The sequence below is a fragment of the Callospermophilus lateralis genome, chromosome 10, assembly GCF_048772815.1.
Source record: "Callospermophilus lateralis isolate mCalLat2 chromosome 10, mCalLat2.hap1, whole genome shotgun sequence".
In the NCBI taxonomy this organism is placed as follows: domain Eukaryota; kingdom Metazoa; phylum Chordata; class Mammalia; order Rodentia; family Sciuridae; genus Callospermophilus; species Callospermophilus lateralis.
The window spans coordinates 1476091-1533850 of record NC_135314.1 but is presented as its reverse complement, the minus strand read 5'-3'; the positions used below and the strand labels follow the sequence as shown (position 1 = coordinate 1533850).

The window sequence follows — 57760 nt, the reverse complement described above, 5'->3', positions numbered from 1 at the left end:
GTCCCCTAGACAGGGTAGAGCTGCCAAGTTCTGCTCGCTGCACCTCCCACTCAACACTTATCCAGACTGCATTCTCCATCCTCCTTCGTACCTAATTCCAGTTTGGGGCCTTCTAAACCCCAAAAGTAGAAAGCACCTGGGAGAAGAGAGTGGCAAGAGACACAGGAGGACACCCTTGTGACTCACGGTTCTGCTGTTTCTAGAAGGCTGTCCTAAGTCACCCACACCCAATCCTCCCAACTCATTTTACATAGGAGGAAACAGTCTGTTGGAGGTAAGTGACACACCCAAGGTCACACTCTAAGAAGCACTACTGGAGTCTTGAGTTAAGGCAGCAGTCTTGACCTGTGTCCAATGCCACTCTGACTGCAAACCCAGGGACAGACCTCAAGGAGACAGAATGTGTTCTCAGGTGGTCAGAGAGAATGAGCAGAGAACTTGAACCTGTGTAGTTAGGATGTCCTCCATGTGTCAGGGAGTATGAGTGCCACCTCACCCTGTCCTTCCTTCTGTATCCTGATGTCCTTAGAAGGGATGGACCAGTCAGGACTGATTCACCCACCCCCAGGCATGCCAAGCCACGTGCTGGCCAGCTGTGTTCCAGAGCTATATAGCAGTGTTACCGCTGTTGACCGGCTTCCCCAATGTTGAAGTATAACACCAGAGAAGCACGCCGAGGCAAGGTCAGAGTGGAAAGTAGAAGTTTGTTAAAGGACAGCAGAAAAGACTTCTCCTGGAGGAAGAAGGGGACCCAAGAGGTGGAATCCACTGAAGGGCGAATGTGTTCCCCCTTTTATCTTTCAGTGATGGATGTAGGTGGAAAGGCTCCAAGGGTGGGGCACAGGAGGGCCAAAGAAGTCATCTTTTAGGACTTTTGGGTCAGCTTCTTCAAGTTTGCTGGGAGCTGTCTCATTAACATTTCTTTGGGATGGGTTCTGGGCCTTGGGGACATTAACATTCCATGAGTTGTCCTGCTTTTCCTGGAATTCATTCTCAACATGACCTCCATTTTTTATTTTACTCCATATTAGACCCGATTTACCTTACTACACTGACTCCCTAACTTTAAATCTGGCTTCAGCAGCCTCTGAATCCTGAAGCCAGGAGGCTGGATGCACAGGGTTAGCAGCCAGGAAACGGCAGCATCTGGATGTGTACCTAAGTGTGCATCCCATTTCCATCCTGTCAAAGGAAGGCCCACAGAGAGGGTGCTGCTCACACTGCAGCCATGGAGTCCAGATGTGTACTGGACTTCCCAGCCCTCCACTCTGAAGCATCTGCCTACTTGGGAAAAGGCAGGGGCTCTTCATGAAGGAGTTGGAGCCAACCTCCAACCAGTTCTAGGGTTTGGTTCCTACATTCTGGAAGCTGGACCGTGGCTGGCCTCTGGCTAGAGGATGCCCAGGTAAAATAGCCAGCTCAGTTTCTAGAAGATGAGCACCTCCAGGAGCCAGCCCCAGGGTGACTGGTGAGCCAGGACAGGCCATATTCAGAGGCCATAGCCCACCACTGAGTCCAGGATACCATGAGTCATAAAATATGACATTATTGCATACACCATGTACTTATTAAGCTATGAGGGAAAGACTCCAGGTTAGAGTTGAGGATGTGAAAAATATACAGCTTAGAATTGATTTTAAAAAATCACTAAATGTGCTAGAACAGAAATTAACTGAACTATGATCTGTTCACACATTGGAAGGCTATGTCACTATTAAAAGAGAGATGTTAAAAAAAAAATAAACTGGTAAGTTTTACCAAGCAGATCATAAGCTATGGATTTGATTCATATTTCTGTGTGTATAAATAGTGGATGGAGCTGGTTGCAGCTCCCACACTTTCCCATCTGTTCCACATCCTTTAAAATGACAGAAAAAAATGCAGTGTTCACAGCAACAGGAGAAAACACAAAAGAATGCTGTTAGAGGGTTAAAGAGTCGCAAAAAACTTAGCAAAATGGGATTAAATTGACAGACAAGAGCCCAGGAAAAACTGCCGCCCACAGGAAGCAAGGTGGAAAGAACCGAGCAGGGGACAGCTGCTCACAGCTGAGCTCCAGGAGGGGCCCTGACCTGGGCTAGCCAAAGGCTGGCCCTGACCTGTCCCCACACCCAGAGCTGTAGCTACAGGAGGATTTGGGCCATGACACCAGGCTGAGACTCCAGAGTTCACTCCAAAGAAGATCCTGTGCCTGAGGAGGCCCTGGGGGGCTGTGGGCTAGCAGGAGGCCGGAGCCGGTGGGGGACACCGAGGCACCAGGCTGCCCGCCACCACAGACCCCAACACCCACACCACGTGCCCAGCACCCCCTTCTGGGGTGTGGGGGTAGGCACAACCCCCTGGGAAGACATGGAGCTGGAAAGTCAGTGGGAGGACTATGGCTTAAGACTTGGTATGTGCTGAACAGGAGAAAGGCCCTGGCCCAGGCAGGACTTGGGGAACTATAAGAAACATCACAGGACTCCCCAGTTACAGAGGCATCAGGGACAGCGAGAAGGTGGGAGCACTGTGGATCAGTGCAAAGACCATGTCCACCAGACAGGAGCATCAGAAGATGGAACAGAGTGGGAGAAGAACAAGTCAAAGCCCCAGTGACGGGCATTTCTCAGGACTAAAGAAAACTCTGACTCCAAAACACGGAAAGGGCCCAGTAGCCAATGGCAGGAGAGGGACCAACCTAAGCCTGGGAATGAGGGTTCCCGCTGGGCCTTAGCAAGGACTCCTGGGGCAGTCAGAGCCCTCCTGCCAAAGTCAGCCAGAAAATCTACTTGAAATATCCCCCCATATGGGCAAAGACCCTAGAAAAGAGACAGCAATTCTTTTTGTTTGTTTTTGTTTTTGTACCAGAAATTGAACTCAGAGGCACTCAACCCCTGAGCCAGGTCCCCAGCCCAATTTTGTATTTTATTTATAGAGACAGGGTCTCACTGAGTTGCTGCACCTCGCTTTTGCTGAGGCTGGCTTTGAACTCGGAATCCTCCTGCCTCAGCCTCCCAAGCTGCTGGGATTACAGGCCTGCACCATGGCGCCCAGCCTCTATTTACTTTTTGAAACAGGGTCTCTCAGAGTTTATGAGGCTGGCCTGAAACTTGTGAGTCACAGGGCTTACAGACCTGGGCTTCTGCATCTCAGAGGAGGCCAGAAATCTGAAACCAAGGTGCTGTTGGGGCTGGTGTGCTAAGATCTCTTCCTGGCTGTGGGCGGTCCCTTCTCCCTGTCCCCTCTCCAGCCCTCGCTCTGTGCCTGCAGACAGGGAGTGTTCCTTGGTGTCTCTACAGCCCGGATACTTTGGGCCTCACCCTATGACCTCAGTTAACCTTCACTACCTGCCCAGTGACTCTGGATCCAAGCAGTCCCATTGGGAATTAGGCTTCCTACATGAATCTGGGGACAGGCTCAGTCCCTAAAGTGCAGTGACAAGAAGTGAGTCCCACAGCAGTTCTTGAACCTGTAGGATGGGAGCACGTGGCAATGACCTGCCAGATGGGGGCTCTGAGAGGCTTCAGCTAAGAGCCACAGGGTAGGAGTGGGTTTTTACAAAGAAAACCAAATGATCCAAGAGATCCTTGGGAGAAGAAGATATTGACATAGACAAGAAAGAAACAGATTAATAAGTGCAAGAAAATAGATGGAAATCTTCAGCAGAGGAGGAGCATGTCTAAAAAGGGGATGCAGAAGTGACAGGGACTCTTAGAGTGGTTTTGATTTGCATTTCTCTGATTGCTAGAGATGTCGAACACTTTTCCATATATTTGTTGATCGATTGTATTTCTTCTTCTGTGGAGTGTCTGTTCAGTTCCTTAGCCCATTCATTGATTGGGTTATTTGGTTTTTTTTGTTGTTTTTTTTTTTTTTGGTGTTAAGTTTTTTGAGTTCTTTATATATTCTGGAGATTAATGCTTTATCCGAGGTTCATGTGGTAAAGATTTTCTCCAGATCTGTAGGCTCTCTCCTCAAGTTACTAATTGTTCCCTTTGTTGAGAAGAAGCTTTTTAATTTGAATTCATCCCATTTACATCTCACTCCTGTCAGAATGGCAGTCATCAAGAATATAGGCAACAATAAGTGTTGGTGAGGATGTGGGGAAAAGGCACACCCATACACTGCTGGTGGGACTGCAAATTGGGGCAACCACTCTGGAAAGCAGTATGGAGAGTCCTCAGAACACTGGGATGGAACCACCATTTGACCCAGCTATCCCACTCTTTGTTTTATGCCCAAAGGACTTAAAATCAGCACACTGCAGTGATGCAGCCACGTCAGTGTTTATAGCAGCTCCATTCACAATAGCTAGACTATGGAACCAACCCAGGTGTCCCTCAACAGATGAATGGATGAAGAAAATGCATATTGTGGGAGGCCGGCACATCACGTGACCAGCATTTTCCCCGATGGGTTGAGGCACTGTCCATCAACCTCCTGATGATCTGGCTTCTCTTAAGTTGCTGAAGATGGTAGCCCTGATCTTGAGGGTAGTAAAAATGCAACCAAATGTGTCTTCACGGGTAGGCGCGCCTTCCTGCATCCCCATGGATCCAGCTACGCTCACTGTTCCTTTGTGATATTAACCCTTGCCCTGTTTGGGATAGAATGTTCCATAGAAACTCCCTTTGTGTGTCCCCTTCTCTTGCTCTGCCCTTGATGTCAGTCAACCTGCTGACAGTGGACATCATGAAGCTAGACTCAGCCCCCTGAATCCTGACCCCTTGCCTCATTTGAATGGCTTCTCCTCAATAACAGGGGTCAGCACACACTCTGTCTCTTTCTACAGACCTTTAAGGTCAGAGGAGCCATCATAGCACCCCCAGAGAAAAAGGCATTTCTGTCTTTTGTGTGGTAATTTCATGCAGCCCAGTTCCCCTGGAGTGACCCTGAGTGTTTTAGTCGTGAGCAATGCAACAATATATACTCAGTGAAATATTACTCAGGTTTAAAGAAGAATGAAATTGGGGCTGGGATTGTGGCTCAGCAATAGAGTGCTCACCTAGCATGGGCAGGACCCGGGTTCAATCCTCAGCACCACATAAAAATAAAGCCATTGTGTTGGGTCCATCTACACCTAAAAAATAAATTTAAAAAATTAAAAAAAAAAAGAAAGAAGAGTGAAATTATGGCATTTGCCAGTAAATGGTTGGAGTTGGAGAATATCATGCTAAGCAAAATAAGTCAATCTCACTCAAAGTTCCTTACTTAGCACCTGGATGGCCATTTTAAGTGACAGTTGCAATTTTAAGAAAAATTTTGCTTTCCCACCCAAAGGCCTTCCTGAGAAAGGCTCACCACTCCCTCACACCAACCCACCCTTCACCCCCAGCACTAGGACCTGTCCGTCTCTAATCCTTGAGCCTGCCCCATAAGAGTTCTGAACCCCAAGCCTGTTCTGCCTCTCTCCGTCTATGGAGAGATGGCCTTGATTTGTCAGCTCCAACAAATAAACTCCTGTGTGGTCTCACCTGGTCTCTGACCTTCATTTCTTGCTGGCCCTTATCCTTGCTTTCCTTTCACCCACAAAACCAAAGGTTGAATTTTTTCTCTAACACTAGAGAATAGCGTTACCTTAGATTAGGTAGAGGGAAGTGATGGGAGGGGAGGGGAGGGGATGTGGGGGTAGGAAAGACGTAGAACAAAACAGACATGATTACTGTGAGTATGTATGTGACTGCAGGACCAGTATGATTCTCCAACATGCACACTCAGAAAAGTGAGAAATTATATCCCATCTATGTATGATTTATCAAAGTGCATAAATGCATTCTACTGTCATGGATAACTAATTTAAAAAAAAAAAAAAAGTGCCGCAGTCTGGCTGGGCACAAAATAACTGAGCCGCCACAAGGCACTTGTAGGTTCAAACAGGAACTCCTTTATTGCCCAAACTCCCTCGCACACCACCCACACACTTGGCCCTTCCAGGAACACCCCAACAGGAAATCCCTCCTAGGGAACATCGCTGACCAACAGCAACTCCCCAGGAATCCCCGCAAGAACTCCAAAGTAGCAGGCACCCGAGGTGGACAGCAGAGGACTATATACAACTGAATACACAGTTTAACGTAACCATTATCATCTCAATGGCTCGCTGGCGTCACCTCTCAACCACTCCCTTCTGGCAAAAATGCCGTGCATCATCCCAACTTGGCTGTGGCCTCAACAAAACAGGAATACAGCCGGGCATTGTGGCATGCCTGAGGGAGGGAGGCTGAGGCAAGGGGATTGTAACAGGGGTTCATGTGATGCTTTGACTTTATCCCTTGTCACTTTGAAACTTACATGTTTTTTTCTTTTTCCCAACCTTCTGAGAAACTGATGTGACTCCATTTTTGAAAACCAGCCTGTACCTCAGAGCAGGGCCTATCCAAGGAGTGGGGCAGCCCTGTCCTTGGAAAACCCGATCCTAGGCACACAGCTACCTGCCCAGTCATTTGTCCACACCAGAGGTCCTTGACTCAGCAAAGGCAAGTTCCTGGAAAGACCAAAAGCAACCACCCACCAGGTGACACGGGAGACACCTGAAATGCCAGGGCCCCCAGGGGTTTGAGATGGCAACGTGATCTGGCCACCCTGCAGTTTAGCTCACACTCTTGCAACCCCTCCGGCCTAAAGCAATCAGTTCAAAGGTATCCGCCATGTGAACTAACCCATCACCACCCACTTGTTCCCACCAGTGAAGGTGCTGCTCCATGTAAGAGTCGTGTTTGACTTTGCCGCAGTGTGCCATGATTTGCTGTGTGATGTTGTGACACGTAGGTATCCCCCCAAAACCTATAAATCCTCACTGACTAAGGGCCGGCACTCACTCCCTGGGACCGCTGCGTCGGGAACGGTTGTGAGTCCAGGCTCGAGCTTGCAATGAAGACTCTGGTGTGCTTCATCGGACTCGGCTCCTGGGGGTCTATGGGGTCCCAGAATCTGGCCTTACACTTGTCCCTGATCTTCCTTTCCCTAACCTCCTCACTGTTCTTCTTTTCCCTGATCTTCTCTTGCTGATCTCTCCTCCCTAATCTCATCTTCTCTGAATCACCTTTTTTAAAGCCCCCTGGCTGGTGTAGTGGCACACACCTATAATTCCAGTGGCTCAGGAGGCTAAGACGGGAGAACCGTGAGTTCAAAGCCAGCCTCAGCAATGGTGAGGCCCAGAGAAACTCAGTGAGACCCTGTCTCTAAATAAAATAGAAAACAAGGGCTGGGGATGGGGCTCAGTGGTTGAGTGCCCCTGAGTTCAATACCTGGTGTTACCGCTGTTGGCCGGTGACGAGTCCTTGCTTCCCCAATGTTGAAGAATAACACCAGAGAGCACGCCGAGGCAAGGTCAGAGTGGAAATTAGAAGTTTATTAAAGGACAGCAGAAAAGACTTCTCCCGGAGGAAGAAGGGGACCCAAGAGGTGGAATCCGTGGAAGTGCGGTTGTCTCCCCTTTTTATAGTTTTGGTGATGGAATGTAGGTGGGAAGGCCCGAGGGGTGGGACACAGGTGGGCCAAACAAGTGATCTGGGCAGGAAGGACTTCATTATCACTTCTTGGGATGGGCTATCTCCAAATCTGTTGGGGGCTGTTTCCTGGGTTCCATTAACATTCCTTTGGGGTGGACTTTGGCCCAGGGCCTTTCCAGGACTTCATTAACATTCCATGAGTTGTCCTGCGTTTCCGGAATCATTGTCAGCATGGCCTCCATTTTAGATTTCACTCGGTATTAGACCCGATTTACCTAACTACACTGACTACCTAATTTTTAAATCTGGCTTCACTGGTACCCCCACCCCCCAAAATTTTAAATAAATAAATAAAAGTTCCCTGTTCCTGCTGAGGGGCAGAATCACAGCCTTTGTGACAGGAGTCCCCTGGGTTTCTCCTTTGCTAGCAAAGCAATAAACTTTTTCTTTTTCTCAAAACCATGTCCTCATTATTGGGATTGGCACTGGGGACAAGACTGAGCTTTCAGCAACAAGGTCAGCCTATAACAGTGGGCTACTTTATGCTTTGAGTATGGCCTTTGCTGCTCTGCCACTACAACTTATTTTTAGAATGGACCCGTTTCTTTCTCTTCCTCTTTCCCTGCTCCTCCCTAATCTCAAGGGTCACCTTTTTTCCCTACCCCAGGCAGTTATCGATCCCTGAGCCCACACTATTAGTTCAGGAATGTACTAATCCAGACTTTAGGGATGGCACCAGAAGATCTCAGAAATGCCTCCTGTCTCTCAAATTAACAAGTGAATTGAATCACCTCTTTTAAAGCCCCTGCTCCCACTGATGGTCAGAATTACAGCCCCTAGGATGGGAGTCCCCTGTGTTTCTTCTTTGCTAGCAAAGCAATAAACCTTCTTTTTCTTTTTTCTCAAAACCATGTCCTCATTATTGGATTGGCATCAGGGACAAGGATCAAGCTTTTGACAACAAGCCTGAACAATTTAGCAAGACCCTCTCTCAAAGTAAAATAAAAAGGACTAGGATGCAGCTCAGAGGTAAAGCCCCACTGGGTTCAATCCCCAGTACCCACCCCCCAAAAAAGTAATTCAATTAAAATTTAAAAATAAAAATATACAGTAACTAAAATAATGAATTTAGTAGATGGTGTATTAGCTTTTTCATCTCTGTGACAAAATACCTGAGAAAATCAACTTAGAAGAGGGAAGATTTATTTTGGCTCCTGGTTTCAGAGGTCTCAGTCCAAGGTCAACCTCCTCCAAGGCTCTGGGCCTGAGTGAGGCAGATCTTCACAGCAGATGGGCACGGTGGAGGGAAGCTGCTCAGCATATGGCAGCCAGGGAGCAGAGAGAGGAGGGGCCAGGGACAAGATCCCCCAAGGGCATGCCCCCAAGGACCTACCAAGTCCCACCACCTCCCAGTCGCCTCCCCCAGCTCTGCACACTGCTGTACTGGGGACAAATCATCAATGCATGAGCCTTATGCTCCAGATTCAAAGCAGGATGAATGTTTAAAACAGATTAGACACCGTGGAAGGGAGGGTCAGCAGGCTGGACGGCAGGCTGGAGGAAAGCATACAAACAGATTTCAAGATTCCCCGGGAGGCCTGGAAGACAGGCCACACAGAGGGAAGCCCAACACAGGGTAAAACAGAACCCAAAGGAGAGAAGAGAGGGCCAGAAGCAGTATTTCAAGATAAAAGAGGACTTTTTCAAAACTGAGAAAAGATCAACACGATTGCAGAGACAGCATCAACCTGACCAGAAGGAACCCCCAGGAAACCCCACCTGGCTCTGAGAGTGAGCCTGCTGAGAGCCAGAGACAGGCAGAGCAGCCAGCCACCAGGACCCGGCAGTGACGTCCCCCCACAACCCACAAGGCCCCACTCACCTGGGACAGTGCAGCACATTGGTGTGTGTGCAGGTGCACTGCAGTTCCACCACGATTTCTCATCAGAAGGTGTCCCCGTCCTTAAGCGATGCAAGACTGTGTGTCTCAAGGAGAAGGACCTATATCTGCCTGTGCACAGAAACTGGGTGGTCGACCTAGAACTTCACACCCAGAGGGAAGATGGCGTCAAAGACCCACAATGAAGCTCTTCAAGAACAAGCAGGTCACAGCAGAGCCGCTGCGGCCAGGCGCACGGGCAGAGAGCTGACAGGGCTTCTTCAGCACAGGGAAGTGCCCAGGTGAGCCTGGAAAGAGGGGCCCTGATGAGCACCGAGGAGCTGGGCCCTGAAGAGAAGCAGAAGCTCAGCAAGACATGAGACCGTGAAGGCGAAGGACTCGCTAAGGATTCACTGCAACAAAATGCAAATGTGACTCTTGTCAGAAAATCAAGCAGAATCACCTGTGTTGTTGGGCGGGCTGTGCACTGAAGAATTCTGGGAACACCACTCACCAGAAACACCTTGAGACTGCAGACTCAAAAGCCGTGTTTCTTGACCAGGAAAATGAAAAGGTCATGAGCAGAGAAAGCAGCAAAACTCATATTTAATGCTCAATATGTGGTCTAACCCTGTAAAAAAAAAAAAAAAAAAAAAAAATTCCGAAAAAAAAAACATAACTGAGACTGAAACCCCAGAAGTGGGTGTGGGAGAAGCAGGAGAGAGAAAGCAAGGCCTAGGCCTTGTCCGGCTCACAGCGAGAACCTAGAGCCACCAACAGCTGCCAACAGTGACAAGTTTGAACACACAGAAAAATGTTCAGATCAGGTGTGCAAGTTTCTGTGTGTATGTTTAACTTCAATTAAAAAGTGGTTTTCAAAGAACAATATTTAGAATTATCCCCCCCAAAATTAGCTTTCAAACTACTGGGAGGAAAACAATGCAGAGACAAAACTTGACCAATCCAGCAAATTCCTGGAGTGAGGCAAGGAAACCCAGCAATAAGGACAGCAGGGGTTTCTGTGGCAGTGTGAAGGGCCCTGGCCGTCCGCAGGCTCCTGGGCTGCAGGCTGGGCCCCCAGAAGGTGATGGGGGTGGGGCTCTGGCCTCAGCAATGGAGTCACTTGGACATGAAATGAGCTCTGCTTCCCAGCTGTGCCCCACCGCGCACCCCTGCAGCTCTGCCCCAGCAGGCCCAGAAACAACAGAGCCGGCCACCATGGGCTGACCCCTCTGGAAACGACCTCCCTGCTCTGACCTTCTCGGTGATCTGTCACAGTGGCGGAGCTGACCGCACTCTCCTGGGCCCATGCGCTGGTGGCGTGCAGTAGGTGCCTACAGCTGCGAAGCCGAGAAAACGCGTGTCAAGAGTGCGGGCAGCTGGGGAGAGCACTGCCCACCCTGAAACAGGAGAGACGGGACAGTCTGCAAAGTCAGGGGGCCAAACGCAGGGCAGTGGGTGGCTGGAACCCAGGCAGGGTGTGAGCGCGGCTTCCCTCCACGGAGCCCAGGGAGTGGGCCTGCCCCGAGACTGGCTGTGCCCTGGGGGGCCGAGGGGCAGGGAGCCCGCTGGGCTAAGGCAGTGCAGGGAGGGCGGTCGGACCGCTGTGGGGCGTGCAGGGCCCCCACCCCATCTAGAACAAAGCCTCAGGGGGCAAGGGAGAGGCAGAACCCCTGGCTGTCCCCCAGGACACGTATGAGGACCCCTGGGACTGGGGAAGGGACCAGGAAAAAGCCCACCTCTCAGCAGGTCAGAGTCCTCTGGGCACAGCCCTTCAGAGGTCTCCTCTCTCAGCGGAAGGAAGAGGACCCTGAAAACCCAAGACCCGGGGAGGTCAGGCCTGCCTAAGCCCGAGACTGGACCAGGCCCGAGAACTCGGCTGGTCCCCAGACAGCAGGCTGGTGAGCATCAAAGAGCAAGTGAGGGCAGCTCACCACCACGAGGCCGAGAGCACCCAGGGGAGCCCTGGCAGGGGCAGGAACATGGGGAGACCTGGACCCAAGGTGGGGCGGAGCGTGGAGGAAAAAACCCTCCAGCAACCGTCTCCCACCTGGCTGCACGGTGAGGCTCGGGTATGGAGGGCGGGGCAGTAGCCACCTGGGCCAAACCCAGGCCCAGCTCAGCCCCTGCCTGCCTGACTCGGGGAGCGCCTGCCAGAAGACACCTGTGCCCGACCCCTGTCACCAGTTAGTCACCACCGTGCGTGCAGTCTCTCAGGAAGTAACCCCCCACACACGGTCAGGAGGCTGGGCCTGCAGAGCCAGACCCAGGGACGGCTGCGAGGGAAGGCCCACCTCCTAGAACTCACCTGGAAGGTTCACGTGCCCAGGTAAAGGGGTGAAGGAAGGGCAAAGGGTCCCAGCACAGAAACAGAACTACAGAAGACGGTCTAAGGAAACCGCTAGAAATAAAACCCGATCAGAGGGATGAGGCTGCCTTGACAGGCTCCCAGAGGTCCCCAGAAAGGGTCAGGCCTTGAGCTAAGTGCAGGGTTCCTCATCCAACACCAAGAGGGAAACTGGAAAAGGAACAAACAACAACTAATAAAAAGGCAGAGCAAGCAAAAGCCTGAGGGTACTTTCAAATAACTGGAGTAACAAGGAGAAAAGAGAAGAGGGAAGAGAAAATATCTGAAGCCAGTCCCAGTGGTGCAGGCCTGTACTCCCCAGTGGCTTGGGAGGCTGAGGCAGGAGGATCACAAGTTCAAAGCCAGCCTCAGCAGCAGCGAGGCCCTAAGCAACTCAGTGAGACCCTGTCTCTAAATAAAATTCCAAATAGGGCTGGGGATGGGGCTCAGTGTCGAGTGCCCCTGAGTTCAATCCCCGGTACCAAAAAATAAAAATAAAAGAGAGAAAGAATATTTGAGAAAATAATGGCTAAAAAATTTCTTTTCTTTTTTTTTTTTTTAAGAGAAAGAGAGAGAGAGAGAGAATTTTTAATATTTATTTATTTTTTAGTTTTCGGCAGACACAACATCATTGTTTGTATGTGGTGCTGAGGATTGAACCCAGGCCGCATGCATACCAGGCGAGCGCGCTACTGCTTGAGCCATATCCCCAGCCCCATAAAGATTTTCTAAAAATAATAATACATTTAATGTTACAGATCCAAGTTCAGAAAGTCCTAACCAATAATAAAAATTATTTTTTAAAAAAAATCATTGTCAGATCAGTTGGGGCAGGCAATGGCCAAAGGAGGCAGAGTTAAAAGGGCCGCTGAACAGGCTTTATTGAGATATCACTCCCGGGCGGAACTGGATCAGACCCACTGAGGGGACAGGGGAAGGGTCTGAGGAGAAGCCGCGTGGAAGCTCCACCGGACTGGACTTTTATGGGGCTCACAGCAGGAAGGGAAGGGCTTGGGACAGGAAGAGGTGTTCCTAGGGTCCCTTGCCCCCTTGGAGTTGGTCAGGGGAGTTGGCTGAACTCCAGGATTGGCCAGGGGGTCCTGTTGATTGACAGGCGTTAGTCAGGAGACCTCACTGATTGACAGGCGTTTCCGCCAGCATCTGATTGACGTTCTTTTCCAGGCGCGGGCTGCTTTGTTCTAAGTTGCCACTAAGTTGCCACCAAGTCGCGGCCACCGACCTAACATTCCAGCCTTTTTGGTGATATAGGGCAGCGAATTTCGTCTGGCTACTTCCTGCTTGTTTAGGGGTGTAGTAGGGGGAAGTGGCTCAGACGTAAGTTCGGTGGGGAGGCGACTGTAGGGGTGTAGGACCATCTGGTTGTAGGTCACTCTGGCAATTTCACTCCGCGCTTTCGAGCAAACCTGAGGAGGCAGGGACAATCATTAGTAGAAGCCTTATTACTAAAATAGGAATGAAAATGGGAGTCAGCCACGCAATGAGGGTTGAATTTAGCCAGCCTGGCCAGGGGTCATTTGATGGTTGCTGTAGTAGCAGCATTCTTCTTTCAGGAACAGACAGGTTCCTCCTTTATCTGCTGTGAGGAGATCTAGAGCTCGACGGTTCTGCAATGAGACTTGGGCAAGAGATGTTATTTGCCTTTGCAGGGAAGTGAGAGAGGCGGCTGATGCCTCTACTGCTTCCCAAAGTTGTTGTTCAAGCTTCTGAGTAGCGGTTACTGCATAACCAAGTCCTCCTGCCCCGAGTCCAGAGGCAGCGAGGGAGGAGGCCAGGAGAGTCCAACTACTTACTACTGGTAGGAAGACAGCCCTTCTTGTCCTGGAAAGGGAGGTAGTAACAAGCCACTTTAATTCAGCTCACTGTACAGAGTTAATTGGGGGACCAAGGTGGAAGGAACACAAAAAGCAAACGGCATGTTGAGGCTTAGAGTTTTTGTCAGGGTACCATTGCACCAGAAAAAAAAAACCCAGGCAGAGCAAAGGTTAAGGAAGAAATTCGAACAATCTGGTCACAGGGTGCAGAACCTGAGGAAGTGTAGCAGCAAGAGAAACTCCCAGATGAGTTACGATAAGAGGTACTTCCTCAAAGGCTGGAGAGGGGGGTCCTTGGGGTCTAGATGAGGTATTGAGTGGAAAATCAATGGGAAGCACAGTCAATGGAGTACGATCCAAACCATAGGTGTCAGGCCAGCACTTACAAGATTCCTGAGTTTGGTCTGATATGAAGTGTAGCATTGCTGAACATAGTGGGATGAGGTGGCCCGGTTGAATCCAGTAACATTAAGGGTGACGGCCTGATTACAGCCAGTGAAAGGGCAATCGCCTTGGCCCATAAACTGAGAGCGGGTGGCGCCATCCTGCTGCCATGTCGCTTGGATGTAGAAGTGCCATCTGTGGGTTGGGATAGAAGCCTGAGAGAGATTAATGATTAGTAAAAGAAGGAGAGGGTTGGCAAGAAATCTTGAGTTTGGTGGGCCCCAGCTTGGAAGTATGACTGTATGGGGTCGTTGGGGGATGGGGAGCCTCCAAGTGATGTTGAGGCCTTTGGAGATGAGTTGAGCAGCCTGAGAAGTGAGGGTTGGACGGTTGTCTGACTGGATGAAGACAGGAAGTCCAAACCTGGGAATGATCTGCTGGATGAGGATGGAGGCGACGGTGTCAGCGGTTTCCCTGGAGGTAGGGAAGGCTTCTGTCCAACTGTAAGAGAGTGCTATTCCAAAATCACAAACAGTTAAATCCTGTGTCAAGGCCTGACCAAAGAGGTAGGGACTGTCCCTGAAGCCTTGGGGTAGGCCTGTCCATGTCAGCTGTTGAGACCTAAAGGATGTAGGGTCTTTCCATGTGAAGGCAGAGAGGTAATAAGAGTCAGGATGCAGAGGCACTGTAAAGAAATCAGCTTTAAGATCCAGGACAGTAAAGTGAATGGTCAAAGAAGGATATGAGTAAGAAAAGTGTGAGGTTGGGAACCACCGGGTGGATGGGAATAACGGCCTCCTTAATTAGGCGAAGGTCCTGGACTAAGCGATAGGCTCCTGAGGGTTTGCGCACCAGAATATGGGAGGGTTGCAGGGGGGTCTTAGGGACTTAAGGAAGTTTAGTTTGGGGTTTCAGCTGGATTCGGACTGGCTTGTGGTGGGAGGCTATGACTGGTGTGGAGATGTCCCAGATCTGGGGACAATTAGGCCAGGTCATTAGAGAGGGTGAGAATTAAAGGCAGAAGGAGATGGGTGGTAGTATTCTTGGGGTGTAGTTGGAGGGTGGCTCCTAGTAATTGGAGAACATCTCTGCCTAGGAGAGGAACTGGACAGGATGGAATGACCAAAAAAGAGTGAGTGAAAGGGTGTCCCTCCAGGGCACAGGCCAACTTAGCAGTTCAGTTTGGGGAGAAGGGTTTGTCATCAATCCCCATAACTGAGACCTGGGAAGGAAATAGAGGCCTAGAATGGGCAGGCAAGACAGAGTAGGTAGCCCCCGTATGGACTTACCCACTGCCTGGAGCGTTACCCTGGGCTCGGCGGGGGTGATGGGGATCTTCTAGTCTGGGCTTCTTCAGTCTTCTGTGAACCCCAATAGTTCAGGAGAAGGGACTGCCTGACTGGTCACACCCCTGTGTAGAGGTGCCGAGGAAGGGCCAGCCATGGGGCAGTCAATCTTCCAATGTCCTGTCTGGTTATAGGTGGGGCATGGCCTGGAAGGAGGCCATGGGTCTGGGCATTGGCGAGCCCAGTGACCTTCGCATCCACATTTGAAGCAAGCCCCTGACGGAGAGGAATGCTGAATCCTCCAAAAAGCCCTTTGAGCCGTAGGCCTCAGGGCCGCTGCCAAGGCCTGGGTCTGGAGTGTTACCTTTTTCTGTAATTGAGCCTGCCTGGCTAACTCAGCCGACTCCTCTCGGGTATTATAAATTTAAAGGCCATTTTCACCAGGTCTTGGATGGGGGTCTGAGGGCCCTCCTCAGCTCGTTTGAGCTTTTTTCTAATATCATGGGTTGATTGAGAAATGAGATGGGTTGCTAACACTGTAGCCCTGGTGGGAGACTCAGGACCCAGCTTAGTATATTCGATGAGGGCCTCTGTAAGGCGGTTGAGAAATAAGGCTGGATTTTCATCAGGATTCTGGGTAATTTCCCTCAGTTTATCGAAGTTGACTACCTTATTAGGAAGTGCTTGCATGCCTGCTATAAGATGTTGGACCATGCGAGCACAGTGAGGGCGACCTTGTTGGCCATCCTGGTAGTCCCAGTTAGGTTCGGTCAGGGGAACAGCTGCTTCACCTGTGGGGAGAGTCATATCTGTTAAACAAATTTGGTCAGCATGATCTCCAGCAGCCTGGGGTCAGAGTAGAGGACAGAACAACATAGAGTCGTGCCAGGTGAGATCATAGGTCTGGGAGAGATATCGGAATTCCTTAATATGAGCAGAAGAGTCAGCAGAGAAGGACCCAAGAGGTCTTTCAATCTGGGAAAGATCTTGAAGCGGACTTCCCTGAGAGGACAAAGGAAGTGTGGGTGATCTGATAAGAGGGGTCAGGAAAAGGAGGGTGAGTGGGTGGAGGTGATCATGGCTGTAGGAGAGGGGGAAGAGGAGGGGGGAGGGGGAAGGGTCTTATCAGTAGAAGAGGTGAGCAGAGTGGGGGAGGGGGCTCGGAGGGATCCGGAGATCCCACCCCCTGCAGCCAGGTGGGACCCGTTCTGCCTGCCAGGGCGGCAGAGGGAGCCAGCAAGGGAGGGAGGAAGGGCGCATGTGTCTGGTGGCCAGGCAGACTGGAAGTGTGCAGACTGGGCCGCGAGCAGTGAGCAGCGGCTGCAGAAGTGGCAGCAGCGAGGAGGAGGGGACACAGTACCGCTAGGATGCTGCAGTCTGGCTGGGCACAAAATCACGAGCCACTCACAGCCTTGTAGATTCAAACAGCAATTCTTTATTCCCGAACTCTCACAGGCACTCTACACGCACATTCTGGGGAAAATCCACACCTCCACTGGAGGCTGCATCCCAAATACCCTCTGAATCCCGCGAGAACTCAAGGAGTGGGCGCCTGAGGCTGCATAATATGCTCTATTCCCAGCAGGATCCACCCTAAACCTGGACCCAGCCTGATCCAGCAGGATCCTCCCTAAACCCGGATCCACCCTAAACCTGGATCCGCCCTAATCCCTGAGCAAGGTCACCTTTCAAAACAAAACTCTCAAACATTCATGCAATGTCACTGCAAATGACCTGGGTCCAAGACAAGCCCATTTTCACAATGGAGAGTCCTCCCTCTAAGCAACATGGGGTTGGCTGACAAGGAAATTGCCGTGCGTCATTCCTACTTGGCTATGGCTCTCAGCACTAGGAGGGAGAGCAGAGATGAAGAGCAGAGGGAAGGAGGCAGAGGGCAGGTTGGGAGCAGAGAGCAGGGGGCAGGACGGGAGCGAATCTCAAAAAGCCTGAATGTGGTTTCCCACTTCCCTGTCCAGCGACAGAAATTGTCCAATTCAGTGAGGGTTTAAAATCAACAGTTCCTTCTGGGAGCCATTATGACCAATTGTCTCAGTGCAGTAAAATACCAGGCGGTTCTTAAATGAGCCCTAACTTGGCAAAATTTGAATATAGACACCCAAGGACTTTGGGGTCTAAGGAGAGGATTCTGCGTTTCCCATGACCTTCCAGCACCCTTGGGGGTGAGTGGGAGCAGAAAAAAGGCGTCCCAAATTCTGTCTGCACTCACCTACGGAGAGATATGGGCCAGGGCGGAGGTTGAGACATCCCTTCAGCCTCCGCGGGCCCCAGCAGTTGGCCAACCTGGTTGGCAGGGGGCTCTCAGGAGGACTGGGACGTCTCCACAGTCCCCAGAGCCCTGAACAGAACGGGCAGGGCCTATGGCACTTATGGATAGACCCTGCGGACAGACAGAAAGGGTCTGGAAGGTCAGGGGAAAGGAGGAACTTACCCCACTCCTGTCAGCTGGATGAAGGGAGAGGGAAAGAGTTGCTTAGAAATTTTCCCAGTTCGTTTCAAGGGGGAAGGGGTGGGCTTCAATCCCCTGAGGGAGAAGCCCAAAGATCCCTTCCTGGGTGTCGGCACCAAGATGTCAGATCAGTTGGGGCAGGCAATGGCCAAAGGAGGCAGAGTTAAAAGGACCGCTGAACAGGCTTTATTGAGATATCACTCCCGGGCGGAACTGGATCAGAACCACTGAGGGGACAGGGGAAGGGTCTGAGGAGAAACCACGTGGAAGCTCGACTGGACTGGACTTTTATGGGGCTCACAGCAGGAAGGGAAGGGCCTGGGACAGGAAAAGGTCTTCCTAGGGTCCCTTGCCCCCTTGGAGTTGGTCAGGGGAGTTGGCTGAACTCCAGGATTGGCCAGGGGGTCCTGCTGATTGACAGGCGTTAGTCAGGAGATCTGGCTAATTGACAGGCGTTTCCGCCGGCATCTGATTGTTGTTCTTTTCCCGGCGCGGGCTGCTTTGTTCTAAGTTGCCTCTAATCGCCACCAAGTTGCCACCACTGACTGACCTAACAGTCATACCATATTCAACTCTGAAACCAAGGATAAAGAAACATCTTGCTGTAGATAGAGATGAATAGAATAAGAAGAATCACACACCCACTGCCAGATATTCAAACCAGAAGATAAGGAAGTGACAGGAAATAGTAAACTTCTATACCCAGCAACATGTCTTCCAAAAGTGAAGGCGCCCCAGTGGCAGACCAGATGGAGAGAGCTCGCTGCAGCCCACCAAACTTACCGAGAACCACTAAAAACTCCAGAAAATATGAAAAGTAATGACCACAATAGCAAATGAGACCCAGAGTAAGGAAAGACCTGATGGTGGCTTTCCCGTCTGCTCCTGCCTCCCAGCATGACGCGTGGCCCTGTGGGCTCTACACATGGACACACAGCAAAAGCTCCAGGGACAGAGACCCTGCAAGCCAAGCAGGTGGTGATTCCCAGGCTTGGCTGCCAGTTTGGTCTGGACTCTCTCGGCTCCTTCTCAAGGAGGACCCAATCATAAGAGGCGTGCGAGGGTGGACTGGAAGTCGCACACCCATGCTGCTCTTGAAGGCAAAAGCATCTCTCTGGCCACAGTCATCAGGAAAGGGCAGCTTGCGGTCCAGACAGGGCGGGGACCCTTGGCCTGCGAGGCAGTATGAGTGGTGCAGGTTCCTAGGGAAGCCAGAGTTCTGGGAAGGGGCCCCTGGAAACTGGGGAACATGACAGATGATTCAGGAAGAAGAGAGACAGAGGAGGGACCTTGTGTTTCAGTGTGAATCGCCTCAGCTCCAGGCTGACCTCCGTGCTGCCCCTTCACACAGAAGGGGACGCGGCAGCACGGGAGGGTTTCAAGACCCAACCTGAGAGCACTCTTGGCCCCAGACAGCGGGTAGAGAGGCAGGCTAAAGCCAAGAGCCTGGACACCTGTGCAAGCCCCAAGAAGAACACTGACATGTCCCAAGAACTGTAGCAGGACCCAGAGGACGCGACAGAACTTCAAAATGTTCAGCGTAGAATTCACAAACTTGGGATACAAATAACAAAGAAAATATGATGATTTCTTAAGGGAAATGACAACAGATACCAACAAAAAGACTCAGATTTTGAATTACCAGACCAGAGTACAAGGACCCTGCTTAGCATGTGGACGGCCATCTGAAGTGACAGCGGCCATTTTAAGGAAAAGGTTTCGCTTTCCCTCCCAAGGGCGTTTCTGAGAAAGGCTCAGCACTCCCTCACGCCAACCCAACCCCTAACCACCCGCATTAGCACCCCCCCAACTCCTGAGCCTCCCCATAAAGTCCCAGAACTCAAGCTGCTTTGCCCCTGTCTCCCACAGAGAGGTGGCCTTTGTCTGTCAGCTCTGACAAGTGAACTCTGGGTCTGTCTCTGCCTGGTCTCTGCCTTCACTCCTCACTTTCCCTTCACTTTGGTACCGAAACCCAAGATCAGGCGACCCGGTGTGCCCTCTTCCCTCTTTGAGGGTCACTGAGCATCCCTGGGCCCTGATCCGGATTCCACCATGGGACCAGGCCCTCCATTCTGCAGAACACCCTCTCTTCACCCACCACCAGATATTACAAGGAAGACCCCTGTCTCTGGTCGACCTAAACGACCTATGGGTCCTGGGAAGTGACCACTGATCGTCCTGCTCTCCTAGGGTTACTGTGTGGGTGGGGGCACCCCCAACCACAGTTCTCACAGTTACGGCTGATTCCTACTATTGACCAGGTCTATAGGTGGTTTTTCATTTGGATCCTGGATTTTGAGAAAAAAACACCGAGGACAATTGAGCATTGTTCCTGGTGAGACAACCTCTTAGCTGTGGGTTCATCTCCATGGGCTTCTGCCCCTAATACACAGTCCCAGCCAGGTGCCCAAGTGCCCCTGAGGGCTACTTCACCAATGCCTACTCAGCAGTGGTGACAAACCCTGAGCTTAACCATCCTCTCAACTGGGTGATATCAGAGACTGGGGGACGCCCACCTCTAAACTCACCTCCTCTGTCTCACCATGGCAGTTCCCATCCATTCCCTCCCATTGCCCCCTGGGCTGCCTCCTGGCTAACCTAGGGTCTCTCACCCCGGACCTAAACCCCCAGAAACTCATCCACTTGTGCAATCAGATCTGGCCTCAATATCCTTTGTGCGAGGACTCTAAATGGCCGCTTAGTGGCACTCTAGATCCCAATATCATCAGGGATCTTTTCAATTATGGTGAGTGTTTGGGAAGATGGAAAGAGATTTCATACGTTCAGGCCTTCTCCTCCCTACGTTCTAAGTCCTCTCTGCAACTCCTGCTCTCCTGCACAAGTCCTCTTAGCTCTCACCTCCCCTGCTCCCGCTTCCAAAGGAACAGAAGACCCTACCCAGGACTCCTCCTCCTTTGTCCAGCGGATGAGCCCTGCCATACCACAATTCTGTTTCTAGTGAGGCCTCTGCAGCAACTGTCCCCACGCCCCTCCGCCCTTCTCTCCTCCTGCCACATGCTCACGTATGACACTGCTCAACCCCCATCTCTGGGTCCTCTACGCCAGGTGGATGCGGGGGATGGTGTAATTGGGCTCATGTGCCTTTCTCTTTGTCAGATCTTTCACAGATGGAAAAGCAGCTGGGGTCCTGTACTTCAAGTCCCACCCCATAGACCAAAGAGTTTCATTCCTGACTCAGTCATATAAGTCAGGTATTTGATATTGGTAAGTCAGGTATTTGACCTTCCACGATGTCCATACGATCTTATCTAACACCCTCCTGCCCGAGGACCGCAGGCGAGTTTGGGAGCAAGCTAGAAATTATGCTGATGAGGTACATCAGACCCCCCTGCCATCCGATGGGCACTAAGGCACTCCCTGATCGGGACCCCAGGTGGGATTGTAATTCGCCCAGAGGAGTGACTCGGAGAAACCAATTCCTACCTGCCTCATGGCAGGACTGAGAAAGGCAGCCCACAAGGCCAGCAATTATGAAAGGCTCCAGGAAATCTTCCAAGAATGAAACCTTCAGCATTTTTAGACCCCTGCCCAGGGTTTATCACAATATACTAACCTGGACCTGAGGCTCCAGATGGGAGACCTACTTTTCCTCCCAGAGTTTCCCCGATGTTAAGGCCAAACTAAGGCACCTCGATGGGGGCCCCTAACTCCCCAAGCTGAGGCTCTGCAAGGGGCCTTTAAGGTGTAGAACAGGGGAGACGAGAAGGCCCGGAAGGAGAAATATCAGATGGTCGCTCAAGCCGTCTGTCCAGACTTAGCATCTGTCCCTGGTTGCACTGGCCCACGGGAGGGTCTCTGCAGGTTTTTTAAAATGGAGTTGCATAGCCTCAAGCCTAAGGCCATCCTCACAGTCACTGAACATCCCTGAGCCCTAATCTGGATTCCATCCTGGGACCAGGGCCTCCATTCTGCTGAATGTCTTCTCTGCACCCACCAGACCTTGTTTTATATGTGGTCAGATGGGTCACTGGGCTCGTACATGTCCTAAGCCTTACAAGCCTCCAGCCCTTGTCCTAAATGCCATCAGAAGGGACACTGGGCTGTTGACTGTCCCCGAGCCCATAGCAGGCCCCAGTCATCCAGCCTTTCTGGTTCCCCTTTCCAACTCTTAGGACTGGCTGCAGAGGACGGGCGAGGCCCAACTCCCCAACACCTGAGCACTAGCATCACTCTGCGGGAGCCCAGGGTAACTGCGTATTTCAGGTGGGCCTGTGTCCTTCCTCCTAGACACCTGGCTACACATTCAGTCCTCGAGGGGTTCTGAGGGCCACCACTCCTTCTGTGACCTCGACGGCCAGGGTAGAGGGTAAACCTGGCCCACCCTACAGACACCTGGCCTTGTTGGTGCCATGGGCTCTCTAGTTTTTACCCACTCCTTTTTGGTCATTTCACAGTGTCCTGTTCCCCTTATGGGAAGGGACATCGGCACAAAGTTGGGGGCTATGCTTTCCTTCTCCCCTCATATGCGCTTCCATTCAAACTCGCGGCCACTCCCCTGATCCTCACCCTGGGACCTTCCCCTGTTTCATCTGCCAGGGCCTCCCATTACCCACTTCTGAGGTGGACCCTACTGTCTGGGATGTCTCAAGTCCTTCTATCGCGTCACGCCACAAGCCCACTTACATCTGTCTCAAAGGCCCCTCCATGTTCTGGCCCCATCCCAACACCCGCTCCCCTGTCAAAAACTCCTGGGCCTACACCGATCATTCAAGACCTCGTGCAAAAGGGCTTCCTCAGACCTCCTCACTCCCCTTATGACACCCCCATCTTGGCAGTGAAAGGCCTAATGGTTCCTACCGCTTGGTCCAAGAGCTCCTTTCCGAGAACTCTGCGGTGGTCCCAATCCATCCCGTGGTGACCGATCCTTGTACCCTTCTCTCCTCCGCTCCTTCCGGGACCTCTTACTGCTCAGTGCTAGACCTGACAGGTGCCGTCTTCGCTGTCCCCTCCATTCTCACTCTCAGGACACTTTCGCCTTCCCATGGACAGACCCTGAGTCAGCTGACGGGGACAGTTCCCCCCAAGGGTCCCGGGACAGCCCTCATACCTTCAGACAGGCCTTGGCTAAGGACCTAGTGTCCCCACACCTCACTCAGCATGTTGATGACCTCCTTGGCAGTCCCCCCCTGAGGCCAGCCATCAGGACACCTGTGAACTTCTCCACTTCCTTTCTGCCCGTGGCTATAGGGCTTCTCCATCCGAGGTACAGCTCTCCTTGGCCACGGTGACAGACCTAGGCCTCCTCCTGACCCTACACACAGCCGTGACGGTCGACAGGGCCTCATCACTAACATACCAACCCCTCTGCTGAGGAAGTCATTCTCTCCTTTCTGGGTGTGGCGGGATTCCTCAGAGCCTGGATTCCTAACTACTCCATATTGGCTAACCTCTACATGATGGCCCAGGACCCCCTCTCTGAACCCCCATTGCCTCCGTTACAGAGCCCCTCACCAGGCTCCAGCAGGCCTCCTCCAGCCCCTCTCTCCACCTCCCTGAGCTCACACGCCGCTTCACCTTCAGGTGCCTGAAAAGCAGGGATTTGCTCTAGGGGTCCTCGGACACCTGCTGGGGCCGACCTTTGCCCCTGAGGCACATCCATCCAAGGGTCTTGACCCTGCTGACCAGGGATGGGCCCTTTGCCTACAGATGTTGGCCGCAGCCTCTGCTCATGAAGAAACCACCTTGGGGCCCCACTCACCATCCTGGCTCCCCGTCACCTGAGGACCCCCTCACCTACAGGGCTTGCACCCCTTACCCCGTCTCCTTTGATCTCCGCAGGTTTCCCTGGTGGGAGATCCAGTCTCACTGTCCACACCTGCTCACCTTTAAACCCCCCTACCCTCCTCCCGCTCCTCAGGACGCTTCCCCCTCTCCTCCTCTCTCCCACTCATCCCTGAGACCCTGGGGCAGCTCCTTCCACACCCCTCCCACACACAGGAGGCCCCTGCTCCAGGCACATGCACGTGGTCCACAGATGGCCTCTCCTTCCTCCAGGGGAGTCAGGCAGGGTGAGCTACAGTCTCTCTCCCTCGGCTGTGGAAGCCGCTCCCCTGCCCAGCAACACATCCACTCAGCAGGCTGACCTGGGGCCTCATCAGAGCCCTCACTGTGGCAAGGGGCCCCCCAACATCTACGCTGACTCTACTTTCCACCTGCTTCTCTCCCACTCTGCTACATGGGAGGAGGCGGATTCCTCACCACCAAGGGGACTTGAGTTACTAATGCCCCTTTACCTCCGTCTCCGTCAGGGCCCAAAGCTTCCCTCTGCCACTGGAAAATCACATTTCTTTCTTTTTTTTTTTTTAATTCTTTTTTAAAATTTTTTTTAAAGAGAGAGAGAGAGAGAGGTTTTTTTATTATTATTTCTTTTTTAGTTTTCGGCGGACACAACATCTTTGTTTGTATGTGGTGCTGAGGATCGAACCCGGGCTGCACGCATGCCAGACGAGCACGCTACCGCTTGAGCCACATCCCTAGCTCTGGAAAATCACATTTCAAGTCCCACCAGACAGACACCTCCTGTGTGACACTCGGCAACAACAAGGCAGACTCCAAGGCGAGGGCCGCGGTCCTGCGACAGCCTAGTCCACCTGCGGTCCTCGGCCTTGCTAGACCCCAACGGACTCTCCCCCAGCTGACACTCAACAGAGGCTCACCTTCCTTCACCCCCCTCACCCCAACACCACACCTTTAAAACAACTTCTCACATCCCACCTCAAACTCTCTCCAGAGGACCTACAATTCCTCTCTACCCTCTGCCTCCTGTGAAATCTGCCAGAAACCCAATCCCACCTCCAATCTCCACCTCCTGCCTTCCTTTACACCAGGCAAGAGGACATCTCCCTGGCTCTGATTGGCAGCTGGACTTCACCCATGTGGCCTCGGTCAAGAGGCACAACTTTCTCTTGGTACTTTCAACACTTTCCGGGTTGGGTCAAGGCTTTTCCTACCACCAGTAAGTGTGCCCCTATGGTGGCCACATCCCGGTTGAACACATTCTTCCTGATTCAGCCTCCCCTCCTGGCTCCAGTCTCCATGGCCCTGAATTTACTCCCCATGTTTCATGTCAGTAGCTAAGGCACTCAACATCTCCTGGCATTTTCATGTCCCCTGGCATCCCCAGTCCTCTGGCAAGGTGGAACGTACCAACTTGAAGAACATTCTCACTAAACTTTCCCTTGATCACATTTAGATTGGACTGAATCCTTCCCTGGGCTCTTAGGTCTCAAGCCTTCCCAAGGAAGCCACTCCACATCTCCCCTCTGAGCTCCTATATGGGCCCACCTCCCTGCTCAGCTCAGCCCCTCTGATTCTCCCCTGCCCCTTGCTCCTCATCTTTTCTGGCCCCTTCTCGCACACATTAGGAACCTTCTTTGGCAACACAGTGATGCTGTTCTGGCCAAGCCTAGTTCTGCCTCTTCCTTTCCCACTCTGTCTCTGGTGCCCTGGTACCTTTAACCCTCCAACAGGCACCTCCCCTCAACTCTCTGCAAAGTGGACTGGACCCTATTGGTCATTCTTACCACTCCCTTGGTGGCCCACCTTGAGGGCCTCCCATATTGAGTTCATAACTCCCACTTAAAACGGTTTCTCCGCCCTTTTATACAGAGACACCCACAGGCCCTCTCAAGCTGCCTTTCTCCAAGGCCGGAACCCCCGTCTTCCTTCCGTCTCTGAGTGCTGAGAGCCATGGCCCAGTAGGAATGACACATGGCATTTTTGGTTGAAAGGTGATGCCAGCAAGCCATTGAGATGATAATGGTTATGTTAAGATATGTATTCAATTGGATATTAGACCCCTGCTCTCCGCCTCCGCCTGCTACTTTGGAGCTCTCATGGGGATCCCCGGAGAGTTTCCATTGGTTGGGGAAGTGCGGTAGGAGGGATTTCCGGAGGAGGGATTTCCGGTTGGTGTGGTGTGTCCCAGGAGAAGGCCGCATGCATGGCGGGATTCCTCAATTGTCTGCTTTGCCAAAAACCTGGTATATTTTAGCTATAGATATTAAAGATTGTTTTTTTCCAATTCCAATTCATCCTGAGGATAGTCCACGTTTTGCATTTACTATCCCTGCACTGAATCATGAAGGTCCTGATCAGAGATATGAATGGAAAGTACTCCCTCAAGGGATGGCTAACAGCCCAACTATGTGTCAAATTTATGTTAATAAAGCAAACCTGCCACTTAGAAATCAAAATCCTGAACTACAAATATTTCACTATATGGATGATGTATTATTAGCACAAAGATAAAAACACATTGCTAGAATGTTATGCCACACTTACAAATTTATTAAAAAATTATAATCTAGAGATAGCAATAGATAAAGTACAATTAAATCTTCTAATTAATTATTTAGGAGTTCTATTATCCTCAACCATGGTCCATCCACCAAAAATTCAAATACGAGTAGATCAACTCAAATCACTTAACGACTTTCAAAAGTTATTAGGAGACATAAATTGGATAAGGCCTTATCTAGGCATACCAACAGGAGAGTTGGGACCTTTATTTGATATCCTAAAAGGTCCATCAGATCCAAACTCACCCCACATGTTAACGCCTGAAGCAAGAAAGGCATTAAAAATTATTGAAGCATATATGGAAAATATGCATTTGGATAGAATTAATATAAGTTTGCCTTTATTATTTATTGTACTACCAACAAAAAATATTCCTACAGGAGTATTTTGGCAAGAAGGTCCATTATTGTGGATACATTTATCTTATTCTCCTAACACTATTCTTACTAGGTATCCTGAGGCTGTAGGACAATTAATACTCAAAGGAATTTCTCCCAATAAAATTATTACTCCATATACTATGAATCAAATTGATGAGTTAGCTAATGAGTTAAATACTTGGGCAATAATTATGTGTAAATCTAATGTTACATTTGATAATCACTTACCATCTAATCCTTTGTTGTCTTTTTAGTCTTCGCATCCTGTAGTTTTTCCAAAAATGACAAAAAAACCAAAAACAAACAAACAAAAAAAACCTATCATGAACGCTCCTAATATATTCACTGATGGGTTAAATAATGGTACAGCAGCAGTAGTTACCCCTGATCAAACTTTTACATTTTTAGTACCCAAACAATCAGCTCATAATATAGAGCTTAATGCAGTATTACAAGCTTTTGTGATGTTTAAAGATTTGGTATTTAATTTATTTTCTGATAGTCAGTTTATAGTTAATGCTATAGTATCCCTTGAAGATGCTGGTAGGATTTCCCCTTCTTCTATTGTTTTCTTTTTGTTTTCCACTATACAAAGTCTAATATGGGACAGAAAAGATCCATTCTTTATAGGACATATCAGGGCACATACAAGATTGCCTGGAGCCCTTAGTTTGGGCAATGATTTAGCCGATAAAACTACACATGACATACATATTTTCTCTACACTAGAAGAAGCTACAAATTTTCATAAAAGGTTCCATGTCAATGCTAATACTTTACAAAAGCATTTTAAAATAACTAAGGAACAAGCCAGACATATAATAAAACAATGTCAAAATTGTGTGACCTTTTTACCACAAGTTAATCTTGGAGTCAATCCTAGAGGACTGATACCTAACCATATTTGGCAGATGGACGTCACACACTTGCCAGAATTTGGAAAATTAAAATATTTGCATGTTACAGTTGATACTTCTTCCGGATTTTTGATGGGCTCCCTTCATGCCAGAGAAAAAACTAAAGATGTTATAGCTCATTGCTTACAAAATTTTGCCACTGTGGGTGTTCCAAAACAGTGAAAAACAGATAATGGCCCTGGCTATACTTCTCTTTTAAAAAACAATTTTGCTTATCATTTGGCATTACTCATATAACAGGAATCCCATACAATCCACAGGGACAAGGCATAGTTGAAAGAGCTCATCAAACTATTAAAATGTACTTATTAAAGCAAAAAGAGGGAATTGGGAAGGGGTATATATTCCTCAAAGATAAACTTAAAATAACCCTTTTTACTCTAAACTTTTAAAATTTGGATTCATCAGGGCTTAGTGCTGCAGAAAGGCATATGAGTCCAAAAAATGTACATAAGCCTAAGATAATTTGGAAGGATATTCTAACAGGACAATGGAAAGATTCTGACCCAGTGATTGTCTGGAGTCGGGGGTCTGTTTGTGTGTTTCCACAGGGAGAACAGCAGCCGATTTGGATTCCAGAGAGACTAACTAAAGCGATTTCTACAGACCAAAAAGAAGATGATTTGACTCAAATCCATAACAGCTGATATCCAGAGCTCCAGCTTGGCCATTCTTGATCTGCAACAGTGGTTCTCCCACACCTGGAGGCTAATGAATCATGAACACCATTAAAGCCTATTTCAAATGTAAAAAACCTTGGGGCTTGCTTGTGGGAATACCTTCAGACCCACTATGCAAGTTACAGGAAAAAGGATGGGATATCCAAAAAGGAGTCAAATCCAGGTAGTAACCAGGATGTCTTTTTCAATATCTATTTTATTATTGCCTTTTCCCACATCATAAAGTTCTATTTTATTTTTTGAGCTTATTCAGATCTAGGTTAGTGTTTTTCTGATCAGTTTTATTTTTTGACTGTGGAGTTTTTAAACTTTGCAATGGAGATTTCACCTGTGAAAATCTACAAGGCCTTTACTTTGGCTTATGTGTTGTATGTTATGTGTGCACACTTGTGTTTTGTGTTGTATGTCTGTATGTGCGTATGTCCATAGATCATATATGAGGAGCACTCATGAAAAAATGGATCCAAATATTTTTATTATTCAAGTGATTTAAATGGTTTAATTTAAATTGGGTAAACAGCTGTTGAGGATTGTTTTAATATGTGAACAAATAAGGAGGTTAACAGATCTGTTGTTTACTTTCATCTTTCCTTTTCATTATATTTAATAATTCTGTTCAGGATAATGTAAATTGTTCAGAAAACTGTTTTCTTAGTACCTGTTGGAATGTTACATATATATATATATATATATATATATATATATATATATATATATATATATATATATATATTTAGGCATCATTGCCAGAATTCCTATCTTCATCCCAGTGCCGGTGAAGACAAAGATAAAACCAAACTACAGCTTCTGTGATAGCTATCATAGTAAACTGTATAAACTGACGCATCAATGAATAATAACTCAACAAGTAATGCTCAATCAAGGAGTCGATTTACTTTTTGGGAGGAAATGGATATATTGATAGATTCCTCTGCTTTGAACTGCTTGCAGAACTTGTCTGAACTATGTATCACTTGTATGCATTGTGAACTATCTGTTGGTGCAGCAAATTGTGGTAGTGCTGGCGTATCTTTGCTGATGGTGTCACCGGTGATACAATTTTTCAAAGGAGCTGTCAATTGGCTTAGTGTCGTGACATTTCTCTATCCTCCTCTCTTCTGCTAGTGATGGTCTAAAATTTGGGGGCCAACAGAGGTGAGGCAAAGAACCTCACCCGCCACTGGCACCAAGGACAAATCTGGGGGCCAACAGAGGTGAGGCAATGAACCTCACCCCCCCACTGGTGCATAGGCCTAACCACAAGTATGGCTGTATGCTGGACCGGTAGTCAGTGACGGGTATGATCCAATTGCAGTGGTACCAACCTAAGACAGGAGGCTGACGCCTTGAGGTCAGCTCATCCAATGACGGGTAAGAGCCATATGTAGTACTGGACAGCCTAACAGGCATGGTCCCTAAGCCACATACTTGGTGCTTAATTAAACAGAAGTGGGGAGATGCTGAGAGCCATAGCTGAGTAGGAATGATGTATGGCATTTTTGGTTGAAAGGTGAAGTGATGCCAGCAAGCCATTGAGATGATAATGGTTATGTTAAGATGTGTATTCAATTGAATATTAGACCCCTGCTGTCCGCCTGGGCCTGCTACTTTGGAGCTCTTGCAGGGATCCCCAGAGAGTTCCCATTGGTTGGGGAAGTGCGGTAGGAGGGATTTCCGGTTGGTGTGGTGTGTCCCGGGAGAAGGCCGTGTGCGTGGCATTCGCGGGAGTTTTGGAAATAAAGTTTGTTCCTGCTTGAGTGGCTCGTGAATTTGTGCCCAGCCAGACTGCGGCATCTGAGGACCACACTTCCCTTTTCATTTTTGCCCTCCTCCCTCCTTCTGCACTCACCAGGAGTTACCAGTCCGATTTCTAGGGACTCACAGCAACTTGCTCAAACCATACTAACCACCCAGTCCCAACTCGATTCTTCAGCCGCTGTGGTTCTGCAGATTCCAAGGGGCCTTGATCTTTTCATGGCCAAAAAGGGCGGACTTTGTCCCTACAGGAGGAATGCTGTTTGGTGTCAATCAATCTGGTAGAGCAAAGGACAGATAAACAACTCCAACAGGACCTTGAAGGTCGGAAACAACAGCTCTCCTCTGCTGAAGGTGGCCGCCAAGTCACCCCTTCTCCAGTGGGCACTTCCTCTCCTGACCACTCTCCGTCACAGGCCTTCTGTTAATGCTTGTCCCCTGCATCATTAGATTGGCTCAAGACCAGGTCCAAACAATCTCTAACCAAACTGTAAACCAGCTTTTGTTACAGGAATACCAATCCCTCACCCAAAATTGGGGAACCGGGGACAGTATTCCACCACCACTCGACCTCCATGATTCCAGTGACAGCCTGCGCCCCTAATGAGGGGTTCAAACACCCCTTCCCAGCAGGAAGCAGTTATAGAAGATTGACCTCTGTCCCTGTTCCCTAAGGGGCCCAATAAAAACAAAAAAGGGGGAAATATAAGGTCCTTGTTTAGCATGTGGACGGTCATCTTGACGGCCTTTGCTTTCCCACTCAAGGGCCTTCCTGAGAAAGGCTCGGCACTCCCTCACACCAATCCACCCCTATCCACCCGCATTAGGACCCACCCCGCTCTCACTCCTGAGCCTCCCCATAAAAGTCCCAGAACTAGACTCTCCCACAGAGATGGCCTTTGTCACCTCTGACAATACACTCACTGCGCATCTCTACCTGGTCTCATCTTTCATTTCTTGCTTACCCATCTCTTGTTCCTTGCTTTCCCTTCACCCTGTCTCTAAATAAAATACAAAATAGGGCTGGGGTGTGGCTCAGTGGTTGAGTGTCCCCGAGTTCAATCCCTGGTATCCCCCATATACATATATATATTTATATGTGCAATTACTAGTTTGTTCTTGGACAGTGTAAAAACATGTGATTTTGTCACATCAGCACATTAAATGGGTTGAGAATGGAGGTATGAGGAGGCACATTTTTGGCATGTGTTACTGAGGTTAAGATGACACAAACTCAAATTGGAACATTAAAGTCTTAGAATTTTGTTAAAGTAATCGTTGCCCAAAGTTCGGTCCTTGTCCCAGATGCCAATCCAGTAATGATGTGACAGGGTCCACTTGATGCTTTTACTGTATCTCTGTGGCTCTGGAACTCACGTTTTTTGTTTTTTTTTCTTTTCCCCAAGCTTTTTCTCCTCTCTGATCTACTTTTCCCTAAACTTCTCTCTAATCCTCATTTTCCTAAACTTTTCCCTGATCTTCTCTGATATCTTTTTCTCTCAACTTCTCCCTGATCTTCTTTCCCCTGATCTATCCTTCCTAAAAGCAATAAACTGATTTTTTCCTTTTTCTCAAAAGCATGTCCTTGTTATTGGATTGGCTTCAGGGACAAGGACCAAGCTTTTAGCAACAAGGATATGATTTTGAGAAAAAAGGCTACTTGCTTCGATAGCTAGGGGAACACAGGGGACTGCTGCCCCAGAGGCTGTGATTCTGCCCCTCTGCAGGAACAGGGGGCTGTTAGAGAGGTGGTTCAAAGGCTACATCCCAGGGTTCCCTGTTGAATTGTGATTTATTTGTTAATTTGGGAGACAGTCATTTCTGAGATCTCTGGTGCCATCCCCAAAGTCTTGTTTACTTTGTTCCCAGGGTGGGTGCATGCTCAGGGACAGATATCTCTGCCTAGGATGGGAAAGAAAGGTGACCCTGTTCCCCCCAAGATTAAGGAGGATCAGGGAGAGAGGAAGAGAAAGAAACAGGTCCATTTTTAAAAAAATATTTATTTTTGGGTGTAGATGGACACAACACAATGCCTCTATTTTTTTTTTTTTTTTTAATGTGGTGCTGAGGATCGAACCTGGGTCCCGCCCGTGCCAGGCAAGTGCTCTACCGCTGAGCCACAATCCCAGCCCCAGAAACAGGTCCATTTTTAAAATAAGTTGCAGCGGAAGATCAGCAAGGGCTACATTCAAAGCATAAAGTGGACCACTGTTGCATTTCAGTCTCCATGGTAACATAATAAGGAAAAGAGCTCTAGAATATATGAAAAAGAAATGATGAATGAATTTAGTATTTTTTCAACCAAAAAATTAGCTAAACTCAAAAGAAGATGGTAATGTAGAAAGAAGTGGTACCCTCAAGAAATTAGGGAAACTCTCATAAGGTTGTCACACAAAGAAATATTGTACAATTCCCTTTCTATACAAGATACTTGGAGCAGCCAAGTCTGTAGAGGCTCAGCAGGGCAGCAGTTGAAAGAGCTGCAGGGAGGACTGGGGAGTTGTTTTATGGGATCAGAGTTTCGGTTTTGCAAGATGAAAAAGTTCTGGAGATGGATGGTCGTGTTGGTTGTACAACATGAACGTACTTGTTCCTGAAAAGTCTACCTAAAAATGGTCAATAATCCCAGGAGGATCACAAGTTCAAAGCCAGCCTCAGCAACTTAGCAAGGCCCTATGCAATTCAGGTAGACCTTGTCTCTAAATAAAATACAAAAGTGGGCTGAGCAGCAGCACACTTGCTTGGCATGTGTGAAGCAGGCACCTCACACCTCAGCACCTCATATAATAAAATAAAGGCCTATCAACAGCTAAAAAAATATTTTTAAAAAAGGGCTGAGGATGTGGCCCAGTGGTTACGTGCCCCTGGGTTCAAATCCTCGTACAAAAAAAAAAAAAAAAAAAAAAAAAAAGCAAGATGGTAAATTTATGTGTATTTTAACACAATAAAAATATTGTTAAATTTTTAGAAATTGAGTCATCCCCCCTTCATGAATAATGTGCATATTTATCTAGCTCTTAAGTTCTCTCAGTAATGTAGTTTTTAGTGTACCCGTCTTACATATACTTTATTAAATTCATTACTACGAATTTTATGTTCTCAATGCTATTGTAAATACTATTTTCATTTTCCATTATTTTGGCTACTATATAAAAATACCATTGATTTTAGTATACTTGGGGGGGGGTAATGTACCCAGTGTCTATTGCTGAATCATGAATTACCCAAAACTTGGCGGCTTAGAACAGCTACCATTTTCTTTGGACACACGTTTTCTGGATCAACAGCTTGTCCTACTCTGCCAGGCACCCTGTGGCTCTGGTCAGCAGGTGGCTCCACCCCAGCAAGTGTCTGGCATGTGGTGCTGGCCATCACTAGGCCACGGCACCAGCAGGACAGCTGGGGCTCCTTCACACCAAGCAAATAAGTGAGAGGAAAGCAGAAGACGCCAGGTCCCCTGAGGCCCAGGTTGAGTCCCAGTAGGTCAGCGTGGGGGGCCAAGAGTACCTTGCTGCCCAGACCCCCCAGGTAACGAAAAGGAAAGTGGGGACTCAACCAGCAGATTCACTCCTTGCTCCTGTGAAGAGGGATGAGTTACCTGGGATCAGGAAGACCACACAGAGAAACAACCACTGATGAGAGATTCTGCACTAGGCTAATATTTGTACGCATTTGAAAGACTAAATTAAATGGACGACTTTCAAGAAAAACATTAACTCAATGGTAGACTTAAAACCTAGACAACAATAGGTCAAGAATTGTGAATGAAACCAAAGCAGTACTGAAATACCAACTCCCCCGAAAAAGACACTGCATCCTGGTCTTCTCAAGGTCTTTTATCAAACTGTTCATGATACAGAAAACCACAGAGTTAATTACGATTCTAGCTTAACCCTAAACCCAAACCCACAAGCATAGCAAAGACTATACTAAACTTATGAGTAAAGATGAAAACGACTTTTTAGTCCTTTTTTTTTTTTTAATATTTATTTTCTTTTGGTGTAGATGGACACAACACAATGCCTTTATTTTTATGTGGCGCTGAGGATAGAACCTGGGTCCCGCCTGTGCTAGGGGAGCACTCTACTGCTGAGCCACAATCCCAGCCCTGACTTTTTAATCTTTTTATCTTTTTGGGGGCAGAAAAAAAAGATTTTGGGGCAGTACTGGGGATTGAACCCAGGGGTACTCTACCACTGAGCTACATTCCATCCCTTTTTTTTTTTTTTTTTTTTTTTTTGAGACAGGGTCTTACTAAGTTGCCCAGGCTGGCCTTGAAATTGATGATCCTCCTGTCTCAGCATCCTAAGCAGCTGAGAGGACAGGTGTGTGCCACCATACCCAGCAAAACATGCAAAACTCTTAAATATTTTAGCAAACCTGTCACTAGGGCATCTTACACAATCATGCATACGGCCAGGCCCCAGCTCAAACAACCTGCAGAGGGAAGGCAAATTCTCTCTTCTCTGCCTGGGTTCACTTGGTCCTCCAATGCTAACCTCATGGGGACACCGCAGAGACACCCACAATCAATGCCTCATCAGGTACAAGGACATCTCTGAACCCACTAAGGTGACACATGAACTTAGTCATGAGAGAACTCTACCTCCTGCTGCAACTTGGCTAATCACATTCCTAGACCCAGATGGCCCTAAGTGATGACTTCCAGGAGTTCCTGGGAAGCAGAACCCGGGACAATGTCTTAGAGGTCTTTCTTTGGGGAAGGTGGGGACCCCAAGGTTGGAGGGTGGGAATCAAGAGCATGGGCCAGGAGGGAATGCAGAGAAAGACTGAGCACTGAGCTCAGTGCGAGGCTGGCGGGCAGGCACCTGGGGTCAGTGCCTCTGAGTCCTGCAAGGGCCCCGGTTGAGGGCCAGGCCAAGGCAGTTCCTGTGACAGACTATGCCCTGAGACTTTAAAGGAAGACCTGGGCAGAGAGCACAGGGCCCTGGGAGCTCAGCTCACTGCTCCTAAGTCCTAGTTTATGAAAGTTCTTCTTCCTGGCTGAACATCTCCTGGAACCCAGGTGCCTCCAGTGAAAGAATCCCATCAAGTCACAGCTCAGAGCCTCCCAATTGGCTGTGTGCGGGACACCTTCCCCCTGCTGGAACCTGTGCCCATCTTGAGCCCCGGGAGGGAGCAAGAGAACAGCTGGGATGAGCGCCAGACTCAGGCCCCACCTGAGCTCTCCTGCTCTTCCCTGCGCTAATGCTCCTTGGGACAGAACCCAGACCAGCATTCTGTGCAGCTGACTCTTCACTGGAAAATGGGGTTTGTCTTTTCAGTGCCACCTGCAGCACAGGGTGTGACAGTGAGGCTCAGCGGTGATCACGGCGATCTGGTGGAGTGTGGGGTGGGGGCTGTGAGGGGCCTCTGCTCTGCAAGCAGAGGTGTGAGGTTTGCGGAGGCTGCAGGTCACCTCTGCTCCGCATTTCCACAGGATCACCAAGTCTGAGGGCCCAGGTCAACTGTGAACGGATCTGTCCCACCTTCCCGGAACATGCCCAGGACTCATCGTCTCAAGGCCACCAAGGCCCTGTGCAGCTGCAGCAGCAGCCAGACCCAGGAGCTCACCCCACCTCCCTGAAAGGCTGACACCCACCCATCAGGCCCGCCCGTCAGCCCTTCTTTGGTAAAGCTTTTGGTGAATGTTGCCAACATTATTTACCCAAAGCAGTCTGCTTGTGTCACAGAAACCAGGGGCTCTGTGGCACCAGGAGTGACCAGGTATGAGGGCCCTGGACCAGGATGCAAAGGACATTTGGGGATCACCATCCCTCAGTGCCCTGCCTGCAAAGGCGGGGACACGGGCACTTCTACTTCCCAAGGCCTCCCACACAAACAGCCCGGGTGGCACTCTGCCCAGCAAGCTCCTTTCTTTCCCAAGGTCATGTAGCTACCTCCCTGGATTCCTGTTCTGAGCCCCTTCCCTGGCTGTCCTGCACTGCAGCTGGGCACTGGGCAGCCAGCTCTTAGTGGCCAGGGAACCCACAACTTTCTGGTTGTGCACACTGGGGCTCAGAGACTCCTGGTGGTCTGGGGGTTGAACCAGGGCCTTGCACTTCACCAAGTTTGCTGAGCTACATCCCCAGCCCTCAGCAGCTGTCTCTGCAGGGGCAGATTTGCGGTCACCTGGATATCTTCCATCTCTGCCGCACCCCAAAGTGCCCTACAGAGGCAGTCTCTGGGCACTCTCCAGAATCAGGCCCTCTAAACCAGGTGCCTGTCACCAGTGGCATTTCAAAGACTGCAAAGGAAGATGGCTTCCTCTGTGCCCCGCACAGAAGCAGAAGGAAAGCCGCTGGCAGGTGGGGCAATTCCAGGACATAGCCTGGTCCAGCTCTGGGGGTCATGGTGTCATTGGATCGGCTCACTGCATCATAGGATGGCCCAAAAGCTCAGCCTCACCTGACAAATCCACCTGCCCCCAGCCACAGAGGAGTCGCCACCCAGAGAGGGACACTGTGTTTAGTAAACAAAAGCAGGCACAGAACCATTTTATTGGAAACTGGTTAAAAGTAAGGCACTCTGAACACGGCAGTCTCCTCAAGCTCACAGTTGTGCGGCTCCCTTAGCCTCAGTTCAGAGAAAAGCTCAACCAAGACCAGTCTAAGGTCACCTGATGTGAGAATCAAATACACTGTATTTAAAAACAGGTTGCTCTACTTCAACACAGCAACCTCAAATAAAGAAACTGTGATTTTACATACATACTATCAGGTTAATACAAAGTTCATTAAAGCCTATTATGACAGCTGCCATCACATACTTAGGAATGTTTCATAATACTTTAAAAATTACTATCCAATGCCCAAGAAGTCAGAAAAATAAGACTGAAGCATTTGTCAAAGGCCACATCCTTAGTGTAAGAAATGGCAGAGCCACTGTTGGGCAACCTGCCCGTCACGAGGGCCACAGCCATGGATGCCGCCCACAGCATCATCAGGAGCGTGAGGATGGAACACGCTGCTTGCCACTGGTGCTGGCTACCTACGTTCCCAGGGAGAATTTTTTTTTAAAATTCAAAGCAACCTGGCAACTGGAAGTATTGTCTAGTATCTTTTAGGAAAAGCATCTAGCTGTCCGTGCCACCAAGAACATTCTGTTCACTACTCATGTGTCTTGATTTTAAAGAAATGCACAGCCTGGGGCAACTGGAGCTTCTCTGAGAACTTACAGTCGCCGCCTCAGACAGAAACCCTCCCACAACCCAAGCAGAAGTGCAGCTGGAGTAGGTGGCCTGCTGCGGGCAGCCTACCTGTGGCAGTGTGTGGAGGACCTTCGGCAGGCCCCAACACACCAGTGTCCTACATACTGGGCCTTGAAGAGGGGCTGGCCTATGGATGACCTTCTCCCTTCTTGGGGTAAAAGTGCCAGGCCCACGACCCAAAATGACCACCTCTCAGATAGCCTGACAGGCAGGCAGAAGTCCAAGGCTTACGAGAATATTCCCAAGGACGTATGACGGCCCAGGTGCTGGTGGAGCTGGAGGGAAGGTGAGGTGGGCACCAGAGCACCCACTCCAGCCTGAGGGCAATTCGTGTTTCCATGGGGAAAGACTCTTGGGTCTTTAATAGATATAAATTTTAAAATACCATCTCATAAGGGTCTGATCTTTTACATGAATATCTGGGGGTGGAAATATTTTGGTGATGGCATCCAAGAATTATTATTATTTTTAATTAAGGTGATTTTAACTATTCTTCAGTGCTATTCGACATAGTTGCAGTGAGGAAAGAGATCCTTATCAAACTATGTATGGGACACTATTTTCTACAAAAAGCTACCTGCATTAAGACACACCAAGGTTCAAAGAGATGGGCACACAGAAGTGCCACCCATGGATTTTTTTTGGGAAATGAGAATGGCTTGCTCAGTTCGCCCATGACACAGTGAAGGTGACTGTCCCCATCACTGTGTGAAGGTTGCTGGTGGAGAGAGGCCCTCGGGACCTCTGTTGCTGCAGCAGAACTGCTGGCACATCGGACTGTGGGCTGCTCACCTGGTCATCAGCTTGTAGACCAAGACAGGCAGACGACAGTGAACGGAAAACTGCAAGAGCCCAGTGAGATTAATGTCTCGAGCAGCTAAATACAGAACAGAGGCAGGAGGGACAGAAGGCCACAGCCGACAGGGCAAGAGCAGGATTGTCCTCTCAGGGCAGCTTCCAGGACTCTGCTGGAGGCTAGCCCAGGGTGCAGCGGGCTCCTGACCTGTGCTGGGCAGCATGAGCCTGCAGGAGGGCCCAGGACCGCCTAATCTTTCGGACACATACGCAGTCGTCCTAAAACTTCTCATATGGGTTTTGTTCTTTAAACAAACCTGAAAGAAAACAGACTTGAATTAGAAATGCGCTCACTCAACTGGAAACAGAACGCCTGAAAGCAATGCTGGCTGGCTGAGTTTCACATGAACATGTACTGAGGCCGAGGAACGGGTTCTCCGCAGGCCGAAGCTGCCGGACCCTTCCTGAAATCAAACCACAGTGAACTCTGAAACTGAAAACTTACCAGAAACAATAATGGTGACAGATCCTAACAAGTGAAGACTGACTTGCTGAAGAGAAAGCATAAAGAGAAAGCAAATGCTTCCTTTGGTACTGGTTCCTAGAATTATACAGAAAAACCAAACCAACCTCCTCACTCTGAATTTCCTATAATTGCTATTAAACTTTAGAATCAAAGTTACAGGGCTGGGGATGTGGCTCAAGTGGTAGTGCACTCGCTTGGCATGCGTGCGGCCTGGGTTCGATCCTCAGCACCACATACAAACAAAGATGTTGTGTCCGCCGATAACTAAAAAATAAATATGAAAAACTCTCTCCCTCCCTCTCCTCTCTCTTTTAAAAAAAAAAAAGAATCAAAGTTACAAAAGGAAGCCGACCACCAAGTTGACTTGAGCATTACAACATAACTGGGATAAAAAGAGAATGTATGCACAAAAGTCAGTCCGTGGTACTGACCCCAAACCAGACGTTTCCTCTTCACCTTGCAGAAACACACACACACTCTGTGTGACAAAATGACAGGGAGCCAGCGCAACAAACCTACTTACTGCAGGTCTGCTGGGGGTGGGGAATCAGGGGCAGGGAGCACGCGGGCAGGGCAGCAGGAGGGTGCGCCCGGTCAGGACTGTTTGTGCAGACCTCAGGGGAGGAGGCTGCAGTCAGTTCTGGCCCACAGCCCAGACACTGAATGCACACAGGAGCAGCCATGCCAAGGCTTTAGTGAGAGAAGAGCTCCTGGCTCTCATGCCGGTTTGGAGGGAAAACAAGTTGGAGGGAAAACAAGAAGCAAGCCATTTTGTGATAACAAGTTAAATGCCTTCCAAAACCACGAGAGGCCCGAGGACCCTGTTAGCTGACCAAGTCAACCCAAGTGTCTTCTCCCACCAGGACCTCCGGGGACTTACTCCACACAGCCAAGGCTGTTCAAAGTGCAGGCCACTCAACGGGCTCTATTATAAGCGAGCAAAAAAAGCAGAGGCCCAAGGAGAGGGCAAGTCCAGCACCACCATGGCAGGAACAGGCAAGCGGTACAACCAACCCAGAGCCATGCACTGGCCTCTGCCCACACAGAAGTCAGGCAAAGCCGAAGTCCAAGGGTGCGTGGCAGTGACCAACACTGTGCTCTGTGTGCACGCGTGAGCATGCATATTCACCTAGTCTTCTCTTCATATTTACACTCATCAGTGTCAAAAAGCTCCTCTGGACTCTTCAAAGTAAGCTGCGTCCAGCCAAGGGGTGGTATGGATGCTTGATGTCCTGCTCTACATGGGAGTCGCACCAGGAAGTCCAGTCGCCACCCACACTTGGAGCCAAGGGGTGCAGAGGGCCAGGTGAGGGCTAGAAACAGGCTGGCCCTGTGGCAGGGGCAGTGGGGATGGCAGGCTGGCCAGGAGAGAGCAGGGGCCACTGCAGCAGCCTGGAGCAGGCGAGGGCAGGAGCTCCAGGAGCTCCACCAGCTGCTGCGCATCCCCCTGGAAGGAGAGAAGACCCAGGCCTCGGGAAAGCAGGGCCATCTCTAGCCTGAGGCCACACACCAAGCCAGCAGGGTCAGTCCTGGCCTTTGCAACCCAGTCTTGGCTTCTTGTGCACAGTGTGACTGGGAAGCGGTCTGACCAGTTAGGACAGAGACCTCCTGGCCAGTTGACAGAGCTAATCACTGTGCACAGCACCAACACTAGCAGCAATGGGGCCCCTGTGGCCCCACCACAGGGAACTAAACCCACACACATTTAATATTTTAACAGCTCACACCTGGAAGCACCACACTGTCTACTAGTGCTACTGGGTTCTGTTCTCCCCCAACCACAGAAACCAAGGAGTGATAATAACGATCCCAACGGCTAAGATCTCAAAATATCGCATTTACTTAGAGGACTCAAACTGCATTCATTGGGAAAAGATTCTGAAATTCTCTTCAGGTGACAGGTACGGTGGTGCATGCCTATAATCCCAGCAGCTCAGGAGGTTGAGACAGGAGGATCCTGAGTTCAAAGCCAGCCTCAGCAAAAGCAAGGTGCTAAGCAACTCAGTGAGACCCTGTCTCTAAATAAAATACAAATAGGGCTGCAGATGTGGTTCAGTGGGCAAGTGCCCTGAGTTCAATCTCCAGCACCAAAAAAAAAAAAAAAAAAAAAGAAAGAAAAAAGAAATTCTCCTCATAGGATTTCACCCTTAACACAGTTCTCCAGGACAGCACAGGGCCTCAGTGAAGGAAAGGACAGGGACCCAGAGGCCTGGGTTCCTGGACAGCAAGGGAGGCAGTTGCTCATATGCCCACCACCATGCAACCACCAAACCCAGCACAGAAAATTCTGGAACTTGGTGGCTTCCACATCAGCTCAGAAGCACAGGAGCACAGAAGACAGCAGGGTCCAATGCTCCCAGCAACATGTGACTGGAGGACAAGTTAATGTGCTGGGTTTCCAGACCTTTCCACCAGGATGAAAGGTTTACATGAGACACACACACCTCACTCTGACCCCTTCAAAGCCACCCCAAAACAAGGCAGCAAGACCAAGCCTCCAGGGGGAATAGTAGAGGCACTGATAGACCAGCTGCAGCTCAGGCCAGTGTCTGAGAAAGGAGGGCTGTCTGCTGCACTCAGCCCACAGGAGGAGGCAGGCCAGGGTGAAGGGCTTGTGAGCTGGACAGGGAACCAGCCTAACTGTGGTACAGGTGCGCCCACTTGAAGGCAAAGAGGAGGATACACCAGCTACTGATGGCCTTTCTGGAAGTTACCATACTTCAGGAACAAACAAGTACCCAAGAAAAAGAAGTCTGGCCTAGATAAACGCCTGTGGGGGTCTCTCCTCTGAAGACACTCATGCCATCACGCGTTAGGCACTGAGCCTAGAGTGACACCAGCTGCTGTCCTCATGTAGGAGAGCCACAGAGAGCAGTTGCGGCACAAGACAGGTACCCATTCCAGGACAGCCCAAAGGAGGTGCAATGGAGCCTTACCATATTTTTTTCTGATTTCGTCGTGTCTTGACTTCATCTCAGCTCTCCTAAAAAGCATAAAAAACATCAGGTAGCATCAAACCACAATGCACAACATTGTCTCAAAAAATACACACTTCCCAGGAGACCCAGCTGGGTGAGCTGAGTCATCAGACGGGCCCACTAGGGCAGCACAGCGTGGCAGAGCAGTCCCCAAGGCTGCTCAGCATCCAGTCTCCTCATCAGTACACCTCCTCAAGTGCCCAACACTGTGATCTTTTACAATCTCCTTTTGTACAATGAAAATGCACCAACCCCGCCAGGTTCTGAGGGTGGTTAGAAAAACGCAATTGCAGACATGCATCAAGTGGCCCAGAGGGTGGAAACCTCAGGAGGACACCAGCTGCCAGTCTGAGGGGACAACAGCCCCTCCAGCTACCAGGGCTTGAGGCCCCTGCACAGGCCAGCAGAGTGCTGTGCTGCACAGTGTCAGGGTGACCCCATCCGTGCCGGAGCCTCCGCTTGCTCAGCTGAGTAGATGGGGCAGGGACTAGAGGGCTCAGAAGCCCAGACACCTCTGCAGGCTCAAGGGCAGTCATTACATCACAGGAGCACAGTCAAGCCAGGCTGCACCACCAACTGCCTGCCACCAAGAGAAAACCCACAGACGAAGGCCTGGCCACGGCTAGAGCCATTCCGCGAGATGCCTGCCAGTTTCTCACTCTTTACATAGCCTAGGACCACCCTGTGGACACTGAGCACATCCTCCTTTTTAAAAAGCAAAATTCATAACTCATAAATGTTTCCAGATCTGAGTTCCCTAAAGTAAACTCCCCTGCTGAGACCTCACCTCTCCTCCTGCCGGACCCTCCTTTCTTCCTGCTCTCTCATGGCCCGCTCGTCGTCCTTATCTGGTTTCTGACTCCTCTTCCGCCGGCGGCAGCAGCAATAGCAGCAAACAGTGATGCCCAGGAGGATGATGCCCCCCAACACTGACATGGCGATGATCAACGCCTGGAAGTTCACTGGAAATCCAACAGCTGGAGTTAGGACTGCTTCAGGTATGGGACCTACCGCTGAACCTCCCTCCCCTCAGCTGCCGGGGCAGTCCTGGTCTGCGGCTCCTGGCACCGGCTCCTGGCACCGTGTTCCTTAGACATCTATGTGTGACTTACATTTTCTAGGTTAACCACAATGAATCAAAGGGACACAACAGCTTCTTTTACTTGAGATTGGAAAGATGTTCACAAACTAACGAAGATTAACAAAAACCAGCAAGAAGAAAAAGAATCGGGCTGGGGTTGTGGCTCAGTGGTAGAATGCTAGATCCTCAGCACCACATAAAAATAAATAAATAAAATAAAGGTATTACGTCCAACTACAACTGAAAAAAATATTTAAAAAGAAAAGAAAAAACCCACCAAGCTGTCTATTGGTCCTGTCCCAGGACACCCTGAACTCCTAACATAGTGGAACTGTAAAAACAGGTTAGGCACCCTGAGGAAGCTTTGTTTATCATTTAAATCAACGTCAAGAAGATTACAACCATTCCCCAGAAAAACAAACTTCTTTCAGGGGACAGTGGCCACCAGACCCAAAAGGAAGGAGCTTGGAGAAGCAGCCCAAGCCACAGGCCATGTGGGGTGGTCTTCAAATCTGAGTACTATCGATTCCCCAGGGTTCGTTCGATGTGGCTGCCTAATGAGTTTCAGTGGTGTGACTTGCTAGTTCAAGCCAATCCAAAACAAGTTTTACCATTTTCTTCAATTTTCCTTAAAGGTCTTTTTAAACTGAAATAGTCAATTCTACTCAATTCAAACCAGAGCCAATTAAAGAACATGCTGTACAGCTTTTACAAACATATTTTGATCTCCCAGTTAGAAGAGTTTACTGAGGACAGCTTTAAGAACAGATTCTCTGGGCAGTGGTGCACCGTGGCCTCAGTTTGTTCAAGGAAATCAAGAACTACCACAGAGAGCTGTCTCCCTAGGCTGCCGTCCTGGCAGGTCTGGAAGGTGGCTGTTTTGCAAAGAGAGTTATTTTTAAGGATAAGCACCCACCCCCAGGTAGGCCTTGACCCCTCTTGGCACCAGGAGATGCTGAGAGGCCCTCCAAGCTCCCACCACTACGCTTCTATGATGTGGACCCCCAGCTCACAACCCCCTTCTCACACATGGGACAGGCACAGTATGGGCTTGTCTCCAGCAGCAGGTTGCAGGTCTCTCTCAGCCCTCAGAAGACACCAGATAAGCCAACCCGAGCTCATCTGGGAATCAGGGAACCCTCCCTCTTGCCACTACAAGGCCATCTCCCTCAGAACCTGTGTGACTATAGATGCTGAGGCCAACTATACTGAAGGATTCCTTCAAACTCCCAGGACCTGGCCGCTTGATCTGACACCAGATGACCACTGACTCCCTGACTTCTTTCTCTCTAGGAGTGTCACAGAGTTACAGCAGCATGTTACACTACCTGAGATGTGTTAGAATTTTCAAAACAGCACCATTTTGCAAGAAATAAATGTAAACAACTCACCCCAGCAAACGCCCCAGCGTGCAGAGCTCAGCTTGCAGAGAGAGGCAGGGGGCAGTATTTTTCTGACGGGGTATTCCAAGCAGGCGTTATTAGCGTTGCACCACAGACACTGGAAAAGACCAAAGGAGAACACAATGCGAAACCCAGAGCCAGCCTGCCCAGGACCTGGCACTTCTCACCACCTCCACCGCCATGGGCAGCAGTAACTCTCCCCAGATGACCACAATGGCCTTGGCCCCCAACTCGTGTTTCTCATCCTTGCTGCCCTTCAGTCAATGCCCCACACAATGGCTAGGGGTCCTGTCAACAACCCTTGTACCTCAGACAGCCTGCACAACTTAACTGGACTTGGCTACATAGGCTGGCTGTTGTCCAGGGAGCACATTCCCCACCCCACTGTCCGCCCTTTGGTGCCGCTAGCCTGCCCTGCTCACATGCCTGCTGCCACGCTGCACCAGCACAGGCATCTGTGCAAACAGGCCTGGGATGCAGCCTGGCCCCCAGTGGGCATTCCTGAGGTGCCTGGTGAAGGAACTGGGGACCACAACAATCACTGAGAGGTCCCCCCTTACAGTGGAACTGCATCACTACAGCTTGGAAGATAATGTGGCCAGGGCTCAGAGGCAACTGCCTGAGCTGAAGACCTATGGGAACCTCAAGGTCGACACTGAGCCCCACAGGGTCATGGTGAGGTGCAGCTGTGTGAGATGGCACCCTCACACCTGCAGTGGTGTCAAGAGCAGGGCAGGACAAGGCCCACCAGATGCCATAGGTGTGCACAACAGTCTGGGCATGCTCCCAGAGCGGGATGCCAGGGCAGCTAACACACGGGACGGGGCTGAAAAGCCGCAGCCCCAGCAGCACTGAGCTTGCCAGCCTACGCTGGGGCACACCTGCACTGCAAACCCTGATGCTAACAGCATTTCAGAACTCTTCTCCTGTTTTTTTTTTTTAATAATATTTATTTTTCAGTATTAGGTGAACACAATATCTTTATTTTGTTTCTATGTGGTGCTGAGAATTGAACCCAGTGCCTCATGCATGGTAGGCGAGCGCGCTACCACTTGAGCCACATCCCTAGCCCCATTCTTCTATTTTTGAAAAATATTTTCTTAGTTGTCAACAGACCTTTATTTTATTTACATGTGGTGTTGAAGATGGAACCCAGGGCCTCACACATGCTAGGCAAGCGCTGTACCATTGAGCCACATCCCAGCCCCGGAATTTTTAACAGGACTAAAAACAATCACAATATTTTGACCTTGAGTTAGGGTGAACATCTATTACAAAAATACTGAAGTGTACCCTGGGCTCCCTTCCCCAGGGCAAGAGCACAGCAATGCCTTAATGTCTTGTTTCCACACAATTCAGAGCACAACGTGGTAACAACAGTCAGACCCTGTGCACCTGCCATCTGGAACATCTTCCACTCCAGAGGTCAACCACTTTTGGCTAGTCTTCCATTTTCAAATCCTACTTGGTCCTCTTGTGGCCTCCAGAAGCCTGAGTGCACTCCAGCAGAGGCCCAGAGGGTCTGGGGCTAGCCCTCTGTACCTGGCCTTTCTGGTTTGCCCTGTGGCTAGTGTGGGGTCAGGACTCAGCTCTCCAGGACTGGCCCCATCCATGTGACCTGGCTGGGTCTCTGTGGACTGTTGTCACCACACCTACCCAGGGCAGTACAGCACAAACCAGCTCTAGACTACAAGGCCAGGTATGGCGACAAGCTATTTTTATGGCTGAAATGACTTCCAATAGGAAAGCCAGAGTCAGAAAACAAACAGCCACAAAACAGTGGTGTCAAGACAGGCTGCCCAGGGCTGGGCTGGGCTGGGCTAGGCTGAGTGGTGGAGCGCTTGCCCAGCATGTATGAGGCACTGGGTTTGATTCTCAGCAACATGTAAATAAATAAATTAAAGGTCCATTGGTGACTAAAAAATAATAAATAAAAAAAGAAAGAAAGAAAGATAGGCTATAGGGGCAGCTAATCCTGATTTTCAGTCCCACTAAGTGACAAGACACATCACAAACTGCACCACTGTCATGTGGGTGAGAGTTGTTCTTTAAAAACATACCACACAGTGGAAATCATCTGCCACTCAGTTCCTGCTGCTTCCCATGGCTGGGGAAGAAACAGGCTCTCTAGTCCTGAAAACCCATGACAACCTCCTGGAGATGGGGGAGGAGGACTCCCTGGACCTCAGAAAGAGGCCAGAGGGCTGCTTTTGGTCCCCACTGCTAGCCTTCTCTCAAGCTACTACAGGGCTCTGGACTACACAGGGTCAACTGAGAGCCCCTTGGCCGGCCAGAGCTGCTGAGAGGTGGCTGAGGGCAGGCCACCGTGGCAGAAAGGCCAAAGGCCCTGAACCAAGCAGACGTTCGTGCATCTTCTCAGGATCTATGTTGGGGTATCCCCACAGCTGGCTCCTACTTCTCCCAGATGGAGTACCCATTTCCAACAAGCCTAGAATGACCCATCTACAGGGAGACAACTGGGTCTCTGACCCACCTCATAAAGCAGAGGATTGGGCAATCTTGCTCCAGAATGACCACCCTCTTACTCAAGGGCACATAGGGATTTAAAAGGTTGGGGACAAAATCCAAACATGCTGGCTGTCTTTTCAGTGGACAGGCTGGCCCCAAGTCTTTCAATGACCTGGCAGGAGCCTCTCCCTAAGCACCCTCTCCCTCCTGTAAGAGGCCCTGACTGTGGAGGGAAGGCATGGTACAGTCGCAGACAGTGGCCCAAGGTCCTCCTGATGGGGCCCTATGAGGGGGTGGTTGCCACAGCACTGAGCACAAGTGGGCAACAGGGCCTTGGGCCTGCTGCAGAGGCCCAGCCCCTCAGTGAGATGAAGTCACCGTCCCCAACAGACTCTCAGGGCTGACGGCCCTAGAGGGAAGGCCTGGCCAGGAAGTGGCTGTACAGCAGATGCTCAGCCCAGGGACTCTGTCTCAGCACCGGCCACCAAGCGCCAGCACTCCTGAGCTTGCCAACGAGCTCCAGGAGACCCTGCCTGCACACTTCCTCCTCGCTAACACCTGCTGCAAGAGTACAGTCGCCCTCGCTGCCTGTGTGGTGAAAGGTAAGGAGGTGCAGTGCGCCCGGGAGAGCCCGACAGTGTATGTAATGGCCGTCACCACAAACACCCTACAATCTCTCTACACCCACGTGTCTCCTGGGATAGAGGAAGCCGGTCCGTTTCTGGTCAGCGACCTCATCTGCACTACTTACAGAGACATTCTTCAGGCATTCCTCACAGGATCTGTTTGTGTACCGAGAACAACCTGTGGGGAAAGACAGGCATCGTGAGGGTCGTGACGAAAGACAGCTCACAGGCTGGGCAGACCTCTGAAGGAGTTCCAGGGCCCTCCCAGCACCAGCCTGCTTTAGGTACGCAGGAAAAACATCAACCCCTGCTGCCAGCAGGGGACCTGGACTAGCAGAGGCAAGGATCTTCAGGGAAGAAAGATTTCAAACACAAAAGCTGCGCTCTGCCGCTGGCCTCTGGAGAAGGTGAGCCGTGGGGCTGCACACCACCATCAATGTGACCTGAGCAGCAGGCCTCAGCACCCTCCAGGGACCAGAGAGGCACAGCAGTGCCAGCAGCACTGCCCACAGCAGCCAAGTTTGCAGACTTACTGTTAGGGTTTGGATCCCCCGCACCCAGAGGCTCGCATGTTGAAGGCTTGGTCCTGGACACAGCGACGTCCAGAGGTGGGACATTTAGGAAATGATGAGATCATGAGCTCGACCACATCAGTGGATTAATTCATGTGAGAACTAATCATGGGAACTGGCCACTGGAGGTGGGGGCCTAGTTGAAAGGAGTGGGCCCTTGGGGACTACACTGTCCCTGGCTGCCATGAGCTGACAGCCCTCCTCCTCCCACCCTGTGCCAGGACGTTCTGCTCTACCTCAGGCCCAACACATGGAGCCAGCCCACTGCTCTTGTCAGGATGGCCAGGCGCAGCCCAGGTCCCTGGGGTCCCAAACAAGGAACTGAACAAGGCCCACACAAGTAACAGGCAGAGTACAGAACATTTACTGCAAGTAGAGGTAGAAGTGGCGCTCCCTAAGAAGAGCAGAGTGGGCAGAGCAGGGGTCAAGGCCCAAGGTCTGGAATTAGGTCTTCCAGGCTGAGCTGTGCGGCTTCTCTTCCCTGAGCAGACCTGACGGAGGACCTCACCCATTTGCCCCACTGATTACTTTAAGATACCTAAGTAGAATATTGCCCAATTTCCCCCCTTGGTGACTTTGGAAAACCTAATTAGAATACTGCCCAGTTTACCCCCATTGGTCATTTAAAAACACTGACCGGTGGCAGGTGTCATGGTGGGAGTTGTTATGGTAACGGAACTTATCTAAAGCAGGGACATGATGACTCGCACTCGTCTCCCTGTCTTTCCCTCCAGCAGCACCCTTCTTGTGCCTGCCTCTGCCATCTCGGTGCCCCTGAATCCTACCTAAGACCTCTGAAACTGTGAGCCTAGCTGAATCTCTCCTCAGGCTCTCCATCTCAGGTGTGTGTCACAGCGACAAACAGTGATCACACTCACCTAAAAATCTCATAAGCCTGTGGCCAGCCTCCCCTGGACAGGGTTGTTCTCCCCAATCAAAAGGGAGAAGCAATGGCCTGTCAGCCTGTTCCAGTCACGAGGAGCACCTGGGACTCTGCCCACTAGCTGCAGGAAAAGATCAAACTCCAAGTGGCCACCAGCTTTGGAACACGAGTTAGTCAGAAGTGAAGACTAGGGTACACACCAAGAAGTCCCCACAAGCTATTGGTCAACTGCCAACTGCTTCTCCCCACCAAGCCTTGCAACACACAGTGCAAAGAGCTCATGCTCAACGTTGCTGGTCGCCAGAGAAATGAGAATTAAGGCCCCGAGGACAAGCACCTGCACACCCACAGAACGGCTAGAGACTGCCCTGCAAGTGGTGACAAAGACAACAGCAACCGAGCCTGGCTGATGCCGCCGTTTTCAAAACTGGCCTGGAGGTGCTCAAAAAGCAAACAGGCACCCTTTATGACTTGCCAATCCCACTCAGGCACTTCGCCCAGAGAAACGGACACACGTCACAGGAAACCCCAGCAGGGACACTCACTGCCACAGTACAAGTTAACAATGCCACACTGGAAAGAGCCCAGAGATCCATTCTAGGAGGATGGACAGGCAGGCCAGAACATCCACAGTGGAACACTTATCTAGTCACAAAAGACAGAAAACAGACGACGAAAAAACACTCATGGACTGAGAGAAGGCGCACATCAAACCCACGCCCCACAGCTCCACACGTGAGACTCCTTGGCCCTCAGCAAGGAAAAGGCTTCAAGCGCAGCCCTGGGTGGGAGAGGCAGAGCACTCTGGACTGATGCTTGCTTCTGGCAGGGGTCAAGGTTATGTGGGGGACTCGTCCAAAGGCACGTTCAACTTTCCTGCACTTCACCAAAGGAGAAATTCATCTTGAAAAACAAGACAACCTCGGATAATGACAGGTGTGACAGTACAGGGGGTGTCTACCAGTGACTCCAGGTGCACTATGGGAGGCTGCAGCTGGACCTGGACAGGTGGACTGGCAAAATGTGCAGACCAAACCTAAGTGGAAGGACGAGACCAGGAACTACTCGATTCTTCCCTGCCCTCCCTCTCTAGGGCAGACCTGAACTAACAGGCCCACTGGAGTCCTTCTAGTTAACAGTCCAGTTTCTCTACGTTTTACTTCTCTAAATGAAATCTACTTCATCGGAAATAAAAGCACATTTTGACACCTACCATTCCACAGTGACTGTCACTGAATGGTGCTATTCTCAGTCTCCTGCTATGTACTGTTGATCTATGTTGGTATTTTCTGTAAATCACTTTAAATACTAGGAACAGAAGATTTTATTCAGTCCCAGGAGGTAAAGAAAACTGACCACCCATTTTTAAAAGTCGCCAGTGTCTTGCTCCAGGAGATGGGGAAACACAGCTATGGAGCAAAGAGATGGCTGAGCTCCCCGACACCGGGCAGTGAGGGCCTCGATGAACCTACTGACAATTGTGACTGGCTTCCAAAACAGACAGCTGGAGGGCTTTTCCAGATCAGTGACTGACTCAAAACCAGGCAGTGTGACATCCTGGTTTCAGGAGTGGGGAACAGACATATCAGGGTAACTGGTAAAATCTATGTACGGACTGCATGTCAAATCAAGTATTGCAAATATTAAAATATCAATGTTCCAAATATAATATGCAAGTATCAGTGCCAAATGTCCAGACTGTGCTAATTATATCCACTTGTGCAGAAGAGTGTTCTTGTTCTCGGGAGAAATTACACCCAGGGGTAAAGGGCCACCTCAGCAGCTTATTCTCTGGGTTGGCTAAATAATAATAAGCAATTTGTCAATCTGCAATAAACATTCTTAAAGAAATAAAATAGAAGTATTTTAACGTTAAGACACTAATAAGGAGACAGAGACAGATGACCAAGCAACCCAGCACCGGGATTCTTGGGCTTTCCTGAGCTCAGGAGCTTCCTCACGGCCCCAGAGGGAGCATGGGGCCTGCCTACCATGCCCACTCTCCACTTCTGTTCACAGGTCTACAAGCAAGAACACCTTCCTCCTCATCAGTCAAGTGGCCCCGGGGACAGTGATGATGATACAGGGACCTCCTTTCACAGGATCTTCATTCTGATAAATGTCTTGTGTAAACTGAAAGAACCAAGCTCCAAGATACACTCTGGGTTACGGGCCAGTCTGAGTCAAGGAGTAGATGCAGAGGAAGAGGAAGAACTGCCCAGTGGCTCTTCCCACCCTCCTCCTCTGCACACCAAGAACAGGGAGGTCTTCACCATCAGGCAGTCCTTGTTAAGATGAATTCCAAAATGGGAAAGGTTACTCCATTCTCCTGATGACATCACACCTCACCATCTTGAATAGTAAGGAAGGAAATACAATAAGCACTGTTATTGCTCATGAGAAAGGCAGTGTACATTTTTCAGAAGCCACAGGCCATCCTTACTCATCATGGGATACAGAAAAACAAGTGCTGGAAATAAGAAAACATGCCTGTGGATTTCCTAAGTGTAATACCGAATGTGAATGTCTGACTCCTGTGACTCTGAAGCTTCACTTAGAGTCTACTGATTAATTTTTCAAGAATTTTCAGACTCATTCACTTTGGAAATTAAATAAAGACCAAAAAAATAAAAAAGTTCTGTCAGAATATACTAAATCATTACAACTCATTTTTAGCTCTTTTCTAAAGTTTCAGGTAGGTCAATTAATTATGTACAAAAGGACATGCCAGCACATGAGGTATACTTTTTAAAACCAAGGAAACAGTAGGCACCACACATCTGTAATCCAGTGGCTCACGAGGCTGAGACCAGAGAATCTCAAGTTCAAAGCCAGCCTCAGCAATGGCAAGGCACTAGGCAGATCAGTGAGACCCTGTCTTTAAATAAAATACAAAAGTAGGACTGGGGATGTGGCTCAGTGGTCAAGTGTCCCTGAGTTCAACCCCAGGTACAAAAAAAAAAAAAGGAAACAAGAGAAAATATTCTTTATCATGCAGCACCTGTCACACACACCCCACCACAGCTTTGTGCCCACTCTGCACAGTGACAGGTACAGAGGACACCTCCATTGTCAATTTCAGGTGAAGAAAGAGGGCAGCTACCACTTCAGTAGGCAATGAGGTGAGATGTGATAGTGTCATCAAAACCACTTGAGCATGCCACCACGGCATCTTGTGCCTTAACCCATGTTTCTCAGGGTGGGCAAGATGCACCTCCACGCCTGGTCCCACTATAAGGACACACCACTCTTGACAACAGCCACTGTTCCTTAGAATGCCTGTTGAAGGTTGAAGCTGAAGTCCTAATAGGGACTGTCTTCCCTAGATGAAGTTCTTGGATTCTATAAACAATTAATATGGGATCCAAAACCCTATCAAGGTCTCTTTTAATTTCATGAATATTGCTCTAAAGATCTTCAATATAGTTACTAATGTCTACCCTCCACCAAATCACACAGAGAAGTATTTAAAAGGCATTAAAAAGTGGAGGTGTTGGATGGCATGACGCCGTGAAGTACCCTTGTAAAGACAATGTTTTAAACACTAGTAGTCATATTCCCACTGAACAATAAACAGTAACCATCTCATACCAAGCCCATGTTCTGTAGAAAAGCAGTGCTCCTCTCCAGGGACTAGGTGAATGCAGACCCGGAGGGCACCTAGGTGAAGAACAGCTACACAGGCATGAAACTAATGTCCCTTTCAAGATATCCCCAATAAGACAACAGTCTGCCCACCGAGGAGGGCAGCCACCACCTGGAGAAGGAAGTTTCTTGGTTGGCACACTGGAGCTGCACTACTGGGTGAATTCCCAAGTTGCCCTTGAGAAGTCCAGGGCAGGAAAACAGAGTAGCCGCACCCAGCTCCTCAGGCTGCCTTCCTCGTCCCACTCCGGCAACAAAGCACACACAGCCCTGTCTTAGGCCTCCGTGACTCTCCCAGATGCCCGCTGTCTGGTGAAGAGCATTCACTGTACACTTGTGCTCACAACTCAACTGAGACCCCAGCCCTGTACAGTGTTAGTTGGTGTCTTCAGCAACACACTCAAAAGACACCTAACTGAAGTCACTAACGCCAAGCACACTTGGAAATGCGTCAGAAACAAACACTACGCAATGGATCACTCAAAACGGTCACAGAGAGAAAAGGTGCTTTAGAGTCAAGAGAATTTCGACAGAAGCTGATCTAACACGAGTTGAAAAAAACAACAGCCCCTCGAACGGGGCCAGGTCAACCCTAACTGCAAAAGTCAGGAATCGGGCGAAGGTGCCACCGAGGCTTCGTTACTATACACAAGTGAGCACCATTTCTAAAACAGGTCCGACGAGACCCTCCAGTGAGCGCCTGGAGGGAGCCTGCCGGCCCTGAGGCCAAGCTCTGCTCGGCCCTGCCCTCCGGGTTCTGCCAGCGAGTGCGCACTTTCCGCCTCCACACCCCTGCACCCCGCGTCCGGAGGAACTCTGTGGGTCACCACTGGGGCCCCGCAGCTGGCGCGTGGGACCCGCGAACGCAGAGTGCCCACCGCACCTCCACCGCACGAAGACCCCGCACCGCCAACTTCCAGGCAGAGGCCACGGCCCGGGGCCGACCAACCCTCTCCTCGGCGCCTTTGGGGAGTAAGGGCCCGCCAGCGTCCGCCGCTGTCCGCGACCCCGGGGGCGGGGTGAGCCCAGCGCCACAGCCGCAGCGGCCCGACCGAGAGCCACCGGGGCCTGGCCACGCAGAGCGGCGCCGCGCCCCGCCCGCGACCCCCCGCCCGACCCCGGGCCTCACCGGCTCCGAGCGGCTCCTGCGTGGCGGCCGCCGGGATGAGCAGCAGGACCAGCGCGGCGCCGGCGAGGGGCAGTGCCCAGCGCGGCGTCGGCCTGCGAGTCCCGCCTGGCGCCATGGTCCTTCGGCCGGTCAGCAGTTCGGACGCGAGCCTACTCCAACGCCAGCCCTGCGGCCTCTGCCCGGAAGGCCGCGGCGCCGGAAGTGGGCGGGAGGGGCGGGGCCGGGAGTGCGCGGCCCTGGGCTCCGGCCAGCCTCCAGGCCGCCTGCGGCTCAGTGCGCCTGCGCGGCGAGGACCTGCGCCGGACTGAGGCGCCTGAGGCTCAGTGCGCCTGCGCCTTGGGGCTCGGTGGGTCGTGCGGGTTGAGCGGACCGTGGCTGCGAGTCCTGGGTTGGAAGGCGTGAGCCTGGCCTTGAAGGGCTGCAGATGGGGGCCTCAAGCCTGCCACGTCCTTGAGGGGCCCGGGCAGCCCTGAGGGTAGGAACGTCACGTTACTGTGCGTTACTTGCTACTTGCGTTGTTACATTATTCTGTTAAGGTCCGTTCACGGCCCTTTAAGAACGGTGGAAACCACCTCAAGGTCTCTTAACTAGGGTCCCCGGGCTGTCGTCTTACCCTGTGGGCTTGGCTCCCAGCGCTGCAGGGGCGCGGGGGGCGCGGGAACCCTGTGCTGCTGGGCCGCCCTCGCTCACGCTCTGGGTCACGTCCTGAGCCGCCGGCACCTTCCCCAGGAGAGGGAGGCGTCTTGTTGAAGGTGAGGCCAGGGCCAAGGATTGGTTATCAAAGGAAAGGAAATGAGCTGCTATCAGCTCACCTCTGAGTGGCACTTCCCCGCCCACCAACCCACCGGCTGTTAGCACCTGGGAGAGGGGGGTGCACTTCCCCGCCCACCGGGCTGTTAGCAGGGGGGGTGTGCACTTCCCGTGTGCACAGCCTGTTAGCCTTGGGGAGGGGGCTGCACTTCCCCATGGCTGTTAGCACTGGAGAGAGGGTGCACTGCTCATTTCTGCGGGTAGGCCCTAGGCCAGGTAAGAATTGCATCAAGAAGGAAAGGTGGGGGCTGGGTGGTGGCTTAGTGGTGGAGGACTCCCCTTGCACTTGAGAGCCACTGGGGTTCCATCCTCAGCACGACATTTATAAAAAAAAAAAAAAAAAGTGTGTCCATCTACAATTAAAAAATAATAAAAAAAATAGGGGACAGTTAACTTAAAAAAAGAAAAAGAGGAAGGAAAGATGGATAGGGCTGGCTCCTGGCAGGGCCCACTGGGATCGTAGTAAAAGTAGGAGTTTTGGCCACAGGTTCCTTGGTGTATTTCAGAAGGGCATTTCATGACTGTTCAGGTGCACTGAGGTAGATTTTGTCAGGTCAGTGACCCCAGCACCCCCACTGACATAGGTTTTGATTCAGGGCTTGTAGATGAAGCCCCCTGAACCGTTCCAGAGAGGACCCCTGCCTGAAGTGAAGAAGGAGTCGAACAAATGGTGAAGACTGCAGAAGGTGGCCCCCAGTTTATCAAACATCAAGTAACACATTTGGAAGCAGCTCAGAGATGGCCTGTGTTTTCTCTGCTTGAGCCTGACTTTAACTCAAATACTCTTGCTTGACTTTTTTTTTCTTTAATATTTTTTAGTTGTCAATGGACCTTTATTTCATTTATTTATGTGGTGCTGAGAATCGAACCCAGTGCCTCACATACTAGGCAAGTGCTCTGCCACTGAGCCACAACCCCAGCCCCCTCTTACTTGACTTTTTGTGTCTGACTTTAAATTCTTTCCTTGGGACAGAAGAACTGAGGCATGGAGCTTCAGCTCCTCACTGTCTGCGGCAGTCTGGCTGGGCACAATTCACTGCTGGGCACAAATCTCGAGCCACTTGTTAAGCAGAAATAAACTTTATTTTTAGAACACACAGGCAGCACCACATGAGCTCTTCAGGAATTCCCTGGGAGCCCAACTGCCACCACGGGCTTCCCACAAGCCTTTCACCCCCACCCCACCCCCACTCCTCCTGCTCTTGAGGCCGATTGGCTGGGTCGTGTGGGCGGAGCCAAAAGAGTCCCCCAATGAGCAGCTCCATGGTCTGAAAGGGTGGGGAAACAGCCCAATGAGCATCACTGCAGAGGAGCCAATCAGCTGGCAGCTGGAAGTTTGCTGGGGCAGCTGTGAGCCAATCATCACATCCTTCAGGATCCTTCCATTTTAATACCATCACACTTCTATGGGGATTAGTTGCCACCCCTAGGCCTCGAAGTGTTTGAGTGGCTTGTTGTAAAGGCCAATCTTTTGGCTATTCTTGATCAGAGATGATGCTAAGATCTGCACCTGTGTCTAGTAGTCCATTGAAATTTTTTCCTTGAATATTAAGTTTAACATAGGGCGAGAATCTAAATTTAAAGAAAGCATAGCCCAATCTATACCTGTGGAGCCAAATCCTTTGGAACCTCTTTCTGCATTATGACTAGCAAATTTGTCACGTGAGCTAGGGAGTATTAATAACTGTGCAATCCTATCTCCTGGTGAAATTACTGAGACACCCTTGGAGAACTGGCTATAATTTTTATCTCACCTTCATAATCGGGATCAATTACCCCAGGACTTATCATAAGTCCTTTTAGAGTAGAAGAACTGCGTCCTAATAATAAGCCTGCTGTTCCTTGGGAAAGAGGTCCTTTTACTCCTGTGGGAATGATTTGAACTCCCATCTCTGGAGTTAGTACTGCTCTGGCAGAGGCACAGATGTCCAATCCTGCGCTTCCTCTGGTTTGTCTGATAAGGGAGTTAATGGATAATGTGTCCTGGTCACTAATCTGATGGTGTTGCTGCGTTCCTTCAATGCCCCATATATTTGTGGTTGTGGGCCCCGGGGCATTGGGCCCCCTCGTCCTTTTTTTGGCAACGGAGTACCCTCTACAGTAGTCTGAGAACGGCATTCATAAGCCCAATGTTTTCCTCTATGACGTCGTGGGCAAACACCTGGTATTTTTCTTTTTTGATCATACCCAGTTTTGTAACTTGTTTTAAACCCTCCTCCTATGGGGCAATTCCTTCTAAAATGTCCTGCTTGACCACAATTATAACATGTTTTTGGCCTGGCACCTAAAGTCTGCTGTACTCCCCAGGTTACTGCAGCTGCCAAGACTTGCTCCTGCATCACTGGTTGACCAATATCTCTACACAGTTTAATGTATGCATTTAAGTCTTTATATTTACAAGGTCTAATAGCCTCCCTACACCATCTATTGGCTTGTTCGAGGGCTAGTTGCTTGATTAATGGCATCGCTTGTTCTACATTCCCAAAGACTCTGCTTGCTGTTTGTATAAGCCTATCCACAATCTCAGTGTAAGGTTCATTAGCTCCTTGTATTACGTTAGATAACTGACCTTGTAAATTTCCTTGTCCTTGTAAAGTCTTCCATACCTTAATTACAGCTGAAGCGATTTCTGAGTATATGGTAGGATCATATCTAGTTTGTTGCTGCTGATCCTCATAAGGTCCTTCTCCTAGCAACATATCTAGATTTCTCTGTGGATACCTGGCTGCTGTATTTCGCTTGGCAGTCTGCATACACAATTCCTGATTAGCAACTCTCCATTACAGATATTTTTCTCCATTTAGCACAGCCTTGCATATGCTAGCCCAATCTGCTGGTGTCAAGTTATAATTTGCAATGGATTCAACCATGCTTACAGTAAAAGGGGCTTGAGGGCCATAGGCTGCTACAGCTTCTTTTAACTGCTTTACAGTTTTAAAATCCAAAGCCTGGTGATATCGCTGCCCTCTCTCATCTTCAAATACAGGGCATGCTAATCTTTGAGGTCCTGTCTCAGGATCCCATCTATCAACTATGGGGGTTGGGGGCCACCCAGCATATGTTGTCTCTATAGGTGGAGCTGTTGGTTGGACACTTACGCCCTCTGGTGATAGAAAGGTATTAGTAGCAGCCTCCCATTGTAACTTCTCCCCTGATAGCCCTTCCTCCTCTAAACTTTCTTCTCCTGTCTGACTAGCTCGAGAGACTTCCTCTTTTACTTGATCTAAGATGTCTTCTCCTTCCTCTACCATAGTCTGAACTGAAGGCTTTGGACTAAGCAAACGAGATCGTATCAACGTCCATAATGTTAATGTGCCAACTGGCAGAGTTCCTGGGTTTTTCTTTTCTATCTTTTTAAAATCTTCACCATGATGGTCCCATTGTGATAATAACAACTCCTCCTTAAAGAACCATGGGCTACATTTTTGTATAGTATCAACGTATGCCCTAATTATTCTTGGTTTTACTGAGGTGCCTCCTTCCTCTAGCAATTTACTTAACACCCTTTCCGTTTGATTTTTACTAACTTCTGATCCCATTTTTCCATAACAAAGATAACGCAATCCACTAGGATAACACAAAACAAAACCGAAACAAAACGGAACAAAAACACACTGTATCAATTTTTCTATTTTCTTGAAATGTGCATCTGTTCTCTTGCCCTATCTGTTCCTCAGGGGCAATCAGCTTTTCTCCCATCCTATTTATTTCTAGGGACAGGAAGCTTAAAAATGAAATGAAACAAAATGAAACAAGAACACACTGTTTCTTGAAATGGTCACCCATCCTCTCGCCCTATCCTCAGGGGCAAGCAGCCTTACCTTGTCACTTACTCCCAGGTGTCCTGGAGCTCCCCATACGGGCCACCATATGCCGCAGTCCAGCTGGGCAAAATAATCAGGAGGTGACAAGCAACTTGAAGGTTGAAGCGGGAACTGCTTTATTGTGGGGAAA

The 57760-nt window shown here is 49.9% G+C and overlaps 1 protein-coding gene across 4 annotated transcripts; it reads right to left on the bottom strand.

Annotated features, from left to right (window-relative positions):
- Window positions 1-12236: 12236 nt before the first annotated feature.
- Window positions 12237-53181, bottom strand: Pttg1ip (PTTG1 interacting protein). Of its 4 annotated transcripts, XM_076869087.2 has the most exons (7): window positions 52997-53181; window positions 46893-46945; window positions 43661-43769; window positions 41976-42150; window positions 41147-41193; window positions 15828-15949; window positions 12237-15364 (listed from the first exon to the last, which is right to left on the bottom strand). In XM_076869087.2, the coding sequence occupies exons 1-7, from the start codon at window positions 53109-53111 to the stop codon at window positions 15347-15349; spliced, it is 639 nt and encodes a 212-aa protein (XP_076725202.1). In that variant the 5' UTR covers window positions 53112-53181; the 3' UTR covers window positions 12237-15346. The 4 variants fall into 4 exon arrangements, with proteins under 4 accessions (XP_076725202.1, XP_076725201.2, XP_076725205.1 ...); XM_076869086.2 differs by having other exon boundaries at window positions 12237-15949; XM_076869090.2 differs by lacking the exon at window positions 15828-15949 and having other exon boundaries at window positions 12237-13080.
- Between the last annotated feature and the right edge of the window lie 4579 nt (window positions 53182-57760).

Excerpts from the sequence above, each read along its gene's own strand:
- Pttg1ip (XM_076869086.2), bottom strand. The coding sequence starts at position 53,111 with ATGGCGCCAGGCGGGACTCGCAGGCCGACGCCGCGCTGGGCACTGCCC. Across the intron at positions 46,946-52,996 it reads GCAGGAGCCGCTCGGAGCCG|GTTGTTCTCGGTACACAAAC; the intron begins GTGAGGCCCGGG and ends CTTTCCCCACAG. Across the intron at positions 43,770-46,892 it reads AATGCCTGAAGAATGTCTCT|TGTCTGTGGTGCAACGCTAA; the intron begins GTAAGTAGTGCA and ends GGTCTTTTCCAG.